Below are 67,208 nucleotides of genomic sequence, written 5' to 3' on the forward strand. Positions count from 1 at the left end.
TTGTTGGGGAGACAATGGTGTTGGAACAGGAATGTCTCCTTTCTGATTCTTTAAATGAGCAGTTTGTGCTTCAGGGTTTGAGGACAGATTTGGTTACTGATGTGTCAGAGCAGAGCAGTTTTATGGCTAAATGCTTGAGGATGCGGGGGAGAGGAAGCAAACTCTCACCCGCAGACTCTTTGGATTTGTGTGGTATCTCTTTAAGACAGAGTCCAGCCTTGGAGATGATAGCAGTTACGAATATGAAAACTGGTGGACTGGCTCTGGTCTGGGGTAGTGCAAATTACTTGCCTGGCTGGGAAAGGAAGGACTTGCTAATAGCTGTTAGCAAAGAGGGCCCACCCCATCAGCCAGTGAATTCTGTTAAGCAAGAGAAATCAGGGTTTGATCCTGCAGGACAAGGAGGAAAGAGAAAACTGAATTTTGCAAAGGGAAGCCACAGGTTAACCCTAAAATGCCCAAACTCCAATGGTATTGAGCCAAAGGTGTGGCATGACAAACATGACTGTAGATGGACACTTGCAATGAACTTGTTGTTATTGCTAAATTTTGTAATTAATGTGTTGCTATTGCCACAAACTGTAAAAATATACAATGTGCCTAATCTTTTGGAAAATTCCTTGAACATGTTAAAAGGAATACATGAAAACACACGTTATGTTAAAAGGCCTTGTTACACTGGGGTTTCACAGGCAATGCATATAAACAATATGGGAACTTTTCACAGGGGAAAGGACATTCCAGACCTAATGTGCTGTATGAAAAGGAAGACTGAGGCACTCTACCATATTGCTTTCATGGCTAAATGCCAAGATTCCTGGACTATGAAGAACATTAATATCTGCATTTATTCGATGGTAATTGGGTTCCAAACATTGGCCCGAGCTTGTATGGATAAAGTAGCAGTTTTCTTTAGCTCTTGGCAAGATCACATGGCACACACAGGAACCATGCTGCCAGAGCAGATCCAATCCACTATTGTTCTAACTAAGTGTTACCTTGAGTTTGTAAAGAGGTTCAATCATGTGGTTGAACATGATTTTGATAAACCATTTCTGTTATACACTGGTATGGCTTCTAACCCAATACTAGCTGTAGTGAGACAGAACCCAGGATGGGGAGCTCTTGGGATGCAGTCAGTGATGTTTGTGTCATCCCTTCCTGCATCAATTTTGCGTTGGGGGTGTGACGTTATTGACATAAACTGGGACCATATAGATCATTGTTGCAACCAAGGTCCTGTAGTGGCACCCAAATCTTGTATAAAGGGGGTCAAATGGGGTGTCTAGGACAAGGTTATGGTTTACTGGTTATGATTATGCTGTCTATATGTGTGTATCAGTTTTGTAGTCGAAGTTATGAATATTGGCTCTATACTGTCTGTATGGCAAACTTATGCTATGCTTCTGGGTGACATCCCAGACAAACTGAGATTAGCTCTGCCTAGCCTGCTTGATGGCCCATTAAGGACCATCAGCTATACAATGGACCCATTGAGAGAAGGCAGATACGCCTTGTACCTCAGCAAAGTATGCAGGGACTGGCCCATGTGACTCCAGACTCCATGTTGCTGTAATTTTCCGCAGTAAGAACAAAGAGGTGTTCTGACACCTGGAAAAGACTATATAAGGCTGATGCCTGATCTCCATCTTGTCTTCAATCCTGCTTCTTACCTCTGGAGGAACTTTGCTACAAGCTGAAGCTTTGAACAGAGGACTGAGGACCCATCCCAGCGGGGGATGTATTCCAGAGACTTGATTTGAACCTGCAGTTTATTCCATCGCTGCTGCAAGCCTGAACCAAGAACTTTGCCATTACTGTATGTAATTGATTCCACTTAACCAATCCTAACTCTCATCTCTATCTTTTTCCTTTTATGAATAAACCTTTAGATTTTAGATTCTAAAGGATTGGCAACAGCGTGATTTGTGGGTAAGATCTGATTTATATATTGACCTGGGTCTGGGGCTTGGTCCTTTGGGATCAGGAGAACCTTTTTCTTTTACTGGGGTATTGGTTTTCATAACCATTTGTCCCCATAACGAGTGGTACTGGTGGTAATACTGGGAAACTGGAGTATCTAAGGAGATTGCTTGTGAGGTTTGCAGTTAGCCAGTGGGGTGAGACTGAAGTCCTCTTAGTCTGGCTGGTTTGGTTTGCCTTAGAGGTGGAAAAAACCCCAGCCTTGGGCTGTAACTGCCCTATTGGAGCAATTTGTCCTGAGTTGGCACTCTCAGTTGGGTTCCGCCAGAACCGCATTGTCACAGGAGGTGGTGCCATTGGGGGAGGCCAGATTTGGCCAGGGGACACGGACCAACGCTACATACTAAAGGCACAGAGCAGACCCCGTGGGGAGGGATTCTGGTCACTAACATCAGAGCGGAGCTGGCACTGCAGGAGGGTAAAGGCCCCGTGTCCCATTGCCCACCTCCCTCAGCCAGCCCCTCCCCTGCCCTGGGGCTGCATCAGAGCTGGAGCCCCCTGGAGAGTAATGGCCCCACGTCCCAGTCTCCCATATATGGTCCCCCTGAAACCTGCCTGTGGCCTGGTCTACACTTAATGCTTATCCCCGCAGAGCTCTGTCGGTTAGGGGTGACACCCCCACCCCCCCAGCACAGAGCTCTGGGGGTCAGGGGTGTGACCCCACACCCCAGCACAAAGCTGTGTTGCCAAGCCCCCGTCAGGGTTCCCTCCTCACTCTGAACTCTGGGGTACAGATGTGGGGACTCGCATGAAAGACCCCCTAAGCTTATTTCTACCAGCTTAGGTTAAAAACTTCCCCAAGGCACAAATCCCTCCTTGCCCTTGGACGGTATTGCTGCCACCACCAAGTGATTTACACAAAAATTCAGGGAGGTGTCACTTGGAGCCCTAATCCCCCCAAATATCCCCCCAAGACCCTTTACCCCCTTTCCTGGGGAGGCTTGAGAATAATCTACCAACCGATTGCCTTTAATGTCAGTACAAACCAGACCCTTTATCTTTAGAACACTAAAATCAATCAGGTTCATAGATTCATAGACTCTAGGACTGGAAAGGACCACGAAAGGTCATCCAGTCCAAACCCCTGCCCTTATGGCAGAACCAAATACTGTCTAGACCACCCCGGATAGACATTTATCTAACCTACTCTTAAATGTCTCCAGAGATGGAGATTCCACAACCTCCCTAGGCAATTTATTCCAGTGTTTAACCACCCTGACAGTTAGGAACCTTTTCCTAATGTCCAACCTAAACCTCGCTTGCTGCAGTTTAAACCCATTGTTTCTGGTTCTATCCTTAGAGGCTAAGGTGAACAAGTTTTCTCCCTCCTCCTTATGACACCCTTTTAGATACCTGAAAACTGCTATCATGTCCCCTCTCAGTCTTCTCTTCTCCAAACTAAACAAACCCAATTCTTTCAGCCTTCCTTCATAGGTCATGTTCTCAAGACCTTTAATCATTCTTGTTGCTCTTCTCTGGACCCTCTCCAATTTCTCCACATCTTTCTTGAAATGCGGTGCCCAGAACTGGACACAATACTCCAGCTGAGGCCTAACCAGCACAGAGTAGAGCGGAAGAATGACTTCTTGTGTCTTGCTCATAACACACCTGTTAATACATCCCAGAATCATGTTTGCTTTTTTTGCAACAGCATCACACTGTTGACTCATATTTAGCTTGTGGTCCACTATAACCCCTAGATCCCTTTCTGCCGTACTCCTTCCTAGACAGTCTCTTCCCATTCTGTACGTGTGAAAGTGATTGTTCCTTCCTAAGTGGAGCACTTTGCATTTGTCTTTGTTAAACTTCATCCTGTTTAACTCAGACCATTTCTCCAATTTGTCCAGATCATTTTGAATTATGACCCTGTCCTCCAAAGCAGTTGCAATCCCTCCCAGTTTGGTATCATCCGCAAACTTAATAAGCGTACTTTCTATGCCAATATCTAAGTCGTTAATGAAGATATTGAACAGAGCCGGTCCCAAAACAGACCCCTGCGGTACCCCACTCGTTACGCCTTTCCAGCAGGATTGGGAACCATTAACAACAACTCTCTGAGTTCGGTTATCCAGCCAGTTATGCACCCACCTTATAGTAGCCCCGTCTAAATTGTATTTGCCTAGTTTATCAATAAGAATATCATGCGAGACCATATCAAATGCCTTACTAAAGTCTAGGTATACCACATCCACCGCTTCACCCTTATCCACAAGGCTCGTTATCCTGGCAAAGAAAGCTATCAGATTGGTTTGACATGATTTGTTCTTCACAAATCTGGCTGTTCCCTATCACCTTACCACCTTCCAAGTGTTTGCAGATGATTTCCTTAATTACTTGCTCCATTATCTTCCCTGGCACAGAAGTTAAACTCACTGGTCTGTAGTTTCCTGGGTTGTTTTTATTTCCCTTTTTATAGATGGGCACTATATTTGCCCTTTTCCAGTCTTCTGGAATCTCTCCCGTCTCCCATGATTTTCCAAAGATAATAGCTAGAGGCTCAGATACCTCCTCTATTAGCTCCTTGAGTATTCTAGGATGCATTTCATCAGGCCCTGGTGACTTGCAGGCATCTAACTTTTCTAAGTGATTTTTAACTTGTTCTTTTTTTATTTTATCTGCTAAACCTACCCCCTTCCCATTAGCATTCACTAGGTTAGGCATTCCTAACATATTCTTTCCTTGAAAGAAGAACTTTTTTAAAGAAAAAGAAAAGAATCACACCTGCAAATTCAGGATGGAAGGTGACTTTACAGGGTAATAAAAAGATTTAAAACACAGAGGATTCCCCACAGTTACAAAAGCCAGGAATAAACTTCCCTCTTAGCACAGGGAAAAGTCACAAGCTAAAACAAAAGGTAATCTAACGCATTTCCTGCCCATACTGACCATGTTTGTAATCTTAGATGGAGCATTCCAGGCCGGCTTTCAGGAGACGTCCCTCCTGGTCTCTCCCTCCGTCCGGACAGGGCACAAACAAAGGGCACAAACAACCCCTCCAGATTGGAAAGAATTTTCTTTCCTTATTGGTCCGTTTGCTCAGGTGCCAGCCAGGTTATTTGAGCTTCTTCCCCCTCACAGGGAACGATTCACTCCAGCTGCCCAGGAGGGGGCGGATGCTGCCCGTAGGTGTCTGTTTCTGACACCCCCCATGTGCACACAGTCGCTCTGCAGAACAGGGCAGGTGTGGACCGGGCGAGTGCCGTGCGGGGAGGTGCTGGCCCCACACTGGGGATACACCCCTCCTGGCAGCGCTGCGTCCACACTGGGCTGTTGGTGGAGCCGCACCGCTCGGGCCCTGCCATGCAGACACAGCCCTTGGCAGCGGGTGTCTGGATGGGAATTTGTCCATCTCTGGGCTGCTGTTCTACCTGGTAACAGGCTGGTCAGCGCACTCACCACTGCTCTAACCAGCCGGACCCCACTCCCCTCCTACACTGGGGACAGGACCCAGGAGTCCTGGCTCCCAGCCCCCCTGCTCTAAACCAATGGACCCCAGCCCGGTCCCAGAGCTGGGATAGAACCCAGGAGTCCTGACTAGCCCCCTCTCCCCCTACTCAAACCCACTTCCCCTCCCCAGCCAGGACTGTTGTTATCGCTGTGTCACCGCAGGGCCGAGGAGCCTGGTCGTGCCCAGGACCCCCTTGGGCTCGGTGCTGCCCAGACGTGGAACAAACAGACAGAACCTACCCCCGGAGCCCGGGTCCCTCACCCCCAGCTCTGGGGGGGCCCTGCCCCCAGGAGCTCTCAGCCCAGCCCAGCCAGCGGCTTGGAGCGGCCTCCCCGGCACCCCGCGGGCCGTAGTGTTATCAGGGCTCCGTGTGGGTGGCTGGGCCTATGTCCCACGGGCAACACGCTTGCTACCTGGGCACCCCAGCTCAGCCTGGACACCCTGCCAGGGCCCTCCTGGGTCCCACGCCCCCACCCGCGCCCATCGCCTTTGTGTATGTAGCTGGGTCTGACCCCTGCACCCAGGTCTGGCTCCTACAACCCCGGTGGGGCCTGCTGGACAGCCCCTCCCTGAAGGGTTTATTGAATGGCACAGCCAGCGCCGGGTCCCCATGGATCCTGGATCCCAGCAATCCCACAGCGCCCCCAAGTGTCCACCGTGCCCCCAAAGTCCTAGAGGGAGGAGAATCCCACCCCCCACCCTGGGCCCCGATCTCCCAGGGCCCCGATCCAGTCCTGCCCTCGGCACCCTCAGCTCTGGAGCCGGGCACAAACCCAGCCCTGAGTTCCATGTCCTCAGGAGAGGGGCTGATCCCCAAGCCAGGGCCGGTGCCGCCCCCTCAGGGACTGGACTCCCCTGGTCTAACGTCCTGGTAGCCCCTGGAAGGAGAGAGCAGAGGGGATGGGTTAGGGGGTGTGACGTTCTGAGTGTAATATAATATCTCATTGGAAGATGACAGGGTCAGAAAGAGTTAATTACCTCCCAGACTGACCTAACCCAGGGCCGAACTTTAGCGACTGGTTAGGAAGATCTGTAAATGAATAGAGCTTTGAAATGCAGCCGGCATTGTTAGAGATCTCAAGGGGAGATGTTTGCTCAGGGCTTGGGATGTCAGCAAACAAGTCTTGTCTATTGCTAGAGCTTTAATTCAAAGATCAAATCAGGAATATTAACATTTATGATGACACTTGAGTGAAGTAGAATTATTGTCTGTATGTCTCTTTGAAGGTTGTGGTGACCTGGATCTGAACTGTTTAATGGATAAATGACCCTGTGCTAATTGCCAGGATGTTTAAAAGAAGGAAAGTTAAGTCTATTGTTTTCTCAGGCCAAGCAGCTGCTGGAAATGTATAAGAACCCTGGGACATGATCCTGCTTCATCTCAGATCTGCTTTGGGTTTCAAGAGGGGGAAACCTTAAGCCACAAGGATTGAGATCCCCAGTCACTGACTGGAGCCACCCTGAATATGGACATTGGACTATAGCCTCGGGACTATTTCTAAAAGGACTTTTGGCAACTACAAGCTCATCTCTGCTGTGTCTGAACCTCAAGAATTGAATTCAAGTCTGTCTGTATATTGATCTTTTAACCAACACTCTCTCTCTCTTTTCTTTTTTAATAAATTTTAGTTTAGTTAATAAGAATTGGCTATAACGTGTATTTTGGGTAAGATCTAAGTTATCATTGGACCTGGGTATGTGGCTGATCCTTTGGGGTTGGAAGAACCTTTTCTTGTATCTGATGAGATAAGATTTTCAGTAATCATCATCATATCTGACGTGTGTCTGGACGGAGGCCTGAGGCTGGGCACTTTAAGGGAACTGCGTTGTTTGGACGTCTGAGTAACCAGGGAGGTTCTATAGAAGCTGTTTTGGGCTGGTTGGTAAATCTCAGCACTGGAGGATCCACCAGCGTTGGGGGTTTGTCTGCCCCGGTCTGTTTGCAGTTCACCCTCGTTGAGTGACCTCAGCTGGCTCCCACGGGCAGCACCGTCACAGGGGGTGTAACAGCCCCACCCCCACCCCAGAGAGGGGAGGACTCACTTGCGTCTGCTCCGCCACAGCACCACGGCCACGGCGGCTACGGCCACAACCCCCAGGGTGATGCCCACGACCAGGCCGGGGCCCCAGGGCCTGCTCTGCTCTGTAACACAGGGGGTGCCGTGCTGGGAACGGGGACAGGAGTGTGGGCCCTGTTCCTTCAGCCTCCCCCGCAGCCCCCCCGATCATCTCAACCGACCCACTGCCCTCAGCCCCCCCGACCCTGTTCCCTCAGCCTCCCCTGCAGTCCCACCCCTTCTCCCCCCACCTTCCCACCCCCTCAGCTTCCCCCCACTCTAGTCCTGCTCCCCCATCCCAGTCTTCTCCCGTTCCCCTCAGCTCCTCCATCCTGCTCCCCCTGATCCATCTCCACACCCCCACTCACCCCCTCTGCCTCCCTGCGCCCCAATCCCGCTGCCTGGACCCACCCCCGTCCCACTCAGGACATGCAGGAAAAGCGCCCAGAGACCACGACCCCCCGCCCCCCCCCGGGGACGTGCACCTACCCCAGGGGATCAGCAGGCTCCGGCCCCCCAGGCTGCTGTGCTGCACCCGGCAGGCGTAGCTGTGCCCGGCGCCCGGCCCCACGGCCAGGGAGCTGCGCAGCTGGTAGGTCAGGTCCGCGTTGGGCAGGATCCCGCTGGAGTTCAGCCACCCGCCTGGAGCCACCTCCTCCCCGTCCTGCAGCCAGGCCACGTGCACGGGCCGGGGGTAGAAACCGGTGACCCGGCAAACCAGCAGTACCGGCGCGGGGGTCCCGGCTGGGGGAGGCACTCGGGCAAACACCACGGCGACCGGCCGCTCTGAGACAGGAGGAGAGAGACGGGGCGGGGGAGAGGGGATGATTCAGTCTGAGCCTCAGGGACTCACTAGCCAAGCCCAGCTCCATTCCCCGGGGTCAGGCGTTGGCCCTGCTGTCCTGGCCAGACCCCAATTCTGCCCCCTGCAGTTATCGGTGGTGACGGAACCCCCTTCACTTCCTGTCCTAAACTGCTGTGCAGTGCAGCTATGATATGGCTACTGTGCTGCACCCCAGATATAGCTGCATTTGTACACCAGGCAAGGGGGCCCTGGATAACCAGCCCCTGTGCCCCACCCCAGAGGTGGCTGCATATCAGTACCAGGTGAGGGATCCCTGTATAAACAGCAAACACACCCTACCCCAGAGGTGGCTGCATGGCAGTGAGTGGTGTCCAGCCTCACCTTGTCTCTCCAGAGACTCTTTCCCATGCTGGACAAAGCTCTCGAGCTGATTGACAGATGTTCTCAGGAGAAACTGAAGCGTCATGGCTGCAGCCTTATCCTGGTTGAGAAGGTCCCGGGCGTAGAGCGCCAGCTTGTCCCCCTGCCGAGCGACCCATTTCCCTGCCACCGCATCAAAGCTGATGAAGTCCTCGCCGTTCACTCCGATATCATAGAATCCCCTCGAGGTGCCGTTGGGGTGCAGCTCGCAGCCGAGGGAGCCCTGGATAACAATGGGGTCTGGAACAGGAAGGGCAGGGGGATGAGGACGGGCGTCCAGAGGTCACAGGAGGGGGCAGAAATAGACAGACGGGGGAAGTAAAGACATAACGTCAGGTGCAATGAGGATGTTGGGCCACACGACGGTGGCAGGATGGTGGGACGGCCCTGGTTGGAGTTAAGGGTAAGTTGCAGTTTCTATTTAAAGCTGATTTTTCACGGGCATAGTCAGATTGGCTTGAAAATCGCTGTGTTACATCGGGGCCTGAGGCAGAGTTTGTGGTGCAAATTTGGGGTCCCTTGGTCACAGGGTTGCCGAGATACAGACCCCCCCCCAAATGACCTGCTTTCAAAGGGTCAGGGTACGTGTCAGGAAAGACCAGGTCCCTAGGCTCAGGGAGTGGGACATGGGGCCTTTCCCCTCTAGGAAGTGCAGGCTCCAATCTGGCCCCAGACCTGGGTGGAGAATGGGACATGGGTGTTTCCCTCTGGGGGACGCCGGCTCCAATCAGCCAAAGGACCAGGGACTGGCTGTCTTGCCCCCAGTGACACACTCAGTGGCTGTGGTGAGTGTGTCAGTTCTCAGCACCCCAGGTGGGTGGGGGGAGGGATCCCCTCAGACCGCTCCATACTCACAGCCCTTTCCCTGCTGCTGGGCTATTGTGTTCACAGTCCGGCTGAAGCTGAACAGGGAGCGATGGATCAGCAGCTCCAGGTCCTGCCACTGCTTCGGGGTCAGGCCCTGCTGGGCCCAGGGCTGCAGGAAGCGGATCTCGCAGGTGCTGCAGTTCATGGAGTGGGTCTCCAGGTCACCCAGCAGGGCCATCCCCCACATGTCCATGGATCTGGCGTTGTGGAAGACGTTGATGTGGAGCAGCCGGAGGGTGACAGACGCTGTGGGGACAGGAGCGGAGGCTGGGGCAGGAAACAAGTGGAGGACAAAGCGGGTGGGGAGAGAGATTAATGAGTCTCTGTCCTGTTTACAATCTTGCACTACGGGGTTACCCTGGTGATCCCTAACCTGCCTCCCCCGTCCTACTCCCCCAGCCTGGTACTTCCCCACCCTGGCCCTTGTACTACACCATCCCCACGCATCCCGTCAGCAAAAACGGCAGGGGGGGTCCCCACTTACCAGCCTGGGCCCCCCATGCCCAGGGGAGGAGCAGCAGAGCGAGCAGCATCCCGGCAGGGGAAGGGGGATCCGGGCTCTGGTGGGCGTCAGGCAGCGGGACGAGGGGCCCAGGATCCCCAGGCGCTTTCAGCCCACACGCCGCTCAGACCGCCAACTTCTCTCTTTCTCTGTTTCCTCAGCTCTGTCCCCGCAGCTGCCAGCCGAGGCCGTCACTAGACATTGTGGTGCCCTACGCAGTCCCCCTGTGGGGAGCTGGACCCAGGCTCCGCGAGGAGGGGCTGTGCCCAAGCTGTGTGGGGAGCAAGAGCAGGCTTGGGGGTTAGAGGGGGGACCGTCCCCCAGGACGAGCTGGCGGAGCGGGTTGGGGCTGGGTCGCTCCACTTCCTGCCACCTGGGGAGTGCAGGGCACGCCCGAGCCCTGCTGCAGTCCCCGGGGACGTAGCTCGGGGGCAGGGGTGGAGTGGGGGTGGGGCTGGGGTGGAGTGGGGGTGGGAAGAGGCGGGGCGGGGGCAGAGCAGGGCGGGGGCAGCTTTCGTGGGCGGCTCAGCCGGCCGGGGGATCGGGCTGGCTGCTGGAGCAGCACGCAGCCGTGCAGGGCACCAGGAAATTAGGGGCAATGTGGTGCCCCAACTTTCCTGGTACCCGACGCACCTGCGCGGTTGCGGTTTGGGTAAGGACGGCCCTGCTGCCAGCCCCGAGCCAATGAGGGCAGAGTGAGTCGGGGAGCGGGGGCCGCGCGGGAGGGGGATCCCCGGCAGCGGGATCAGAACCCGGCCCTGTCCCCGGCAGACTCCGGGTGTGTCCGCACTGGCACCAACCCCCCCCCCAAAGGACATGAGTGTGACCGAGGAAAAGTGCGGGTGTGAGCAGCGCTCCTGCCGGCCAAGCCGCTGCCGCTCAGGGGGGTGGACGTTTTTTGTTGACAAATAACAACTACACTGTGCGCCCCCCGGCCCCAGGCCTGCCTCCCCCTGCGGGGGCTGGCACCTGCGCTCTCCGCTCGCCCCCCCGCACCCCAAATGGGACAAAGGCTCTTCTGGACCGCCCCCTGCTACTCCCTCCTGCCCTCGCCCCCTGCTGCCCCCTCCTACCCTCGCCCCCTGCTGCTCTCACCCCACCCCCTCCTGCCCCCTGCTACCCCTCCTGCCCTCACCCCCTCTTGCTCTCACCCCGCCCTCTCCTGCCCCCTCCTACCCCCTCCTACCCTCGCCCCCTGCTGCTCTCACCCCACCCCCTCCTGCCCCCTGCTACCCCTCCTGCCCTCACCCCCTCCTGCTCTCACCCCGCCCTCTCCTGCCCCCTCCTACCCCCTCCTGCCCTCACCCCCTCCTGCTCTCACCCCACCCCCTCCTGCCCTCACCCCCTGCTGCTCTCACCCCGCCCTCTCCTGCCCCCTCCTACCCCCTCCTGCCCTCACCCCCTCCTGCTCTCACCCCACCCCCTCCTGCCCTCACCCCCTGCTGCTCTCACCCCGCCCCCTCCTGCCCCCTGCTGCCCCCTCCTGCCCTCACCCCCTGCTGCTCTCACCCCGCCCCCTCCTGCCCCCTGCTGCCCCCTCCTGCCCTCACCCCCTGCTGCTCTCACCCCGCCCCCTCCTGCCCCCTGCTGCCCCCTCCTGCCCTCACCCCCTGCTGCTCTCACCCCGCCCCCTCCTGCCCCATTACCCCCTCCTGCCCTCACCCCCTGCTGCTCTCACCCCGCCCTCTCCTGCCCCGTTACCCCCTCCTGCCCTCACCCCCTGCTGCTCTCACCCCACCCCCTCCTGCCCCCTGCTACCCCCTCCTGCCCTCGCCCCCTGCTGCTCTCACCCCGCCCCCTCCTGCCCAGTTACCCCCTCCTGCCCTTACCCCGCCCCCTGCTGTCACCGCCCCGTCCTCACTCCTTGCTTCCCCCACCCTCTCCTGCCCTCGCCCCCTGCTGACCCCTGCAGCCCAGCCCCTAGCGCCGCCCTGGGGCCATGGGGAGCCCTGACTGCCTGGGGAGAGCCCCCTGCTGGGGAGCGCTGGGCTGGGGACAGGCTGGGTTGTTATTGTAGGGTCGCTGGGGAGCGCTGGGCTGTGCACAGGCTGGGTGGTTATTGTAGGGTCGCCGGGGAGCGCTGGGCTGCGGACAGGCTGGGTGGTTATTGTAGGGTCGCCGGGGAGCGCTGGGCTGCGGACAGGCTGGGTGGTTATTGTAGGGTCGCCGGGGAGCGCTGGGCTGTGCACGGGCTGGGTGGTTATTGTAGGGTCGCCGGGGAGCGCTGGGCTGTGCACGGGCTGGGTGGTTATTGTAGGGTCGCCGGGGAGCGCTGGGCTGCGGACAGGCTGGGTGGTTATTGTAGGGTCGCCGGGGAGCGCTGGGCTGCGGACAGGCTGGGTGGTTATTGTAGGGTCGCCGGGGAGCGCTGGGCTGCGGACAGGCTGGGTGGTTATTGTAGGGTCGCCGGGGAGCGCTGGGCTGCGGACAGGCTGGGTGGTTATTGTAGGGTCGCCGGGGAGCGCTGGGCTGTGCACGGGCTGGGTGGTGTTGCGGATTGTGGGGGAGTTAGGGCCCTGCACCCCTCTTCCCGAGATTCACTGCGACTCTCAGCCAACCAGTAAAGCAGAAGGTTTATTTAAGGACAGGAACACAGTCTCAAGCAGAGCGTGTAGGTACGACCAGACCCCCTCAATTAGGTCCCTCTGGGAGGTTCAGGGAGCTTAGACCCCAGCTTGGGGTTCCCTGCGTTGCACCACCCAGCCCCAACCGAAAACTAAACTCCAAACTCCTCCCGCTGCTCCTCTCCTTTGTTCAGTCTCCCGGGCAGAAGGTGTTAATTCTCCCCACCCCCGTTCCTGGCTCAGGTTACAGCTCAGGTAGCTTCCTTCAAGGGAAGTCCCACATCCCCACTCCAACCCCCCTGCAACATTCCCAGGTCAAATCTGCCCTGCTCCCTGCTCCGTCACATCTCTCCCCCCTTCGAGACTGAACTGAGCGGGGTCACTCTGACCAGTGACCTGGGGAAGTTCAGGGCTCCCTCTCCGGGACAATGCGTCCGCTATCAGGTTGTCACGTCCCTTCACATGGACCACGTCCATGTCATAATCCTGCAGGAGCAGGCTCCATCTCAGGAGCTTGGCGTTGGCTCCTTTCATCTGGTGCAGCCAGGTCAGGGGAGAGTGGTCGGTGTGCACGGTGAAGTGACGCCCAAAGAGATATGGCTCTAGTTTCTTGAGGGCCCACACCATGGCCAGGCATTCCTTCTCGATGGCCGCGTAGTTCTGCTCCCGGGGTAGTAACTTCTTGCTCAGGTACACGATGGGGTGTCTCTCCCCCTTTTCATCCTCCTGCATTAACACCGCCCCCAGTCCTGTGTCTGAGGCGTCGGTGAACACCATAAAGGGCTTGTCAAAGTCTGGGTTTGCCAGAACTGGGCCACTGACCAGAGCCTCCTTCAGCGCCCGGAGAGCCTCCTGGCACTCCTCGGTCCAGACCACTTTGTCTGGCTTCCCCTTCTTGCACAGCTCAGTGATGGGGGCGGCTATGGCGCTAAAGTGGGGCACGAACCTCCGATAGTATCCTGCCATCCCAATAAAGGCTTGGACCTGCTTTTTGGTTTGAGGAGCGGGCCAGTCTCTGATCACCTCCACTTTGGCTGGTTCCGGCTTTAGGCAGCCGCTTCCCACCCGGTGGCCTAGGTAGGATACCTCAGCCATCCCCACCTTGCACTTCTCCGGTTTTACGGTCAGCCCAGCCTTCTGGAGTCGGTCCAGCACTTGTCTAACCTGGGATATGTGGTCCTCCCAGGTCTGGCTAAAGACACAGATGTCATCGATATACGCCACGGCAAAACTCTCCATCCCCCTCAGTAGCTGATCCACCAGGCGCTGGAAGGTGGCCGGCGCTCCCTTGAGGCCGAAGGGCAGGGTCAGGAACTCATAGAGCCCCAGAGGGGTGACAAAGGCCGATTTCAGCCTGGCATCTGCATCCAGCGGCACTTGCCAGTAGCCCTTTGTAAGATCCATGGTGGTAAGGTACCGAGCACCTCCCAGCTTGTCTAGGAGCTCGTCCGGCCTGGGCATGGGGTAGGCATCGGCTACAGTGATGGCGTTGAGCTTCCGATAGTCCACACAGAACCGGATCGACCCGTCCTTTTTGGGGACCAGCACCACCGGCGAGGCCCAAGGGCTGGAAGACGGCTGGATCACCCCCAAAGCCAGCATGTCATTGACCTCTCTTTCCAGGTCCTGAGCAGTTTTCCCTGTGGCTCGGAAGGGGGAGCATTTTATAGGCGGGTGCGATCCTGTCTGCACCCGGTGGACAGTCAGATTAGTGCGTCCAGGCTGGTTGGAAAACAGCTGCTGGTACAGATGCAGCACCCCTCCGATCTCAGCTCGCTGGGCAGGGGTTAGCCGATCAGAGAGGGGAATTGCTTCCAGGGGGAAGCCAACTCTTGTCCCAGGGAATAGATCTACTAAAGGGTCATCTCCCTGCCCCTCCCACTGTCCACACACGGCCAATACCATATTCCCCCTGTCATAATATGGCTTCATCATATTCACATGGTACACCCGGTGGTGGTGTGCCCGGTTCGACAGCTCCACCACATAGTTTACCTCGTTTAGTTGCTTGACAACCTTGAAGGGCCCTTCCCAGGCGGCCTGGAGTTTGTTTTTCCTCACGGGTATGAGGACCATCACCTGATCCCCAGTGGCGAAGGCGCGGGCCCGTGCTGTGCGGTCATACCAGACCTTCTGCTTCCTCTGGGCTCTGGCCAGATTCTCCCTGGCCAGGCCCATGAGCTCGGCAAGTCGTTCCCGGAAGGTCAGGACATACTCCACCACCGACTCTCCGTCAGGAGTGGCCTTCCCCTCCCATTCGTCTCTCATCAGGTCCAGGGGCCCCCTTACCCGCCTTCCATATAGCAGTTCGAAAGGCGAAAACCCGGTAGACTCCTGGGGTACCTCCCTGTACGCAAACAGCAGGTGAGGTAAGTACTTGTCCCAGTCCTGCGGGTGCTGATTCATAAATGTTTTCAGCATCATTTTTAGCGTCCCATTGAACCTCTCCACCAGCCCGTTGGATTGGGGGTGATATGCTGAGGCCCAGTTGTGCCGGACCCCACATCTCTCCCACAAGCACCGGAGTAGGGCCGACATGAAGTTGGACCCTTGGTCCGTCAAGACTTCCTTGGGGAACCCCACTCGGCTGAAAATGGTCAGCAGCGCATCCGCCACAGTGTCTGCTTCAATGGACGATAAGGGCACTGCCTCGGGGTAGCGGGTGGCGAAATCTACCACCACCAGGATGTATTTCTTCCCAGACCGGGTCGTCTTGCTGAGAGGTCCCACTATGTCCATGGCCACCTTCTGGAAAGGCTCCTCTATGATGGGCAAAGGTCTCAATGCTGCCTTCCCCTTGTCCCGGGCCTTCCCCACCCTCTGGCAGGGGTCACAGGATCGGCAGTACTGCCGGACGTTGGTGAAGACCCCGGGCCAGTAAAAGTTCTGTAGCAGCCTCTGCCTGGTGCGCCGGATCCCCTGGTGCCCTGCGAGAGGGATGTCATGGGCCAGGTACAGTAGCTTGTGGCGAAACTTCTGGGGAACCACCAGCTGCCTCCTGATCCCCCACGACTCCACTTCCCCCGGGGGAGCCCACTCTCGGTACAGGAACCCCTTCTCCCACAGGAACCTCTCCTTGCATCCTCTCCTCATGGTCTGTCCCACACTGAGGTCAGCCAGGCCCCTTAGCTTCCGCAGGGAGGGGTCCTTCTGCAACTCGGCCTGGAACTCGGCGGCTGAGGAAGGGATGGGGACCTGCTCCCTCTCGTCGGCTGGGTCGGAAGCCCCAGCCACCCCGCGGCCTGTCCTTGGGTGTTCCCTCCCCACCCGGGAAGGGTTCGGTGCCTCCGGTGGGACATCCTTCCCAAGGTCAGGGCGTAGTGCCCCTCGCCGGCTCTGGCTACGGGTCACGACTAAGGCGGTCTGGGGGCTGCTTGGCCAGTCCTCTAGGTCCCCCCCCATCAACACCTCAGTGGGCAAATGGTGGTGCACTCCCACGTCCTTGGGGCCCTCCTTGGCCCCCCATTTCAGGTGTACCCTCGCTACGGGAACCTTAAATGGGGTCCCGCCCACCCCGGTCAGGGTCAGGAAGGTGTTGGGCACCACCCGATCTGGGGCCACCACCTCGGGCCGGGCCAGTGTCACCTCTGCGCCCGTGTCCCAGTATCCATAAACTTTCTTCCCATCCACCTCCAGGGGAACAAGGCACTCGCTCCGCAGGGACAGCCCCGCGCCAACCCTGTAAACGGAGAACTTTGAATCCGGAGCATCTGGCCCTCCAGAGAAGCTGGCCGGGGGCCCTTCTCTCTCTTGAGCAGTTGATAAGCTGCCAGCCCCTCTTGCGTGGGAAGCCTGCCCCTCGTCCGTCTGGGCCTCTACCAAGTTAACCCGGTGCGGGTTCGGTCTGCTCAGTCTGTCCTTGAGCTTGGGGCACTGGGCCCGAACGTGGCCTCTTCGGCCGCAGTAATAGCAGCTCAGGTCCCGTGGGTCCCCTCGAGCCGGTCGGTTGTCCCTGATGCTGGGCCTTCCCCGTGGGAGGGGATTCCCCATATTCCCCCTTTGGGAGGTCCCAGGGTGACTCTCTCTCTGCATCGCGGCGGGCCTGTTCCTTTGGGGCTCCTCCCTGCCACCCCCTGTCCGGCTCTTTACAAACTCATCAGCCAGCTGCCCGGCGTGTCGCGGGTTCTCTGGCTTTCTGTCCACCAACCACAGCCTCAGGTCGGATGGGCACCGCCCATACAGTTGCTCCAGTACCAGCAGTTTAATCAGGTCCTCCTTCGTCTGGGCCCCACCAGCCCACTTGCTGGCGTATCTTTCCATGCGGACGGCTAGTTGCAAATAGGAGATCTCAGGGGTTTTATCTTGACTCCGGAACCTTTCCCGGTACATCTCAGGAGTCAGCCCAAACTCACGTAGCAGGGCCTTTTTGAATAGTTCGTAGTCCCCTTTCCCTGCCTCTCCCAGTTGGCGGTACAATGCCACGGATTTGGGGTCCAGTAAGGGGGTAAGGACCCGGAGTCTGTCCGCGGGATCCACCCGGTGCAGCTCGCAGGCCGTCTCAAAGGCCTCCAGGAAGTCATCCATGTCCTCCCCCTCCTTGTATGGGGCCATGATGCACTTATCAAAGCTCCGTGCAGTCCTGGGTCCCCCCTCACTCACCGCAGCCGGGGGTTCGCTGCCCTTCAATCTCGCCAGTTCCAGGTCATGCTGACGCTGTCTCTCATTCTCCTGTCTCTGTCTCTCTTTCTCCTCCCGTTCACGCTGATGCTGTCTCTCATTCTCCTCCCGTTCATGCTGTCTCTGTCTCTCTTCATGCTGTCTCTGTTGTTCACGATCCTCCAGCTCTCTCAGTTTTAGCTCTTTCTCCCATTCCAGCCAATTCCGCTCCCCGGATGCCGAACGTTGCCGGGAGGATCCTCTGCTGGCCGGCGGGCTTCGCCGGGGGGACCCCCTGCTGGCCGGGGGGGTCACGGCGCCTTCGGTATTTGCTGGGCTCCTCCCCACCCTTCCCCTAGGCATAGGAAGGAGGGGTCTCGGGAAGCCCTCAGCAGCCGGCTGACCACTCCCAGCTGGGACAGACACTGGTGCCTGCGCTGCATTTGCCAGGCTGCTTCCCTGAGACACAGGGATCAGTTCATTCGCGCGATCTTCCGCCTCCAGCTGGGCAATGAGCTGTTCTTTGGTGAGCCTCCCAATGCGCAGCCGCCTCTGCTTGCACAGCTCCACCAGGTCGCTCTTAAGCCGCTTGGCATACATCTTCCTGCTGGCCACTCACCGGCCTGTGTGCTCACAGCTCCCCACAGTTCCCAGGGGGCCCCCTAGTGTGCCAGCCCTTCTCGAGGTCACCACCTCTCTGCCAGGGTCGAGCTGCAGACTCCTCCGCCCCTGGGACCACTCGCTGCGATCCCCCCGGGGGACCCTGTTACTGCAAAAGTCCTTCTCGCTGGTCACACACTCCCAGGGGTAATAACCGTCTCTCTCTCACTCTTCAGCACGCCTGGTCCCCGTCAATCCCCCTTCGTTTTACTGCTCCCCAGTCACTTACTGCAGGAAGCGCCGTCCACGGGGTGCAGTAGATCCCGCCGCTGCCACCAGTTGTTGCGGATTGTGGGGGAGTTAGGGCCCTGCACCCCTCTTCCCGAGATTCACTGCGACTCTCAGCCAACCAGTAAAGCAGAAGGTTTATTTAAGGACAGGAACACAGTCTCAAGCAGAGCGTGTAGGTACGACCAGACCCCCTCAATTAGGTCCCTCTGGGAGGTTCAGGGAGCTTAGACCCCAGCTTGGGGTTCCCTGCGTTGCACCACCCAGCCCCAACCGAAAACTAAACTCCAAACTCCTCCCGCTGCTCCTCTCCTTTGTTCAGTCTCCCGGGCAGAAGGTGTTAATTCTCCCCACCCCCGTTCCTGGCTCAGGTTACAGCTCAGGTAGCTTCCTTCAAGGGAAGTCCCACATCCCCACTCCAACCCCCCCTGCAACATTCCCAGGTCAAATCTGCCCTGCTCCCTGCTCCGTCACAGGTGGTTATTGTAGGGTCGCCGGGGAGCGCTGGGCTGCGGACGGGCTGGGTGGTTATTGTAGGGTCGCCGGGGAGCGCTGGGCTGCGGACAGGCTGGGTGGTTATTGTAGGGTCGCCAGGGAGCGCTGGGCTGCGGACAGGCTGGGTGGTTATTGTAGGGTCGCCGGGGAGCGCTGGGCTGCGGACAGGCTGGGTGGTTATTGTAGGGTCGCCGGGAGCGCTGGGCTGCGGACGGGCTGGGTGGTTATTGTAGGGTCGCTGGGGAGCGCTGGGCTGCGGACGGGCTGGGTGGTTATTGTAGGGTCGCTGGGGAGCGCTGGGGCTGCGGACGGGCTGGGTGGTTATTGTAGGGTCGCCGGGGAGCGCTGGGCTGCGGACGGGCTGGGTGGTTATTGTAGGGTCGCCGGGGAGCGCTGGGCTGCGGACGGGCTGGGTGGTTATTGTAGGGTCGCCGGGGAGCGCTGGGCTGCGGACGGGCTGGGTGGTTATTGTAGGGTCGCTGGGTAGCGCTGGGCTGGGGACAGGCTGGGTGGTTATTGTAGGGTCGCTGGGGAGCGCTGGGCTGCGGACAGGCTGGGTGGTTATTGTAGGGTCGCTGGGGAGCGCTGGGCTGTGCACAGGCTGGGTTGTTATTGTAGGGTCGCTGGGGAGCGCTGGGCTGCGGACAGGCTGGTGGTTATTGTAGGGTCGCTGGGGAGCGCTGGGCTTGCGGACGGGCTGGGTGGTTATTGTAGGGTCGCCGGGGAGCGCTGGGCAGAGGACAGGCTGGGTGGTTATTGTAGGGTCGCTGGGGAGCGCTGGGCTGTGGACAGGCTAGGTTGTTATTGTAGGGTCGCTGGGTAGCGCTGGGCTGTGCACAGGCTGGGTGGTTATTGTAGGGTTGCTGGGGAGCACTGGGCTGGGGACGGGCTGGGGTGGTTATTGTAGGGTCCGCTGGGGAGCGCTGGGCTGTGGGGAGGCTGGGTGGTTATTGTAGGGTCGCTGGGGAGCGCTGGGCGGAGGACAGGCTGGGTGGTTATTGTAGGGTTGCTGAACCTACCCGTGGAGCCCGGGTCCCTCACTCCCAGCTCTGGGGGTCCCTGTTCCCAGGAGCTCTCAGCCCAGCCCAGCCAGCAACTTGGAGCGGCCTCCCCCGCATCCCGCGGGCCATAGTGTTGTCCGGGCTCCGTGTGGGTAGCTGGGCCTATGTCCCACGGGCAACCCGCTTGCTACCCGGGGCACCCCAGCTCAGCCTGGACACCCTGCCAGGGCCCTCCTGGTTCCCACGCCCCATGTGACGGGTTCGGTCACAGAGACCCCCTTGGGACCATCACCTGATGTGCTGAATTCACCTCTGAGCCCATTTCCCCTGCCAGCCTGGGACTCCAGTACCCTGCCTTGTTAAGGCAGACACGCCAGCCTGCTGCAACCGCGACCCAGGTCTGGGCTGCCCCCAAACCTGCAGACTGTAACCAAAAACTGCTCAGCAAGTCCCCCTGTCTCCATTACCCACCCAGCTCCCAGTGGGGTCCAAACCCCAAATCAATCTGTTTTTCTCTGTATAAAGCGTAAGCAGGGTAAACGCATCAACTGTCCACCTCTGTAACCCTGATAGAGAGATGTGCACAGCCGTTTGCTCCCCCAGGGATTAATTACTTGCTCTGGGTCAATTAACAAGCAAAAGTGATTTTATGAAGTATAACAAGTAGGATTTAAGTAATAACAGTCAGAACAAAGTAACAGAGGGGTAGCCGTGTTAGTCTGAATCTGTAAAAACCAACAGAGGGTCCTGTGACACCTTTGAGACTAACAGAAGTATTGGGAGCATAAGCTTTCGTGGGTAAGAACCTCACTTCTTCAGATGCAAGTAATGGAAATCTCCAGAGGCAGGTATATATCAGTGTGGAGATAACGAGGTTAGTTCAATCAGGGAGGGTGAGGTGCTCTGCTAGCAGTTGAGGTGTGAACACCAAGGGAGGAGAAACTGTTTCTGTAGTTGGATAGCCATTCACAGTCTTTGTTTAATCCTGAGCTGATGGTGTCACAGTCTTTGTTTAATCCTGATCTGATGGTGTCACCATCAGATCAGGATTAAACAAAGCTGTGAATGGCTATCCAACTACAGAAGCAGTTTCTCCTCCCTTGGTGTTCACACCTCAACTGCTAGCAGAGCACCTCACCCTCCCTGATTGACTAACCTCGTTAACTCCACACTGATTTATACCTGCCTCTGGAAATTTCCATTACTTGCATCTGAAGAAGTGAGGTTCTTACCCACGAAAGCTTATGCTCCCAGTACTTCTGTGAGTCAGAACAAAGTAAGTCACCAAGCAAAATAAAACAAAACACGCCAGTCTGAGCCTAACATATGAAGAAACTGAACACGGGTAAATCTCACCCCCAGAGAGGGTCCGAGAAGCTTGTTTCACAGGCCAGACTCCTCCCTAGCCTGGGCCCAGCCCTTCCCCGGGGACAGCCCTTGTTAGCTCCAGCAGGGATCTCAGGGGAAAAGAAGGGATGGTCTCATGACTGGCCCCCCTTTGTCCTGCGCCACCCCCTTTTATAGCTTTGTCTCTCTGGACCCCACCCCTCCTTCTAAATGGAAATGCCCCAGGTTGAAGATGGCTTCCAGTACCAGGTGACATGGTCCCATGTCCGGTGACACTTCATGCCCCACTGGCTGCACACGGGGACACAGGAAGGCTTGGAGTAAACGGAGCCGTTTGCCACCAATTGTCCTGGTTGATGGGAGCCAGCAAGATTCCACGCCCCCATTAACGGCCCCCACTTTGCATAACTCCAATAGGACCCCGGAGTTCTAGTCCATATTCCTAGTTACAGATACAAGACTGACACATTCACACCAATGCGACGCCCACACACAGCAGATTCCCAGCGATCCCACAGCCCCCCCCAAGTGTCCAACGCCCCCTGAATGTCCCAGAGGGAGGAGAATCCCACCCCCCACCCCGGGCCCCGATCTCCAAGCACTTTGATCCAGCCCAAAGGTCCATGTCCCCAGGAGAGGGGCCGATCCCCACGCCTGGGCCGGTGCCGCCCCCTCAGGGCCTGGAATCTCCTGGTCTAACGTCCTGGTAGCCCCTGGAAGGAGAGAGCAGAGGGGATGGGTTAGGGGGTGCAACGGCCCCACCCCCACCCCAGAGAGGGGAGGACTCACCTGCGTCTGCTCCGCCACAGCACCACAGCCACGGCGGCTACGGCCAGAACCCCCAGGATGATGCCCACTGCCAGGCCGGGGCCCCAGGGCCTGCTCTGCTCTGTAAAACAGGGGGTGCCGTGCTGGGAACGGGGACAGGAGTGTGGGCAGCCTCCCACGCAGTCCCCACACCTCCGATCATCTCACCCGACCCACTGCCCTTAGCCCCCACTCTCACCCTGTTCCCTCAGCCTCCCCTGCAATCCCCCCTGCACCCTTCACCCCGACCCACAGCCGTCAGCCCTCCCTGAAGTCCTCCCTGCTCCTCCCAGCCTGAGCCTGACCCATGCCCTCAGCTCAGTTCCCTCAGCCTCTCCCAAACTCCCACCCCTTCTCCCCCCACCTTCCCACCGCCTCAGCTTGCCCCCACTCTAGTCCTTCTCCCCCATCCCAGTCCTGTCCCGTTCCCCTCAGCTCCACCATCCTGCTCCCCCTGATCCATCCCCACACCCCCACCCACCTTCTCTGCCTCCCTGTGCCCCAATCCCGCTGCCTGGACCCACCCCCGTCCCACTCAGGACATGCAGGAAAAGCGCCCAGAGACCACGACCCCCCCCCACCCGGGGACGTGCACCTACCCCAGGGGACCAGCAGGCTCCGGCCCCCAGGCTGCTGTGCTGCACCCGGCAGGCGTAGCTGTGTCCGGCGCCCGGCCCCACGGCCAGGGAGCTGCGCAGCTGGTAGGTCAGGTCCGCGTTGGGCAGGATCCCGCTGGAGTTCAGCCGCCCGCCCGGCCCCACCTCCTCCCCGTCCTGCAGCCAGGCCACGCGGACGGGCCGGGGGTAGAAACCGGTGACCCGGCAAACCAGCAGTACCGACGCGGGGGTCCCGGCTGGGGGAGGCGCTCGGGCAAACACCACGGCGACCGGCCGCTCTGAGACAGGAGGAGAGAGACGGGGCGGGGGAGAGGGGACGATTCAGCCTGAGCCTCAGGGACTCACTAGCCAAGCCCAGCTCCATTCCCCGGGGTCAGGCGTTGGCCCTGCTGTCCTGGCCAGATCCTGCAGTTACCAGTGGTGAGGGAATCCCCCTTCACTTCCTGTCCTAAACTGCTGTGCAGTGCGGCTGTGAAATGGCTACTGTGCTGCACCCCAGATATAGCTGCATTTGTACACCAGGCAAGGGGGCCCTGGATAAACAGCCCCTGTGCCCCACCCCAGAGGTGGCTGCATCTCAGTACCAGATGAGGGATCTTTGTATAAGCAGCCCCCCGGCCCAACCTGAGATGGCTGCATATGAGCACTGGGTGAGGGATCCCTGTATAAACAGCAAACACACCCTACCCCAGAGGTGGCTGCATCTCTGCCAGTGGGGAGTGGTGTCCAGTCTCACCTTGCCTCTCCAGAGACTCTTTCCCATGCTGGACAAAGCTCTTGAGCAAACTGACAAACGTTCTCAGGAAAAACTGAAGCGTCATGGCTGTGCCCTTATCCTGGTTGAAAAGGTCCCGGGCGTAGAGCGCCAGCTTGTCCCCCTGCCGAGCGACCCATTTGCTTGTGTCCGCATCGAAGCTGATGAAGTCCTCGCCGTTCACTCCAGTGTCATAGAATCCCCTCGAGGTGCCGTTGGGGTGCAGCTCGCAGACGAGGGAGCCCTGGGCAACAAAGGGGTCTGGAACAGGAAGGGCAGGGGGATGAGGACGGGCGTCCGGAGGTCCCAGGAGGGGGCAGAAACAGAGACACGGGGGGAGTAAAGACATAACGTCAGGTGCAATGAGGATGTTGGACCACACAACGGCGGTGGGATTATGGGGCGGCCCTGGTTGGAGTTAGGGGTAAGTTGCAGTTTCTGTTTAAAGCTGATTTTTCATGGGCATAGTCAGATTGGCTTGAAAATCGCTGCATTACATCAGGGCCTGAGGCAGAGTTTGTGGTGCAAATTTGGGGCCCCTTGGTCACGGGGTTCCCGAGATACAGACCCCCCCCCATGACCTGCTTTTTAAAGGCTTGGGGTATGTGAGGAAAGACCAGGAGCGTCGGCTCAGGGAGTGGGACACGGGGCCTTTCCCCTCTAGGAAGTGCAGGCTACAATCTGGCCCCAGACCTGGGTGGAGAATGGGACACGGGTGTTTCCCCTCTGGGGGACGCCGGCTCCAATCAACCAAAGGGCCAGGGACTGGCTGTCTTGTCCCCAGTGACACACTCAGTGGCTGTGGTGAGTGTGTCAGTTCTCAGCACCCTGGGTGGGTGGGGGGAGGGATCCCCTCAGACCTCCATACTCACAGCTCATTCCCTGCTGCTGGGCTACTTTGTTCATTTTATGGATGAAGTCGGACAGGGAGCGATGGATCACCAGCTCCAGGTCCTGCCACTGCTTCGGGGTCAGGCCCTGCTGGGCCCAGGGCTGCAGGAAGCGGATCTCGCAGGTGCTGCAGTCCATGGAGTGGGTCTCCAGGTCGCCCAGCAGGGCCATCCCCTGCATGTCCGTGGAGCTGGCGTTGTGGAAGACATCGATGTGGAGCAGCCGGAGGGTGACAGACGCTGTGGGGACAGGAGGGGAGGCTGGGACAGGGGGCAGGAAACAGGTGGAGGACAAAGCGGGTGGGGGGAGAGAGATTAATGAGTCTCTGTCCCTTAAACAATCCTGCACTACGGGGTCTCCCTGCTGATCCCTAACCTGCCTCCCCCGTCCTACTCCCCTAGCCTGGTACTTCCCCACCCTGGCCCTAGTACTACACCATCCCCACGCATCCCGTCAGCAAAAACGGCAGGGGGGGGTCCCCACTTACCAGCCTGGGCCCCCCATGCCCAGGGGAGGAGCAGCAGAGGGAGCAGCATCCCGGCAAGGGAAGGGGGATCCGGGCTCTGGTGGGCGTCAGGCAGCGGGACGAGGGGCCCAGGATCCCCAGGCGCTTTCAGTTCCTCCTGCAGCCCGCACCCCTCCCTGCCAACTTCTCTCTTTGTCTGTGTTTCCTCAGCTCTGTGCCCGCAGCTGCCAGCCCCGAGCCAATGAGGGCAGAGTGAGTCGGGGAGCGGGGGCCGTGCGGGAGGGGGATCCCTGGCAGCGGGATCAGAACCCGGCCCTGTCCCCGGCAGACTCCGGGTGTGTCCACACTGGCACCAAAAACACCCCCCATGGACATGAGTGTGACCAAGGAAAAGTGCGGGTGTGAGCAGCGCTCCTGCCGGCCAAGCCGCTGCCGCTCAGGGGGGTGGACGTTTTTGTCACCACCTCCGCACCCCAAATGGGACAAAGGCTCTTCTGGACGCCCGGGACAGGGCTTTTAACAGGGACGGTCACAGCAACCACGGGACGACTGGTCACCCTAGTGCCCGGGGAGACCCCCCTGCCGCCCCCTGCTACCCCCTCCTGCCCTCACCGCCTGCTGCTCTCACCCTGCCCCCTCCTGCCCTCACCCCCTGCTGCCCCCTGCTACCCTCTCCTGCCCTCACCCCTGCTGCTCTCACCCCGTCCCCTCCTGACCCCTGCTACCCTCTCCTGCCCTCACCCCTGCTGCTCTCACCCCACCCCCTCCTGCCCTCGCCCCCTGCTGCTCTCACCCTGCCCCCTCCTGCCCTCACCCCCTGCCGCCCCCTGCTACCCCCTCCTGCCCTCACCGCCTGCTGCTCTCACCCTGCCCCCTCCTGCCCTCACCCCCTGCTGCCCCCTGCTACCCTCTCCTGCCCTCACCCCTGCTGCTCTCACCCCGTCCCCTCCTGACCCCTGCTACCCTCTCCTGCCCCCGCCCCCTGCTGCTCTCACCCCACCCCCTCCTGCCCCCTCCTGCCCTCGCCCCCTGCTGCTCTCACCCCGCCCCGTCCTGCTCCCTGCTACCCCCTCCTGCCCTCACCCCCTGCTGCTCTCACCCCGCCCCCTCCTGTCCCCTGCTTCCCCCTCCTGCCCTCGCCCCCTGCTGCTCTCACCCCGCCCCCTCCTGCCCCCTGCTTCCCCCTCCTGCCCTCACCCCCTGCTGCTCTCACCCCGCCCCCTCCTGCCCTCACCCCCTGCTGCTCTCACCCCGCCCCCTCCTGCCCTCACCCCCTGCTGCTCTCACCCCGCCCCCTCCTGTCCCCTGCTTCCCCCTCCTGCCCTCACCCCCTGCTGCTCTCACCCCGCCCCCTCCTGCCCCCTGCTTCCCCCTCCTGCCCTCGCCCCCTGCTGCTCTCACCCCGCCCCCTCCTGCCCTCACCCCCTGCTGCTCTCACCCCACCCCCTCCTGCCCCCTGCTACCCCCTCCTGCCCTCGCCCCCTGGGGCTCTCACCCCGCCCCCTCCTGCCCCCTGCTACCCTCTCCTGCCCTCGCCCCCTGGGGCTCTCACCCCACCCCCTCCTGCCCCCTGCTACCCTCTCCTGCCCTCGCCCCCTGGGGCTCTCACCTTGCCCCCTCCTGCCCCCTGCTTCCCCCTCCTGCTCTCACCCCACCCCCTCCTGCCCCCTGCTACCCCCTCCTGCCCTCGCCCCCTGCTGCTCTCACCCCGCCCCCTCCTGCCCCCTGCTTCCCCCTCCTGCCCTCTCCCCCTGCTGCTCTCACCCCGCCCCCTCCTGCCCCCTGCTTCCCCCTCCTGCCCTCACCCCCTGCTGCTCTCACCCCGCCCCCTCCTGCCCTCACCCCCTGCTGCTCTCACCCCGCCCCCTCCTTCCCCCTCCTGCCCTCACCCCCTGCTGCTCTCACCCCGCCCCCTCCTTCCCCCTCCTGCCCTCACCCCCTGCTGCTCTCACCCCGCCCCCTCCTGCCCTCACCCCCTGCTGCTCTCACCCCGCCCCCTCCTGTCCCCTGCTTCCCCCTCCTGCCCTCACCCCCTGCTGCTCTCACCCCGCCCCCTCCTGCCCCCTGCTACCCCCTGCTGCCCTCACCCCCTGCTGCTCTCACCCCGCCCCCTCCTGCCCCCTGCTTCCCCCTCCTGCCCTCGCCCCCTGCTGCTCTCACCCCGCCCCCTCCTGCCCTCACCCCCTGCTGCTCTCACCCCACCCCCTCCTGCCCCCTGCTACCCCCTCCTGCCCTCGCCCCCTGGGGCTCTCACCCCGCCCCCTCCTGCCCCCTGCTTCCTCCTCCTGCTCTCACCCCACCCCCTCCTGCCCCCTGCTACCCCCTCCTGCCCTCGCCCCCTGCTGCTCTCACCCTGCCGCCTCCTCCCCTTGCCCAGCCCCGTCATGTCCTTGCCCCCGCTCCCTGCAGCCCAGCCCCTAGCGCCGCCCTGGGGCCATGGGGAGCCCTGACTGCCCGGGGAGAGCCCCCTGCTGCCCCCACCCACCCCCTGCAGCACAGCCCCTAGCGCCGCCCTGGGGCCATGGGGAGCCCTGACTGCCCGGGGAGAGCCCCCTACTGCCCCCCCGCCCCGCTCCCTGCAGCACAGCCCCTAGCGCCGCCCTGGGGCCATGGGGAGCCCTGACTGCCCGGGCAGAGCCCGGGGCGGATTCACTCTCGCGCAGACCAGGCCGGGCCCGGGGCTCGAACACGTGGCCAGTGTCCTGCAGCCTCCTCAGTTCCCGCCCAGCGCTCGTCCCTTGGCCACGCCCCTCCAGCCGGGCAACCAATGAGAGGCGCCGCAGTGTATTAGCGTCACTAGTTGCTGGGCAGAGTCAGCCAGGGCAGCACGAGGGAGCGAGGAAAAGAGGCGGGAAATGGGCGGGGCGGTGGCGCGAGGCGTCAACGGCCACTGAGAGCGCGAGAGGGGAGGGGCCAACTGTCACCTGAGCGAGGGGGCTGTGGGAGGGGCCAACTGTCACCTGAGCGAGGGGGCTGTGGGAGGGGCCAACTGTCACCTGAGCGAGGGGGCTGTGGGAGGGGCCAACTGTCACCTGAGCGAGGGGGTTGGGAGAGGGGCCAACTGTCCCCCTGCTTGGGCTGTCCAGCTCCGAGCACTTCTCCCTCCTAGGGGACGGAGCAAGGGCCGGGGGCCAGGCTGCAGGGCTCACCCAGCACCTGCAACGGCCCCATGGCCGTCCGGGGGCAGCGCTGCCCCCCAGTGCAGATCCCAGCAGAGCAAAGGGCCTGGGGCGCTCCAGCCCCTTCCCTAGGGCCTGGGGCCCAAACCTCTTTGGGCTGGGCACCTCCGAGAGACGTGTACCCCAAAGGGAGCGATGCCCCCCAGCCTGGGCAGGGACTCAGGCAGCCAGTCAAAGCAGGTGGGGTTTTTTAGGTGATCGGCTCACGGCATTGGAAGCCTCTGCAAAGAGGAAACAGCCATTCGCCCCCCCCAGCAAACAGTGCAGCATATAGGGGAAACCGAGGCACACACAGTATTCATACAAAATATTACAGAAAATTCCCACTCCATCCCACCCTCTACCTCCCATCCCATCCTGATGGGCGCAGTGTGAACATCCAGCGCGTTAGACGGAGCAGGGGAGGTGGTGCCATTGGGGGAGGCCGGATTTGGCCAGGGGACACAGACCAACGCTACATACTAAAGGCACAGAGCAGACCCCATGGGGAGGGATTCTGGTCACTAACATCAGAGCAGAGCTGGCACTGCAGGAGGGTAAAGGCCCCGTGTCCCATTGCCCACCTCCCTCAGCCAGCCCCTCCCCTGCCCTGGGGCTGCATCAGAGCTGGAGCCCCCTGGAGAGTAATGGCCCCACGTCCCAGTCTCCCATATATGGTCCCCCTGAAACCTGTCTGTGGCCTGGTCTACACTTAATGCTTATCCCCGCAGAGCTCTGTCAGTTAGGCGTGACACCCGCACCCCTCAGCACAGAGCTCTGGGGGTCAGGGGTGTGACCCCACACCCCAGCACAAAGCTGTGTTGCCAAGCCCCCGTCAGTGTTCCCTCTCCACTCTGAACTCTGGGGTACAGATGTGGGGACTCGCATGAAAGACCCCCTAAGCTTATATTCTACCAGCTTAGGTTAAAAACTTCCCCAAGGCACAAATTCTTTCCCTTGTCCTTGGACGGTATTGCTGGCACCACCAAGTGATTTACACAAAAATTCAGGGAAGGGTCACTTGGAGCCCTGTCCCCCCAAAATATCGCCCCAAGTCCCTTCTCCCCCTTTCCTGGGGAGGCTTGAGAATAATATACCAACCAATTGCCTTTAATGTCAGTACAAACCAGACTCTTTATCTTGAGGACACTAAAATCAATCAGGTTCTTAAAAGAAGAACTTTATTTAAAGAAAAAGTAAAGGAATCACACCTGGAAAATCAGGATGGAAGGTAACTTTACAGGGTAATAAAAAGATTTAAAACACAGAGGACTCCCCTCTGGGCTCAGCTTCACAGTTACAAAAAACAGGAATAAAATTACCTCTTAGCATAGGGAAAATTCACAAGCTAAAACAAAAGATAACCTAACGCATTTCCTTGCCCTTACTTACAAGTTTTGTAATCTTGGATGAATCATTTCAGGTATGTTTTCAGGAGATGTCCCTGCCTGGTCTCTCCCTCCATCCTGACAGGGAACAAAGACAGCACAAACAAAACCTCCCTGCCCAGATTTGAAAGTATCTTCTTTCCTTATTGGTCCTTTTGGTCAGGTGCCAACCAGGTTATTTTAGCTTCTTAACCCGTTACAGGTAAGGATTCAGTACAGCTGCCCAGGAGGGATTTTATGCTCCCCTTAGCTGTATGTTTATGACACACCCCCATGTGCACACAGCCGTTCTGCAGAACAGGGCATGTGTGGACTGGGCGAGTGCCGTGCGGGGAAGTGCTGTCCCCACATTGGGGATAGACCCCTCCTGGCAGCGCTGTGTCCACACTGGGCTGCCGGCAGAGCCGCACCGCTCGGGCCCTGCCATGCAGACACAGCCCACGGCAGCGGGTGTCTGGATGGGAATTTGTCCATCTCTGGGCTGCTGTTCTACCTGGTAACAGGCTGGTGTCACGTTATTGACTTGAACTGGGACCATATAGAACATGGTTGCAACCAAGGTCCTGTAGTGGCACCAAATCTTGTATAAAGGGAGTCAAATAAGGTGTCTAAGCCAAGGTTATGGTTTGCTGGTTGTGATTATGCCGTGTGTTTCATTTTGTAGTTGAAGTTATGAATATTGGCTCTATCCTGTCTGTATTTCAAACTTGTGCTATGCTTCTGGGGAAGACGGTGTCAGCTTGGCCTAGCCTGCTTGATGGCCCATTAAGGACCATCAACTACAACTGACCCATTAAGAGAAGGCAGATACGCCTTGTGACTCAGCAAAGAATGCAGGGACTGGCCCATGTGACTGGCCCATTTTGCTGTAATTTTCCACAGTAAGAACAAAGAGGTGTCCTTGCACCTGGAAGAGACTATAAAAGGCTGATACCTCATCTCCATCTGGTCTTCAATCCTGCTTCTTATCTCTGGAGGAACTTTGCTACAAACAAAAGCTCTGAACAAAGGACTGAGGACCCATCCCAGCTGGGGATGTATTCCAGAGACTTGATTTGAACCTGCAGTTTATTCCATCATTGCTACAAGCCTGAACCAAGAACTTGGCCATTACTGGATGTCATTGATTCCATTTAACCACTTCTAGCTCTCATCTCTATCTTTTCCCCTTTTATGAATAAACCTTTAGATTTTAGATTCTAAAGGATTGGCAACAGCGTGATTTGTGGGTAAGATCTGATTTGTATATTGACCTGGGTCTGGGGCTTGGTCCTTTGGGATCAGGAGAACCTTTTTTCTTTTACTGGGGTGTTGGTTTTCATAACCATTTGTCCCCATGACGAGTGGCACAGGTGGTGATACTGGGAAACTGGAGTGTCTGAGGGAATTGCTTGTGAGACTTGTGGTTAGCCAGTGGGGTAAACCAAAGTCCTCTCTGTCTGGTTGGTTTGGTTTGCCTTGGTGTGCACAGAAACCCCAGCCTTGGGCTGTGACTGCCCTGTTTTAAGCAATTTGTCCTGAATTGGCGCTCTCAGTTGTGTCCCGCCAGAACCAGCATCGTTACAGCTGGTCAGTGCACTCACCGCTGCTCTAACTGGCCAGATCCCACTCCCCTCCTACACTGGGAACAGAACCCAGGAGTCCTGGCTCCCAGCCCCCCTGTTCTAACCCACTGGACCCCAGCCTGGTCCCAGAGCTGGGATAGAACCCAGGAGTCCTGAATAGCCCCTCCCCCCCACTCGAACCCACTTCCCCTCCCCAGCCAGGACTGTTGTTATCGCTGTGTTACCGCAGGGCCGAGGAGCCCGGTCGTGCTCTGGACCCCTTGTGCTCGGCGCTGCACAGACACAGAACAAAAAGACAGAACCTACCCCCGGAGCCCGGGTCCCTCACACCCAGCTCTGGGGAGGCCCTGCCCCCAGGAGCTCTCAGCCCAGCCCAGCCAGCGGCTTGGAGGGGCCGCCCCGGTGTCCCGCGGGCCGTAGTGTTATCAGGGCTCCGTGTGGGTGGCTGGGCCTATGTCCCATGGGCAACACGCTTGCTACCTGGGCACCCCAGCTCAGCCTGGACACCCTGCCAGGACCCTCCTGGGTCCCCCACCCACGCCCATCGCCTTTGTGTATGTAGCTGTGTCTGACCCCTGCACCCAGGCCTGGCTCCTACAGCCCCGGGGCCCGCTGGGCAGCCCCTCCCTGAAGGGTTTATTGAACGGCACAGGCCAGCGCCGGCTCCCTGCGGATCCTGGATTGCCGCGATTCCACAGCGCCCCAAGTGTCCAATGTGCCCCCAACGTCCCAGAGGGAGGAGAATCCCACCCCCCACCCCGATCACCCAGTGCCCCGATCCAGTCCTGCCTTCGGCGCCCTCAGCTCTGGAGCCGGGCACAGACCCGGTCCTGAGTGCCATGTGTCACGGAGTATTGGGGAACTCAGGGCCCTGCACCCCCGGCTCCCTGCGATTCACCATGACTCTCAGCCAGCCAGTAAAGCAGAAGGTTTATTTGGATGACAGGAATACAGTCCAAGACAGGTCTTGCAGGCACTGACAACAGGGACCCCCTCAGTTAGGTCCATCTTGGGGTCCCCGGGCATCCCAGCCCAGCCCCCCCTTGGGAGGTCAGAGCCATCTCTGCCTCCCAGCCATCTCTCCAGCCTGCTTCCAGCACCCTGCCTTCAGCGACCCCTCCCACAGCCTTTGTTCAGTTTCCCGGGCTCAGGAGTCACCTGGCCTTCAACCCCTTCCTGGGTTCTCATGTTACACACTCAGGAATGCGCCCCCGGGCAGATCCCATCCTCCAATGCAGACTATCCCAGCCCCACTCCCCTGTCAGCATTCACAGACCACAGTAAGAACAGGCCCAGTTCGTCACACCATGTCCCCAGGAGAGGGGCCGATCCCCATGCTGGGGCCAGTGCCGCCCCCTCAGGGACTGGACTGCCCTGGTCTAACGTCCTGGTAGCCCCTGGAAGGAGAGAGCAGAGGGGATGGGTTAGGGGGTGTAACGGTCCCCCCACCCCCACCCCAGAGAGGGGAGGACTCACCTGCGTCTGCTCCGCCACAGCACCACGGCCACGGCGGCTACGGCCACAACCCCCAGGGTGATGCCCACGGCCAGGCCGGGGCCCCAGGGCCTGCTGTGCTCTGTAACACAGGGGGTGCCGTGCTGGGAACGGGGACAGGAGTGTGGGCCCTGTTCCCTCTGCCTCCCTCGCAGTTCCCCCGTACCTGCCACCCTGAACCCATCACCCTCAGCCCCCCATCCTGTTCCATCAGTCTCCACCACAGTTCCACCCCTTCTCCCCCCACCTTCCCACCGCCTCAGCTTCCCCCCATTCTAGTCCTGCTCCCCCATCCCAGTCTTCTCCCGTTCCCCTCAGCTCCTCCATCCTGCTCCCCCTGATCTATCGCCACACCCCCACCCACCCCCTCTGCCTCCCTGCGCCCCAATCCCGCTGCCTGGACCCACCCCCGTCCCACTCAGGACATGCAGGAAAAGCCCCCAGAGACCACGACCCTCCCACCCCCCGGGGACGTGCACCTACCCCAGGGGATCAGCAGGCTCCGGCCCCCCAGGCTGCTGTGCTGCACCCGGCAGGCGTAGCTGTGCCCGGCGCCCGGCCCCACGGCCAGGGAGCTGCGCAGCTGGTAGGTCAGGTCCGCGTTGGGCAGGATCCCGCTGGAGTTCAGCCACCAGCCCGGCCCCACCTCCTCCCCGTCCTGCAGCCAGGCCACGCGGACGGGCTGGGGGTAGAAACCGGTGACCCGGCAAACCAGCAGTACCGGCGCGGGGGTCCCGGCTGGGGGAGGTGCTCGGGCAAACACCACGGCGACCGGCCGCTCTGAGACAGGAGGAGAGAGACGGGGCGGGGGAGAGGGGACGATTCAGTCTGAGCCTCAGGGACTCACTAGCCAAGCCCAGCTCCATTCCCCGGGGTCAGGCGTTGGCCCCGCTGTCCTGGCCAGACCCCAATTCTGCCCCCTGCCGTTACCAGTGGTGACGGAACCCCCTTCACTTCCTGTCCTAAACTGCTGTGCAACGCGGCTATGATATGGCTACTGTGCTGCACTCCAGATATAGCTGCATTTGTACACCAGGCAAGGGGTCCCTGGATAAACAGCCCCTGTGCCCCGCCCCAGAGGTGGCTGCATGGCAGCGAGTGGTGTCCAGCCTCACCTTGTCTCTCCAGAGACTCGTTCCCGTACTGGACAAAGCTCTCGATCAGATTGACACACGTTCTCAGGAGAAACTGAATCACGCTGGCTGTGCTTTTATCCTGGTTGAGAAGGTCCTGGGCGTAGAGCGCCAGCTTGTCCCCCTGCCGAGCGACCCATTTGCCTGTGTCCGCGTCGAAGCTGATGAAGTCCTCGCCGTTCACTCCGGCGTCACAGAATCGCCTCGAGGTGCCGTTGGGGTGCAGGTCGCAGCGGAGGGAGCCCTGGGTAACAAAGGGGTCTGGAACAGGAAGGGCAGGGGATGAGGACGGGCGTCCGGAGGTCCCAGGAGGGGGCAGAAACAGGGGGGAGTAAAGACATAACGTCAGGTGCAATGAGGATGTTGGGCTACACGACGGTGGCAGGATGGTGGGACGGCCCTGGCTGGAGTTAGGGGTAAGTTGCAGTTTCTGTTTAAAGCTGATTTTTCACGGGCATAGTCAGATTGGCTTGAAAAACGCTGTGTTACATCAGGGCCTGAGGCAGAGTTTGTGGTGCAAATTTGGGGCCCCTTGGTCACGGGGTTCCCGAGATACAGACCCCCCCCCCCAAAATGACCTGCTTTCAAATGGTCAGGGTACGTGTCAGGAAAGACCAGGTCCCTCGGCTCAGGGAGTGGGACACGGGGCCTTTCCCCTCTAGGAAGTGCAGGCTACAATCTGGCCCCAGACCTGGGTGGAGAATGGGACACGGGTGTTTCCCCTCTGGGGGACGCCGGCTCCAATCAACCAAAGGACCAGGGACTGGCTGTCTTGCCCCCAATGACACACTCAGTGGCTGCGGTGAGTGTGTCAGTTCTCAGCACCCTGGGTGGGTGGGGGAGGGATCCCCTCAGACCGCTCCATACTCACAGCCCCCTCCGTGGTGCTGGGCTATTGTGTTCACAGTCCGGCTGAAGCTGAACAGGGAGCGATGGATCAGCAGCTCCAGGTCCTGCCACTGCTTCGGGGTCAGGCCCTGCTGGGCCCAGGGCTGCAGGAAGCGGATCTCGCAGGTGCTGCAGTTCATGGAGTGGGTCTCCAGGTCGCCCAGCAGGGCAATCCCCTGCATGTCCGTGGAGCTGGCGTTGTGGAAGACGTCGATGTGGAGCAGCCGGAGGGTGACAGACGCTGAGGGGACAGGAGGGGAGGCTGGGGCAGGAAACAAGTGGAGGACAAAGCGGGTGGGGAGAGAGATTAATGAGTCTGTCCCATGAACAATCCTGCACTACGGGGTCTCCCTGGTGATCCCTAACCTGCCTCCCCCGTCCTACTCCCCCAGCCTGGTATTTCTCCACCCTGCCCCTAGTACTACACCATCCCCACGCATCCCGGCAGGAAAAACGGCAGGGGGGGTCCCCACTTACCGGCCAGGGCCCCCCATGCCCAGGGGAGGAGCAGCAGAGCGAGCAGCATCCCGGCAGGGGAAGGGGGATCCGGGCTCTGGTGGGCGTCAGGCAGCGGGACGAGGGGCCCAGGATCCCCACGCGCTTTCAGCCCACACGCCGCTCAGACCGCCAACTTCTCTCTTTCTCTGTTTCCTCAGCTCTGTCCCCGCAGCTGCCAGCCGAGGCCGTCACTAGACATTGTGGTGCCCTACGCAGTCCCCCTGTGGGGAGCTGGACCCAGGCTCCGCGGTGGGAGGGGCTGTGCCCAAGCTGTGTGGGGGGCAAGAGCAGGCTTGGAGGTTAGAGGGGGAACCGTCCCCCAGGACGAGCTGGCGGAGCGGGTTGGGGCTGGGTCGCTCCACTTCCTGCCACCTGGGGAGTGCAGGGCGCGCCCGAGCCCTGCTGCAGTCCCTGGGGACGTAGCTCGGGGGCAGGGGTGGAGTGGGGGTGGGGCTGGGGTGGAGCGGGGGTGGGAAGAGGCGGGGCGGGGGCAGAGCAGGAGCGGGAGCAGCTTTCGTGGGCGGCTCAGCCGGCCGGGGGATCGGGCTGGCTGCTGGAGCAGCACGCAGCCGTGCAGGGCACCAGGAAATTAGGGGCAATGTGGTGCCCCAACTTTCCTGGTACCCGACGCACCTGCGCGGTTGCGGTTTGGGTAAGGACGGCCCTGCTGCCAGCCCCGAGCCAATGAGGGCAGAGTGAGTCGGGGAGCGGGGGCCGCGCGGGAGGGGGATCCCCGGCAGCGGGATCAGAACCCGGCCCTGTCCCCGGCAGACTCCGGGTGTGTCCGCACTGGCACCAACCCCCCCCCCCAAAGGACATGAGTGTGACCGAGGAAAAGTGCGGGTGTGAGCAGCGCTCCTGCCGGCCAAGCCGCTGCCGATCAGGGGGGTGGACGGTTTTTGTCGACAAATAACAACTACACTGTGCGCCCCCCGGCCCCAGGCCTGCCTCCCCCTGCGGGGGCTGGCACCTGCGCTCTCCGCTCGCCCCCCCGCACCCCAAATGGGACAAAGGCTCTTCTGGACGCCCGGGACAGGGCTTTTAACAGGGACGGTCACAGTGACCGCGGGGCGACTGGGCACCCTAGTGCCCGGGGAGATACCCTGCCGCCCCCAGACCGTCCCCTGCTACCCCCTCCTGCCCCCTGACCGCCCCCTGCCCTCACCCCTGCTGCTCTCACCCCGCCCCCTCCTGCCCCCTGCTTCCCCCTCCTGCCCTCACCCCCTCCTGCCCCCTGCTATCCCCTCCTGCCCTCGCCCCCTCCTGCCCCCTGCTACCCCCTCCTGCCCTCGCCCCCTGCTGCTCTCACCCCGCCCCCTCCTGCCCCCTGCTTCCCCCTCCTCCCCTCGCCCCCTGCTGCTCTCACCCCGCCCCCTCCTGCCGGGCCCGGGGCTCGAACACGTGGCCAGTGTCCTGCAGCCTCCTCAGTTCTCCGCCCAGGGGTGCTCCATTGGCCACGCCCCTCCCGCAGCACAGCCAATGGGAGACGCCGCCGTATCTGAGCGTCAGTAGTTGCCTGGCACAGTCAGCCAGCGCAGCACGCGGGAGAGAGAAAAAGAGGCGGGAAATGGGCGGGGCGGTGGCGCGAGGCGTCAACGGCCACTGAGAGCGCGAGAGGGGAGGGGCCAAGTGTCACCTGCGCGTGTGGGCTGGGGGAGAGGCCAACTGTCACCTGCGCGTGGGGGCTGGGGGAGGGGCCAACTGTCACCTGAGCGAGGGGGCTGGGGGAGGGGCCAACTGTCACCTGAGCGAGGGGGCTGGGGGAGGGGCCAACTGTCACCTGAGCGAGGGGGCTGGGGGAGGGGCCAACTGTCACCCTGCTTGCACAGTGTGGACACACTCCTCTGTTATTGTAGGGTCGTTGGGGAGCGCTGGGCTGTGGACAGGCTGGGTGGTTATTGTAGGGTCGCTGGGCAGCGCTGGGCTGGGGACAGGCTGGGTGGTTATTGTAGGGTCGCTGGGGAGCGCTGGGCTGTGGACGGGCTGGGTGGTTATTGTAGGGTCGCTGGGGAGCGCTGGGCTGTGTACGGGCTGGGTGGTTATTGTAGGGTCGCTGGGGAGCGCTGGGCTGTGGACGGGCTGGGTGGTTATTGTAGGGTCGCCGGGGAGCGCTGGGCTGGGGACAGGCTGGGTGGTTATTGTAGGGTCGTTGGGGAGCGCTGGGCTGCGCACAGGCTGGGTGGTTATTGTAGGGTCGCTGGGGAGCGCTGGGCTGTGGACAGGCTGGGTGGTTATTGTAGGGTCGCTGGGGAGCGCTGGGCTGTGGACGGGCTGGGTGGTTATTGTAGGGTCGCCGGGGAGCGCTGGGCTGTGGACGGGCTGGGTGGTTAGTGTAGGGTCGCCGGGGAGCGCTGGGCTGTGGACAGGCTGGGTGGTTATTGTAGGGTCGCCGGGGAGCGCTGGGCTGTGGGGAGGCTGGGTGGTTATTGTAGGGTCGCTGGGGAGCGCTGGGCTGTGGGGAGGCTGGGTGGTTATTGTAGGGTCGCTGGGGAGCGCTGGGCTGCGCACAGGCTGGGTGGTTATTGTAGGGTCGCTGGGGAGCGCTGGGGCTGGGGACAGGCTGGGTGGTTATTGTAGGGTCGCCGGGGAGCGCTGGGCTGGGGACAGGCTGGGTGGTTATTGTAGGGTCGTTGGGGAGCGCTGGGCTGTGCACAGGCTGGGTGGTTATTGTAGGGTCGCTGGGGAGCGCTGGGCTGGGGACAGGCTGGGTGGTTATTGTAGGGTCACTGGGGAGCGCTGGGCTGCGCACAGGCTGGGTGGTTATTGTAGGGTCGCTGGGGAGCGCTGGGCTGGGGACAGGCTGGGTGGTTATTGTAGGGTCACTGGGGAGCGCTGGGCTGCGCACAGGCTGGGTGGTTATTGTAGGGTCGCTGGGGAGCGCTGGGCTGCGGACAGGCTGGGTGGTTATTGTAGGGTCGCTGGGGAGCGCTGGGCTGCGGACGGGCTGGGTGGTTATTGTAGGGTCGCTGGGGAGCACTGGGCTGTGGACAGGCTGGGTTGTTATTGTAGGGTCGCTGGGCAGCGCTGGGCTGCAGACAGGCTGGGTGGTTATTGTAGGGTCGCTGGGGAGCGCTGGGCTGGGGACGGGCTGGGTGGTTATTGTAGGGTCGCTGGGGCGCGCTGGGCTGGGGACAGGCTGGGTGGTTATTGTAGGGTCGCTGGGGAGCGCTGGGCTGCGCACAGGCTGGGTGGTTATTGTAGGGTCGCTGGGGAGCGCTGGGCTGCGCACAGGCTGGGTGGTTATTGTAGGGTCGCTGGGGAGCGCTGGGCTGCGCACAGGCTGGGTGGTTATTGTAGGGTCGCTGGGGAGCGCTGGGCTGCGCACAGGCTGGGTGGTTATTGTAGGGTCGCTGGGGAGCGCTGGGCTGTGCACAGGCTGGGTGGTTATTGTAGGGTCGCCGGGGAGCGCTGGGCTGCGGACGGGCTGGGTGGTTATTGTAGGGTCGCTGGGGAGCGCTGGGCTGCGGACAGGCTGGGTGGTTAGTGTAGGGTCGCTGGGGAGCGCTGGGCTGTGGACAGGCTGGGTGGTTATTGTAGGGTCGCTGGGGAGCGCTGGGCTGTGGACAGGCTGGGTGGTTATTGTAGGGTCGCTGGGGAGCGCTGGGCTGTGCACAGGCTGGGTGGTTATTGTAGGGTCGCTGGGGAGCGCTGGGCTGTGCACAGGCTGGGTGGTTATTGTAGGGTCGCTGGGGAGCGCTGGGCTGCGGACAGGCTGGGTGGTTATTGTAGGGTCGCTGGGGAGCGCTGGGCTGTGGACAGGCTGGGTGGTTATTGTAGGGTCGCTGGGGAGCGCTGGGCTGTGGACAGGCTGTGTGGTTATTGTAGGGTCGCTGGGGAGCGCTGGGCTGTAGACGGGCTGGGTGGTTATTGTAGGGTCGCTGGGGAGCGCTGGGCTGTGGACAGGCTGGGTGGTTATTGTAGAGTCGCTGGGGAGCGCTGGGCTGCGGACGGGCTGGGTGGTTATTGTAGGGTCGCTGGGGAGCGCCGGGCTGTGCACAGGCTGGGTGGTTATTGTAGGGTCCCTGGGCAGCGCTGGGCTGTGCACAGGCTGGGTGGTTATTGTAGGGTCACTGGGGAGCGCTGGGCTGTGGACAGGCTGGGTGGTTATTGTAGGGTCGCTGGGGAGCGCTGGGCTGGGGACAGGCTGGGTGGTTATTGTAGGGTCGCTGGGGAGCGCCGGGCTGTGCACAGGCTGGGTGGTTATTGTAGGGTCCCTGGGCAGCGCTGGGCTGTGCACAGGCTGGGTGGTTATTGTAGGGTCACTGGGGAGCGCTGGGCTGTGGACAGGCTGGGTGGTTATTGTAGGGTCGCTGGGGAGCGCTGGGCTGCGCACAGGCTGGGTTGTTATTGTAGGGTCGCTGGGGAGCGCTGGGCTGTGGACAGGCTGGGTGGTTATTGTAGGGTCGCTGGGGAGCGCTGGGCTGTGGACAGGCTGGGTGGTTATTGTAGGGTTGCTGGGGAGCGCTGGGCTGTGGACAGGCTGGGTGGTTATTGTAGGGTCGCTGGGGAGCGCTGGGCTGTGGACAGGCTGGGTGGTTATTGTAGGGTCGCTGGGGAGCGCTGGGCTGTGGGGAGGCTGGGTGGTTATTGTAGGGTCGCTGGGGAGCGCTGGGCTGGGGACGGGCTGGGTGGTTATTGTAGGGTCGCTGGGGAGCACTGGGCTGTGCACGGGCTGGGTGGTTATTGTAGGGTCACTGGGGAGCGCTGGGCTGGGGACAGGCTGGGTGGTTATTGTAGGGTCGCTGGGCAGTGCTGGACTGTGGACAGGCTGGGTTGTTATTGTAGGGTCCCTGGGGAGCGCTGGGCTGGGGACAGGCTGGGTGGTTATTGTAGGGTCGCTGGGGAGCGCTGGGCTGTGGACAGGCTGGGTGGTTATTGTAGGGTCGCTGGGGAGCGCTGGTCTGTGGACAGGCTGGGTGGTTATTGTAGGGTCGCTGGGGAGCGCTGGGCTGTGGACAGGCTGGGTGGTTATTGTAGGGTCGCTGGGGAGCGCTGGGCTGTGCACGGGCTGGGTGGTTATTGTAGGGTCGCTGGGGAGCACTGGGCTGTGCACGGGCTGGGTGGTTATTGTAGGGTCGCTGGGCAGTGCTGGACTGTGGACAGGCTGGGTTGTTATTGTAGGGTCCCTGGGGAGCGCTGGGCTGGGGACAGGCTGGGTGGTTATTGTAGGGTCGCTGGGGAGCGCTGGGCTGTGGACAGGCTGGGTGGTTATTGTAGGGTCGCTGGGGAGCGCTGGGCTGTGGGGAGGCTGGGTTGTTATTGTAGGGTCGCTGGGGAGCGCTGGGCTGTGGGGAGGCTGGGTGGTTATTGTAGGGTTGCTGGGGAGCGCTGGGCTGTGGACAGGCTGGGTGGTTATTGTAGGGTCGCTGGGGAGCGCTGGGCTGTGGACAGGCTGGGTGGTTATTGTAGGGTCGCTGGGGAGCGCTGGGCTGTGGACAGGCTGGGTGGTTATTGTAGGGTCGCTGGGGAGCGCTGGGCTGTGGGGAGGCTGGGTTGTTATTGTAGGGTTGCTGGGGAGCGCTGGGCTGTGGACAGGCTGGGTGGTTATTGTAGGGTTGCTGGGGAGCGCTGGGCTGTGGACAGGCTGGGTGGTTATTGTAGGGTCGCTGGGGAGCGCTGGGCTGTGGACAGGCTGGGTTGTTATTGTAGGGTCGCTGGGGAGCGCTGGGCTGTGGGGAGGCTGGGTGGTTATTGTAGGGTCGCTGGGGAGCGCTGGGCTGTGGGGAGGCTGGGTTGTTATTGTAGGGTTGCTGGGGAGCGCTGGGCTGTGGACAGGCTGGGTGGTTATTGTAGGGTCGTTGGGGAGCGCTGGGCTGTGGACAGGCTGGGTGGTTATTGTAGGGTCGTTGGGGAGCGCTGGGCTGTGGACAGGCTGGGTGGTTATTGTAGGGTCGCTGGGGAGCGCTGGGCTGTGGACAGGCTGGGTGGTTATTGTAGGGTCGCTGGGGAGCGCTGGGCTGTGGACAGGCTGGGTGGTTATTGTAGGGTCGCTGGGGAGCGCTGGGCTGTGGACAGGCTGGGTGGTTATTGTAGGGTCGCTGGGGAGCGCTGGGCTGTGGGGAGGCTGGGTGGTTATTGTAGGGTCGCTGGGGAGCGCTGGGCTGTGCACAGGCTGGGTGGTTATTGTAGGGTCGCCGGGGAGCGCTGGGCTGTGGACAGGCTGGGTGGTTATTGTAGGGTCGCCGGGGAGCGCTGGTCTTTGGACAGGCTAGGTGGTTATTGTAGGGTCGCTGGGGAGCGCTGGGCTGTGGACAGGCTGGGTGGTTATTGTAGGGTCGCTGGGGAGCGCTGGGCTGTGTACGGGCTGGGTGGTTATTGTAGGGTCGCTGGGGAGCGCTGGGCTGTGCACGGGCTGGGTGGTTATTGTAGGGTCGCTGGGGAGCACTGGGCTGTGCACAGGCTGGGTGGTTATTGTAGGGTCACTGGGGAGCGCTGGGCTGGGGACAGGCTGGGTTGTTATTGTAGGGTCGCTGGGGAGCGCTGGGCTGTGTACGGGCTGGGTGGTTATTGTAGGGTCGCTGGGGAGCGCTGGGCTGTGCACGGGCTGGGTGGTTATTGTAGGGTCGCTGGGGAGCACTGGGCTGTGCACAGGCTGGGTGGTTATTGTAGGGTCACTGGGGAGCGCTGGGCTGGGGACAGGCTGGGTGGTTATTGTAGGGTCGCTGGGCAGCGCTGGGCTGTGGACAGGCTGGGTTGTTATTGTAGGGTCCCTGGGGAGCGCTGGGCTGGGGACAGGCTGGGTGGTTATTGTAGGGTCGCTGGGGAGCGCTGGGCTGTGGACAGGCTGGGTGGTTATTGTAGGGTCGCTGGGGAGCGCTGGGCTGTGGGGAGGCTGGGTTGTTATTGTAGGGTCGCTGGGGAGCGCTGGGCTGTGGGGAGGCTGGGTGGTTATTGTAGGGTCGCTGGGGAGCGCTGGGCTGTGGACAGGCTGGGTGGTTATTGTAGGGTCGCTGGGGAGCGCTGGGCTGTGGACAGGCTGGGTGGTTATTGTAGGGTTGCTGGGGAGCGCTGGGCTGTGGACAGGCTGGGTGGTTATTGTAGGGTCGCTGGGGAGCGCTGGGCTGTGGGGAGGCTGGGTTGTTATTGTAGGGTCGCTGGGGAGTGCTGGGCTGTGGGGAGGCTGGGTGGTTATTGTAGGGTCGCTGGGGAGCGCTGGGCTGTGGACAGGCTGGGTTGTTATTGTAGGGTCGCTGGGGAGCGCTGGGCTGTGGACAGGCTGGGTGGTTATTGTAGGGTCCCTGGGGAGCGCTGGGCTGTGGACAGGCTGGGTTGTTATTGTAGGGTCGCTGGGGAGCGCTGGGCTGCGGACAGGCTGGGTGGTTATTGTAGGGTCACTGGGGAGCGCTGGGCTGTGGACAGGCTGGGTGGTTATTGTAGGGTCGCTGGGCAGCGCAGGGCTGTGGACAGGCTGGGTGGTTATTGTAGGGTCGCTGGGGAGCGCTGGGCTGTGGACAGGCTGGGTTGTTATTGTAGGGTTGCTGAACCTACCCGCGGAGCCCGGGTCCCTCACACCCAGCTCTGGGGAGGCCCTGCCCCCAGGAGCTCTCAGCCCAGCCCAGCCAGCGACTTGGAGCGGCCTCCCCCGCACCTCACGGGCCATAGTGTTGGCCGGGCTCCGTGACGGTAGCTGGGCCTATGTCCCACGGGGAACCCGCTTGCTACCTGGGCACCCAGCTCAGCCTGGACACTCTGCCAGGGCCCTCCTGGTTCCCACGCCCCCACTGTGACGGGTTCGGTCACAGAGACCCCCTTGGGACCATCACCTGATGTGCTGAATTCACCTCTGAGCCCATTTCCCCTGCCAGCCTGGGACTCCAGTACCCTGCCTTGTTGAGCCAGACACGCCAGCCTGCTGCAACCGCGACCCAGGTCTGGGCCGCCCCCAAACCTGCAGACTGTAACCAAAAACTGCTCAGCAAGTCCCCTGTCTCCATTACCCACCCAGCTCCCAGTGGGGTCCAAACCCCAAATCAATCTGTTTTTCTCTGTATAAAGCGTATGTAGGGTAAACGCATCAACTGTCCACCCTCTGTAACACTGATAGAGAGATGTGCACAGCCGTTTGCTCCCCCAGGGATTAATTACTTGCTCTGGGTCAATTAATAAGCAAAAGTGATTTTATGAAGTATAATAAGTAGGATTTAAGTGGTTCCAAGTAATAACAGACAGAACAAAGTAAGTCACCAAGCAAAATCAAACAAAAGTCTGAGCCTAACACAGTAGGAAACTGAACATGGGTAAATCTCTCCCGCAGAGAGGTTCCAAGAAGCTTCTCTCACAGACCAGACTATCAGGGGCAAAGCAGGGGCGTTCTCATGACTGGCCCCCCTTTGTCCTGCTCCACCCCCTATTATAGCTTCGGCCCAAGGCGGGAATCCTTTGTCTCTGGGCCCCACCCCTCCTAAATGGAAATGCCCCAGGTTGAAGATGGCTTCCAGTACCAGGTGACATGGTCCCATGTCCGGTGACACTTCATGCCCCACTGGCTGCACACGGGGACACAGGAAGGCTTGGAGTAAACGGAGCCGTTTGCCACCAATTGTCCCGGTTGATGGGAGCCAGCAAGATTCCAAGCCCCCATTAACGGCCCCCACTTTGCATAACTCCAATAGGACCCCGGAGTTCTAGTCCATATTCCTAGTTACAGATACAAGACTGACACATTCACACCAATGCAACCCCCACACACAGCAGATTAGAAGCTTTGTGACGATACCTTACAAGAGACCTGGATCCCAGCGATCCCACAGCGTCCCCAAGTGTCCAACGCCCCCTGAACATCCCAGAGGGGGGAGAATCCCACCCCCCACCCCGGGCCCCCATCTCCCAGCGCTTTGATCCAGACCGGCCCTCGGGGGACCCTGAGCTCTGGAGCCGGGCAGGGATCCAGCTGCAAGGTCCGTGTCCCCAGGGGAGGGGCCGATCCCCACGCTGGGGCCAGTGCCGCCCCCTCAGGGACTGGACTGCCCTGGTCTAACGTCCTGGTAGCCCCTGGAAGGAGAGAGCAGAGGGGATGGGTTAGGGGGTGTAACGGCCCCACCCCCACCCCAGAGAGGGGAGGACTCACCTGCGTCTGCTTCGCCACAGCACCACGGCCATGGCGGCTACGGCCACAACCCCCAGGGTGATGCCCACGACCAGGCCGGGGCCCCAGGGCCTGCTCTGCTCTGTAACACAGGGGGTGCCGTGCTGGGAACGGGGACAGGAGTGTGGGCCCTGTTCCCTCAACGAATCCCTGCATTCCCCCCATACTCTCTACCCCCACCCCACTGCCCTCAGCCCCCCATCCTGTTCTCTCTGCCTCCCCCACAGTTCCCCCTGTACCCTCCACTACCAACCCACTGCCCTCACCCCCCCACCCTCTTCCCTCAGCCTCCCCTGCAGTCCTCCCTGATCCTCCCAACCTGACCCACGGCCCTCAGCCCCTCCAGCCCTGTACCCTCAGCCTCCCCAAAGTCCCACCCCTTTTCCCCCCACTTTCCCACCCCCTCAGCTTCCCTCCACTCTAGTCCTGTCCGTTCCTCTCAGTTCCTCCATCCTGCTCCCATTGGTCCATCTCCACACCCCCGCCCACCCCCTCTGCCTCCCTGCGCCCCAATCCCGCTGCCTGGACCCACCCCCGTCCCACTCAGGACGTGCAGGAAAAGCCCCCAGAGACCACGACCCCCCGCCCCCCCGAGGACGTGCACCTACCCCAGGGGATCAGCAGGCTCCGGCCCCCCAGGCTGCTGTGCTGCACCCGGCAGGCGTAGCTGTGCCCGGCGCCCGGCCCCACGGCCAGGGAGCTGCGCAGCTGGTAGGTCAGGTCCGCGTTGGGCAGGATCCCGCTGGAGTTCAGCCGCCCGCCTGGAGCCACCTCCTCCCCGTCCTGCAGCCAGGCCACGCGGACGGGCCGGGGGTAGAAACCGGTGACCCGGCAAACCAGCAGTAACGGCGCGGGGGTCCCGGCTGGGGGAGGCGCTCGGGCAAACACCACGGCGACCGGCCGCTCTGAGACAGGAGGAGAGAGACGGGGCGGGGGAGAGGGGACGATTCAGTCTGAGCCTCAGGGACTCACTAGCCAAGCCCAACTCCATTCCCCGGGGTCAGGCGTTGGCCCCGCTGTCCTGGCCAGACCCCAATTCTGCCCCCTGCAGTTATCGGTGGTGACGGGATCCCCCTTCACTTCCTGTCCTAAACTGCTGTGCAGTGCGGCTATGATATGGCTACTGCGCTGCACCCCAGATATAATTGCATTTGTACACCAGGCAAGAGGTCCATGTATAACCAGCCCCTGTGCCCCACCCCAGAGGTGGCTGCATCTCACAGCTGGGCAAGGGATCCTCATGTAAATAGCTCCCATGCTCCACCCCAGAGGTGGCTGCATCTCAGTGAGCAGCGAGTGGTGTCCAGCCTCACCTTGCCTCTCCAGAGACTCTTTCCCATGCTGGACAAAGCTCTTGAGCTCACTGACACACATTCTTAGGAGAAACTGAATCACGCTGGCTGTGCCCTTATCCCGGTTGAGAAGGTCCTGGGTGTAGAGCGCCATCTTATCCCCCCGCCGAGCGACCCATTTGCTTGTGTCCGCATCGAAGCTGATGAAGTCCTCGCCGTTCCGTGCGGTATCATAGAATCCCCTCGAGGTGCCATTGGGGTGCAGCTTGCAGCCGAGGGAGCCCTGGGTAACAAAGGGGTCTGGAACAGGAAGGGCAGGGGGATGAGGACGGGCGTCCGGAGGTCCCAGGAGGGGGCAGAAACAGAGAGCCGGGGGGAGTAAAGACATAACGTCAGGTGCCACGAGGATATTTGGCCACACGACGGCGGTGGGATTATGGGACGGCCCTGGTTGGAGTTAAGGGTAAGTTGCAGTTTCTGTTTAAAGCTGATTTTTCACGTGCCTAGTCAGATTGGCTTGAAAAACGCTACGTTACATCGGGGCCTGAGGCAGAGTTTGTGATGCAAATTAGGGGTCCCTTGGTCACGGGGTTCCCGAGATACAGACCCCCCCCCCCAAATGACCTGCTTTCAAAGGGTCAGGGTACGTGTCAGGAAAGACCAGGTCCCTCGGCTCAGGGAGTGGGACACAGGGCCTTTCCCCTCTAGGAAGTGCAGGCTACAATCTGGCCCCAGACCTGGGTGGAGAATGGGACATGGGTGTTTCCCCTCTGGGGGACGCCGGCTCCAATCAGCCAAAGGGCCAGGGACTGGCTGTCTTGCCCCCAGTGACACACTCAGTGGCTGTGGTGAGTGTGTCAGTTCTCAGCACCCTGGGTGGGTGGGGGAGGGATCCCCTTAGACCTCCATACTCACAGCTCATTCCCTGCTGCTGGGCTATTGTGTTCACTTTAAGGATGAAGTTGGACATGTAGCGGTGGATCAGCAGCTCCAGGTCCTGCCACTGCTTCGGGGTCAGGCCCTGCTGGGCCCAGGGCTGCAGGAAGCGGATCTCGCAGGTGCTGCAGTCCATGGAGTGGGTCTCCAGGTCGCCCAGCAGGGCCATCCCCTGTGCGTCCGTGGAGCTGGCGTTGTGGAAGACGTCAATGTAGAGCACCCGGAGGGTGACAGACGCTGTGGGGACAGGAGGGGAGGCTGGGGCAGGGAACAGGTGGAGGACAAAGCGGGTGGGGAGAGAGATTAATGAGTCTCTGTCCCTTTAACAATCCTGCACTATGGGGTCTCCCTGCTGATCCCTAACCTGCCTCCCCCGTCCTACTCCCCCAGCCTGGTACTTCCCCACCCTGGCCCTAGTACTACACCATCCCCACGCATCCCGTCAGCAAAACCAGCAGGGGGGGGTCCCCACTTACCAGCCTGGGCCCCCCATGCCCAGGGGAGGAGCAGCAGAGGGAGCAGCATCCCGGCAGGGGAAGGGGGATCCGGACTCTGGCAGGCGTCAGGGCAGCGGGACGAGGGGCCCAGGATCCCAATGTGTTCTCGGTTCCTCTGCGGCTGACACCCCTCTGCCAACTTCTCTCTTTGTCTGTGTTTCCTCAGCTCTGTGCCCGCAGCTGCCAGCCCCGAGCCAATGAGGGCAGAGTGAGTCAGGGAGCGGGGGCAGCGCGGGAGGGGGATCCCCGGCAGCGGGATCAGAACCCGGCCCTGTCCCCGGCAGACTCTGGGTGTGTCCACACTGGCACCAACCCCCCCGAAGGACATGAGTGTCACCGAGGAAAAGTGCCGGTGTGACCAGCGCTCCTGCCGGCCAAGCGGCTGCCGCTCAGGGGGGGTGGACGTTTTTTGTCGACAAACAGCAGCTAGACTGTGCGCGCCCCCCGCAGCCTCCAGCCCCAGCCCTGCCTCCCCCTGTGGGGGGCTGGCACCTGCGCTCTCCGCTCGCCCCCCCCCGCACCCCAAATGGGACAAAGGCTATTCTGGACGCCCAGGACAGGGCTTTAAAAAAGGGACGATCATGGTGACCACGGGACGTCTGGTCACCCTAGTGCCCGGGGAGACCCCCTGCCGCCCCCAGACCGTCCCCTGCCACCTCCTCCTGCCCTCATCCCACCCACTGCTGTCACCGCCCCGCCCCCTGCCCCCTCCTGCCATCCCACCCTCACCCTGACTCCTCCTGCCCTCACCCCGCCCCCTTCTGTCACCACCCCGCCCTCACCCCATGCTTCCCCCACCCTGCGCCTCCTGCCCCACCCCTTGCTGCCCCCTCCCACCCTGCCCAAACCCCGTCCCCTCCTGCTCTCACCCAGCTCCTTGCTGTCACCGCCCTGTCCTGCCCTCACCCTGTGCTTCCCCCACCCCGCCCCTTCTGCCCTCGCCCCCTGCTACCCCCACCCCGCCCCATGCTGCCCCCTCCATCCTGACCCTTAATGCCCCCAACTGCTCCCATCCTGCCCCCTCCTCCCCTTGCCCAACCCTGTCATGTCCTTGCCCCGCCCCCCTGCTGCCCCCCGCCCCACCCCCTGCAGCCCAGCCCCTAGCGCCGCCCTGGGGCCATGGGGAGCCCTGACTGCCCGGGGAGAGCCCCCTGCTGCCCCCGCTCCACCCCTTGCAGCCCAGCCCCTAGCGCCGCCCTGGGGCCATGGGGAGCCCTGACTGCCCGGGGAGAGCCCCCTGCTGCCCCCGCCCCGCCCCCTGCAGCCCAGCCCCTAGCGCCGCCCTGGGGCCATGGGGAGCCCTGACTGCCCGGGGAGAGCCCCCTGCTGCCCCCGCTCCACCCCTTGCAGCCCAGCCCCTAGCGCCGCCCTGGGGCCATGGGGAGCCCTGACTGCCCGGGGAGAGCCCCCTGCTGCCCCCGCTCCACCCCTTGCAGCCCAGCCCCTAGCGCCGCCCTGGGGCCATGGGGAGCCCTGACTGCCCGGGGGTAATAGTAGGATTTGATGTTTGTATTTTGTATAATTCTGTATCTGAGCTGATTTCAAGGCGGTAACAGACCTTTGAGGGTCACCACTCTGTTGTAGGCGCAGCATTCTAAAAGAAGTACAAGAATGCCGGGATTCTTTTCCTCCGCATTGTCCCTGGGTGTTCCTGTTCAAAGTGCTCTGTGGAAATCAGTTCTGTGTTGGGTGTGAACGAGCAATGTGTGGGTTAAGAGATCCGTGTGAAGGCCATCGCTGAACCAGATGTACGAGGGCGGAACCGGAGACAGACGCAAGGGCGCCAGGAGGCTGCAACACGCCCCTATTGACACGTCAGAGGAGGGCAGATTGACGACTCTAAAGATGAGAGGCACCTATCAATGGGGACGAGAGAGCTGTGATCAAACCCAGCCTGGGGTAACTCCCCGAGAGACTCCATGAAAGAACAAGATAAAGGATGAGAAGGACAATCTAAGAAAACAAGCCCTCGTCAAACAACAATTGATTACAGCATGACGCTGCAAAACCCATTGGTCCCAATAAAAAAAAGTCACTATAGAAACAGGGGGGCTTGCCATGAAACGTTGGGTTCGTCCTGCCAAGACTTCCCTGGAGCATCGCGTCTCGACCGACAGAACCCGGCTCCTCCCTACCCATAATCAACCTGGCTGGCCACTAGATCGAGCCGCACTCTGGCCTGGGAACTAGAACATCGACTGGCGGGACAGCGCGCGCGTGTGTAATTAAATGCGTATGCTAATTGTTGTATCTTCAATCAACGCAGCATCTTGCCTTTTCTTATAAGCTTCTTATAAGCATAGCATCTTGGGTGGAGAATTGTGAAAGGGGGAAGACGTGCTGTGATTGGTGAAAATACCGCTAAAAGGTATCTCATCCGTATCAAGGGATCCCTCATTCAGGGGTGCACACCGCCAGTCGTAGAAGTGCCGGGCAATAGGGGAGGGTTAGAGTCCTCGCTCCAACCCGTCTGTCGGGGAAAAATTGCATAGGTGAACATACCCTCGGTTGTAGCAGGATCGAGCCCCAAAGGTGGAGGGCTTAGCATTCCCCCTCCTCTCTGTCAGGCAGAGTTTTTAGTGGGTTTAGACTTTTTGTGTCGTTTAAGGCCCAGCACAAGCGTGGGTGAATAAGGAGTAGATTTCTGTGAGACCTCACCCGGAAGGATGTAGGAGTGTGGGACTGTAGCGGGGTGGCTACCCGCTCCAGCCCTGACAGGGTTAAAAGCAGCCCGGGGCAGGGCCGGCTCCAGGCACCACACAAGATAGCACGTGTCTGGGGCGGCACATTGTAAGGGGCGGCGTTCCGGCCAATCTTGGGGCGGCACATTCCTGCCGCCCTGCTGTGGTTCTTTTTTATTTTGCTTTACCAGCTCCCCCCAACCCCCGGCTGGCTCCCCGCGCTCCACAGTCCCAGGCCAGCCCTGCAGGGGTACGGACCCCGGCCTGGGGGGGCAGGAACTAGCGATCCCCGGGCTCCCCGGGACGTGCCACTCCCCGCCGCCTGCACCGGCCTCCGCTCCCGCGCCGCTTTGAGCCCAGCCCGGCCCCGTCGCCTTTAAAGGAGCGGCTGAGCCAGCACCTCCTGCAGCCCCCGGGGGCTCCGCCGGCCTGGCCGGGAGAGGCACCCCAAGGCCGCAGGGGGGAGCCCCTCTTGCCCACGGGCGGAGCGGGCGGGCGCCGCCCTTCACCCCCCTGCGAGCCCCCTTACCGCCCTCCACGCGCTATCTGCTTGGGGCGGCAAAATGCCTAGAGCCGGCCCTGGCCCGGAGAGAGGGCTGGAGGGCTGGGAGAACAGGCCAGGCTGAGGGCCTAAGCCCAGTACGGGGGCAGCCCAGCTATAGAGAGACGCAGCAGGTCCAGCCCAACCTTGCCTGTGAGGAGTGACGTATGTTGCAGTCTGCCCCAGGGAGTGGGGCTAGAGGGTGGCTGGCAGTAGCCGTACAGAGGCGAGGTGGGGTTAGTGGGTGGGGGTTCCCCGGGGGGGAGAGACCCTGAGACTGAGGGGTTCTGCAAGGGGGGCAGAAACCCAGTGAAGAGGCACCGGGGTCCTGGGAGGGACACGGGGGCCAGAGTGAAGTAAGGCGGATCACCGGCCTGCAGAGGGCGCTCCTGGCTGGAAAATGAGCTAATTCCCGAGGACGACCAGCAGGAGGCGCCGTAGGGGTGAGCCCAACTCCTTACAGGGGCATTGTTGTGATTTCACAATTTTAAGAAAAATGTTGAAGAAAAGGGAGCAGGGGGGTGGGGGCTAGCTGAGGAGCCCACTGTCCTTGGGGCAAAGCCTGTGCCCACAGGAAGGGACGGGAAGGGAGGAAAGCAGGATCGGGCCCAGGCAGGCAACAGATAAAGAGTTTGGGAGCCCTGAGTGGCAGTAAGTGCGGGCCGGGGACAATACTGGGAATGGTGAAATCTGAGCGGATGGAGGTGCCAAACCTGGCCTGCTGTATACGAAGGGAAACCGAGGTACACCACCTCCTGAGTGTAATAACTGAACAGTGAGATCATTTCCCTAAATCCTTAAAAGGCAGAAGCCATTGAAACCTGGCCTGCCTCTAAACAAAAACACCGGAAAGTTGGGGGGCAAGTCCTCCGTCTTGCCTGCAATCAGCAAGGGTATTTGTCAAAGAAAGGGACGTTTGAAGCAAAAATCTGCCACCCCAAAAGGGGTAGAAACACCCCCCACTTCGTCACACATGTTCTTTTTGTCTTTCAAAAGATCTGAAGCAGCTAAAAAGCACCCCAGAATACCGTGGATCCACTGGCGCAACGAAAATTGCGTTTTATGTTTTGTCTTGTGGTCTTTGTCTTGTTGCTGGCATTGTTGTCAAGGCAGCCTGGCAAGCAGGTGCTCGGGGCGGCCGCTTCGGAGAGGGGCGGCACCTCCAGCTGTTCGGCGGAAATTCGGCGGACGGTCCCTCACTCCCGCTCGGAGCGAAGGACCTCCCGCCGAATTGCCGCCACAGATCGCCATCGCGGCTTTTTTTTTTTTGGCTGCTTGGGGCGGCCCAAACCCTGGAGCCGGCCCCGCTTGTCGTGTATTGTGTTACAAAAAACAAAACAAAATAAACCCTACCGCATCAGGCAAAAACCAATTAATAAGCATTTTAACGGTATTTACAGACCCAACGTTGCAGAAGGGCGGAGGTCAAGGGACGCCAGTCTGTTACCAGGGAAACCTCCTCAGGTAAGACACCATATTAGGAGGGATTGGTTTTAAAGCAGGAATTATACATACTATAAAGCCGGAGGTAATTAAAAATAAGTTTCTTATCACAACTGCCAAATAGTCTCATTCCCAAGCAGGCAGATACTTGGGAAATAAAACCGCCTTGGCCATAGGACGCACGGAGCTGCGAATCCTCAGTTTAGTGACACGTGAACATGAAACGTGTTGGGTGTTAGCCGGGAATGTTCGGGTATCGACGCATCTTTTAAAACAACAACAAAAGTCCTTGTTTAACACCTACAAATACAAATGGCTGCAATATGTTTCCAGCAGGGTTAAGCCTAATTTGTTATTGGTAAAATGATTGTTAAAATGGCTCACCTACACTGTGTGGAGACAGAAATATACAAGGTGAGCCCGCTCCCCAAATTGACCAGGGGGTCCTGTTGGTTACCTTGGGTTATGGGTCAGAGCGCTAAAAAACAAAGAAATGATTGGACACCCTTGGGTGTCCAGAGTGAAACCCTCAGAAATGGGTGTGCTTGTCCCTACCTGTCACCACGAAACCATGTAGCAAAAATACCTTATTGGAAACGTGTGTAAAACAAACTGAAAAATGTAACGCGTGTTTGTACAACGGACAATGTGTATGTGCTACATTGGGGGAAACAGTATTTGGGGACGATGCAAGTTTCAGCCAACCCCCCGTGGCTGAATGTAGCTGTGATGCCCGTGGATTATACACTAGCAATCACACGTACTATTTACCAAAGATGGAAGAACCGCACCCTGGTTAATTTCTCTGTTACCCTTGGCCTGGATTGGCGCCATCTAACTGATGTCAGAAAGGTGACTCCGTTTTTCCAACCGCCACAGGGGGCTATAGGGAACGTGTCATTCAAATCTTACATGCCAATGGAGACATGCTAAAAATTGCTAGGTCTGAAAAAGAACTGACCGCCGATCCCTGGGACGACGTTTTTACAGGCTGGCCCCCGCCCTCTAAGGGCATATTGTCTGTTCTGTTTCACCCATTACTAGTTGTGTTAATATTGTCCAGTGTTTGCTTGCTAGGAACGTGTTGTATGTGCTGTTGGACAAAAAGAAAGTTTGTTAATTTCCAAGCACAAGCTCAAATGGCCTCTCGGTATATGGCTATAAAGGAGCTGTATCGAATATGACCCACTCAAGGCTTGTTCTCGAGGGGTCAAAAGGGGACATGTCGTAGTAGGATCTTAGGTTTGTATTTTGTATAATTCCGTATCGGAGCTGCTGGCAAGGCAGTAACAGACCTTTGAGGGTCACCACTTGTCGCAGGTTTAGCATTGCTGTGATAGTTTTCCTCTGCATTGCAACGTGATTTCCTGTTCGCAATCTTCTGTGTTGGGTGTGAATGAGGAATGTGTGTTTAAAAACTAAGTGTGAAGGCCATCGAAGGAAGCAGGGGTGGGGGAGGACCGAGCTGGGCTAAGGGGGGCATTGGGCTGGTGACCCCGGGGAGGGGGGCAGCCAGGAGGTAGGACAGGGCTCAGGGAAGGCAGCGAGGTGTAAACGGGACCAGACCCCGGCCCAGCTAAAGGGTCCCAGAGCTGGACTGGGGGGTGGGCCAGGGTCACCTGCCAGCCACTCGGGGAGTGGCACCGTGGGGCAGCGAAGGGGGAGACAGTCCAGGATGTCTGGAAACACCCTGAGGTGCCCGCGATGGGGTAGGGGGAGTGAACACAGGTGACCTTGCCCGGGGCCAAGCGACGAGAAGCAGAGCCAGCGCGAGGGGGCTGATAGAGACGGGCTCGGAGCCCCGTCCCTGCGCTCGGAGCTGTACACAGAGCCGGCTGCAGCCAAGACCCAACTGCCCACAGCCCAGCCTGGCATCCAGCTCTGAGCCCCGGGGGAGTCACTATGGGGAGGCCGGACCCCTGGCTCCAGGCCCCGGCTGCTCTCGGGCCCAGCCGGCCCCCGCACAGCTGCTGGGGGTGTTAGGGCCGTGGGGCAGACGGACAGTTTGGGGGATCCTGTCTGCTCAGAGCCACCAGGGGGCGCCAGGGGCCAGTCGATCTGTTCGGGACAATGGGGCCGTGAGCCAGCAGATGGCGCCAGCGTATAACTCTGCTGGTGCCCCTCACTCCCGACTTGCAGCCCCCTGCCCCCCCAGCCCTGGGCCCCCCCCAGCTCTGCCGGTGCCCCTCACTCCCGACCTGCAGCCCCCTGCCCCCCCAGCCCTGGCCCCCCCCAGCTCTGCCGGTGCCCCTCACTCCCGACCTGCAGCCCCTGCTAGCCCAGCCCTGCCCCCCCAGCTCTGCCGGTGCCCCTCACTCCCGACCCACAGCCCCTGCTAGCCCAGCCCTGGCCCCCCCCCCAGCTCTGCCGGTGCCCCTCACTCCCGACCTGCAGCCCCCGCCAGCCCAGCCCTGACCCCCCAGCCCTGCCGGTGCCCCTCACTCCCGACCTGCAGCCCCTGCCAGCCCAGCCATGCCCCCCCCCAGCTCTGCCGGTGCCCCTCACTCCCGACCTGCAGCCCCCGCCAGCCCAGCCCTGCCCCCCCCCACTCTGCCGGTGCCCCTCACTCCCGACCCACAGCCCCTGCCAGCCCAGCCCTGCCCCCCCAGCCCTGCCGGTGCCCCTCACTCCCGACCTGCAGCCCTCTGCTAGCCCAGCCCTGCCCCCCAGCTCTGCCGCTGCCCCTCACGCCCGACCCGCAGCCCCCCATGAGGCCTCAGTGTTAGAGCAGGAGGGGTTGGGAGCCAGGACTCCTGGGTTCTCTCCCCAGCTCTGGGAGGGGAGTGGGGGCTGGTGGGTTAGAGCAGGGGGGGCTGGGAGCCAGGACTCCTGGATTCTCTCCCCGGCTCTGGGAGGGGAGTGGGGGCTGGTGGGTTAGAGCAGGGGGGGCTGGGAGCCAGGACTCCTGGGTTCTCTCCCCAGCTCTGGGAGGGGAGTGGGCCTTCATCGTTAGAGCGGGGGTGGGGGCTGGGAGCCCGGATGCCTGGGTTCACCTGCCCTGGAAACAGAAAGCAGTGAGTTATGTCATTCCAATAAAAGGGGTTTTCACCTGAACCCAGCTCCCTTTGAGTCACCAGGCGCTGGGGGAAAGTCTCCCCCGCCCCAGCCCTGACCCAGTTTCTGAGGCCTCGGTCCTGGGGTGGGGGAAACTGGAGGAATCGAGCAACCGCGGGGGCAGAATCTCGCTCTGCTTCTGCTCCCTGCCCTGGTGTGAGACTCAGCCCGGCGCTGCCCCCTGCTGGGGGATCTGCACTGAGCGGGGAGCTAGGGGCTGTACTGCAGGGGGCGGGGCGGGGGCAGCAGGGGGCTCTCCCCGGGCAGTCAGGGCTCCCCATGGCCCCAGGGCGGCGCTAGGGGCTGTGCTGCAGGGGGTGGGGTGGGGGCAGCAGGGGGCTCTCCCCGGGCAGTCAGGGCGCCCCATGGCCCCAGGGCGGCGCTAGGGGCTGTACTGCAGGGAGTGGGGCGGGGGCAGCAGGGGGCTCTCCCCGGGCAGTCAGGGCTCCCCATGGCCGCAGGGCGGCGCTAGGGGCTGTACTGCAGGGAGCGGGGCGGGGGGCAGCAGGGGGCTCTCCCCGGGCAGTCAGGGCTCCCCATGGCCCCAGGGCGGCGCTAGGGGCTGTACTGCAGGGAGTGGGGCGGGGGCAGCAGGGGGCGCTGTCCCCGGGCAGTCAGGGCTCCCCATGGCCCCAGGGCGGTGCTAGGGGCTGTACTGCAGGGAGCGGGGCGGGGGGCAGCAGGGGGCTCGGGCAATCAGGGCTGGCCCAAATCTTTACCTTCCTAAAATACCAGATCCAAGATTCCCACTTTGCTTTCTGTCCCCAGCTGTTCATATTGCGCAGCAAACCAGCCCACGCGCCCCACCCCAGAGCCAGCCACATCTCAGCACTGATCAAGGGGGCCTTGTATAACCCACCCCCGCAGCCCCCCCAGAGCCAGCCGTTCACCTATAACAGCGGCTCATTTGGGGGGAGGGCGACTGAGGCATTCGGAGAAGCTTTTAGGATTGTGAATTCCCCCTGCCCGCTTACCCAGAAGCCTGAGTGAATCCGGGAGCAAGAGGTGCGTAACCGCAGCGCTTCCCGCAGGCCCCCCCCAGTCACCCCACACCCCCTGGGCTGGGGGTGTGCAGAGGAGGTGAGATGGAGTTTGCTTCTAGGTACCATGTCCGGGGGAGGGAGGGGGGCTGGGAGGCAGCGGGGGATTTCGGGGCGCGTGCACGGCGCAGGAAGTGGCAGAGACAATTCAGTTCATCAGTTTCAGAGTCGGCAGATTAGAGAGAGAGAAAAAACCGCCGGGGAGATAAACTGGCCACAAGCCAGCAGAGAGTTGCTGACACATGAGGCCTGGTCTCTGAGCCAGCCGGGGCCTGCCGTGGGGCCGGATCGGCGCCCCCTAGAGGGGACAGGCCCCAGCCCCATTCCCTGTCCCCCTGAGCCAGCCTGTCCCCGCCCTGGGGCCGGGTGGGAGCCGGCGTCCCTGGCAGGACAGGCCCATGTCCCATTCCCTGCCCCCCTGCCCTAGCCAGTCCCCGCCCTGGGGCCGGATCGGGGCCGGTATCCCCAAAAAACGTCTTCGGGCTGAGTCAGCCCAATTCCCCGTGGGGCCCGGCCCCAGCCCCAGCGTGGGGGGTGCTAGCCACACGCCCCGGGAGAGCAGCCGCCGGGTGGAAGCGACGGCCGCATTTCTGTTCCACCCGCCCGGCTGCTGCGCTCAGGGAGTTTTCCTACTGGGGTGTGTGTGAAATAGAACCCAGGAGTCCTGACACACGTATTACTCCCCCGGCTGTAACCACTAGGCCTTGTTCCCCTCCCAGAGCCGGGGAGAACCCAGGAGTCCTGGCTCGCAGCTCCCCTGCTCTAAGCACTAGGCCCCACTGCCCTCCCAGAGCCGGGGAGAACCCAGGAGTCCTGGCTCCCAGCCTCCACTCCCCTCCCAGAGCTGGGGAGAGAACCCAGGAGTCTTGGCTCCCAGCCCCCCTGTAACCCACTAGCCCCCGCTCCCCTCCCAGAGCCAGGGAGAGAACCCAGGAGTCCTGGCCCCCAGCCCCCTCCCCCTTTCACCTGCTCCCTGTGTTGTGTTGTGGCGTGTTGCGTTACTGGGCGGTGTGGTTGTGTTTTGCCGCGTTGCGTTGTGTTTTCGGACAGCGGCGTGATCCCGCGCCGGAGACAGAAGGGTTGTGTGGCGGGGGATTGTGTTGGGGGGCTGTTCATTCTTGCTGTGAAGCATGGTTGTGTTGCACTGTGGTTTGTCCCTGTCTCGTGGTGACCGCACGTTGTGTCTTGTTGCGTTGGGCTGGGTTGCGAGGCAGCGTTGCCCTGCTGCGCTGTTTTGTCGTTGTGTTGCATTGTGTTGCCATACGGCGTGTGTGGCATTCCTGTGTGACGCGGTGTGTCGTGGGGGGTTGGGTTGGCTGGCTGCGGGGAGTTGTGTAAAGCCAGTTGTACGTGTGTCAGCCCCACGTTTCCGGCCCCACGGCGTGGAAGGAGCCATGATGTAGGCATGACACGGGCTGGGCTGGGGGTGAGGGTGAGGAGGCCAAAGTGACGAAGGCTGAACCCGGCCTGGGGGTCACGTCCGCTCGCTGGGCTTTCCAGCAGCAACCCACAAGCCCTGACCCACTTTCAGGGCCAAGTCAGAGCAGAGGGGGCTGGGAGCCAGGACTCCTGGGTTCTCCCCGGCTCTGGGAGAGGAGTGGGGGCTGGTGGTTAAAGCAGGGGGGGCTGGGAGCCAGGACTCCTGGGTTCTCTCCCCAGCTCTGGGAGGGGAACAAGGCCTAGTGGTTACAGGGGGGTGGGGTGCTTGTGTCAGGACTCCTGGGTTCTATTTCACACCCACCCCAGTAGGAAAACTCCCTGAGCGCCGCTGCCGGGCGGGTGGAACAGAAATGCGGCCGTCGGTTCCACCCGCGGCTGCTCTCCCGGGGCGTGTGGCTAGCACCCCCCACGCTGGGGCTGGGGGCACCCGGAGCCGGGACAGGGCGCCGCGCGGAATTGGCCTGACTCAGCATGGAGTCATGAATCTACTTTTCTTTGGGGCACCGGCCCCGATCCGGCCCCAGGGTGGGGACTGGCTGGCTCAGGGGGGCACCGGCTCCCACCCAGCCCCAGGGCGGCGGGGCTGCCGGGGGGAAGCCCCACATTTCCGTTCCCACGGCGCGCAAGAAGCCATGACGCAGGCAGGGAGCTGGGTCCCTCCAGGAATCCAGCCCCCAACCCCGCCCAGAGCACCCCGGACACGGGCTGCGGCTGGGGGTGAGGGTGAGGAGGCCAAAGTGACGAAGGCTGAACCCGGCCTGGGGGTCACGTCCGCTCGCTGGGCTTCCCAGCAGCAACCCACAAGCCCTGACCCACTTTCAAGGCCAGGTTAGAGCAGGGGGGGCTGGGAGCCAGGACTCCTGGGTTCTCTCCCTGGCTCAGGGAGGAGAGTGGGGGTTCGTGGTTACAGCAGTGTGTGTGTGTGTGTGTGTGTGTGTGTGAGGACTCCTGGGTTCTCTGCTGGCTCTGGGAGGGGAGTGGGGGCTGGTGGTTAGAGCAGGGGGGGCTGAGAGCCAGGACTCCTGGGTTCTCTGTGCGGGGGGTCCCTGTGCCAGGTCTCTGGGGGCGGGGGCAGCGCCGCGGCGGAGCGAGAGGAAAGCGGAACTGACCCACTTTCGATGCTGCGAGCGCCATGAGGGTAGAAAGCTGCCGCGCAGTTTCCACGAGCCGGGGGAAGCCCCGAGAGGAACCTCCATCGGCAGAAAGCCGGGAGCGGCCCCCGAGCCGGGGGGGCAGCGGGAGCGGGCCCGGGGCCTCTGCCGGTGCCCCTCACTCCTGACCCGCAGCCCCCTGCCAGCCCAGCCCTGCCCCCGCCCAGCTCTGCCGGTGCCCCTCACTCCCGACCCGCAGCCCCTGCCAGCCCAGCCCAGACCTGCCCCCCCAGCTCTGCCGGTGCCCCTCACTCCCGACCCGCAGCCCCTGCTAGCCCAGCCCTGTCCCCCCCAACTCCGCCGGTGCCCCTCACTCCTGACCCGCAGCCCCTGCCAGCCCAGACCTGCCCCCCCAGCTCTGCTGGTGCCCCTCACTCCCGACCCGCAGCCCCTGCCAGCCCGGCCCTGCCCCCCACAGCTCTGCCGGTGCCCCTCACTCCCGACCTGCAGCCCCCGCCAGCCCGGCCCTGCCCCCCACAGCTCTGCCGGTGCCCCTCACTCCCAACCCGCAGCCCCCGCCAGCCCAGACCTGCCCCCCCAGCTCTGCCGGTGCCCCTCACTCCCGACCCGCAGCCCTCGCCAGCCCAGACCTGCCCCCCCAGCTCTGCCGGTGCCCCTCACTCCCGACCCGCAGCCCTCGCCAGCCCAGCCCTGCCCCCCACAGCTCTGCCGGTGCCCCTCACTCCCGACCCGCAGCCCCTGCCAGCCCAGCCCTGGGCACCCCCAGCTTTGCTGGTGCCCCTCACTCCCGACCCGCAGCCCCTGCCAGCCCGGCCCTGCGCCCCACAGCTCTGCTGGTGCCCCTCACTCCCGACCCGCAGCCCCTGCCAGCCCGGCCCTGTCCCCCCAGCTCTGCCAGTGCCCCTCACTCCCGACCCGCAGCCCCTGCCAGCCCAGCCCTGTCCCCCCAGCTCTGCCGGTGCCCCTCACTCCCAACCTGCAGCCCCTGCTAGCCCGGCCCTGCCCCCCCCCCAGCTCTGCCGGTGCCCCTCACTCCCGACCCGCAGCCCCTGCTAGCCCAGCCCTGCCCCCCCGAACTCTGCCGGTGCCCCTCACTCCCAACCCACAGCCCCCTGCCAGCCCAGCCCTGCCCCCCCCCAGCTCTGCCGGTGCCCCTCACTCCCGACCCACAGCCCCTGCTAGCCCGGCCCTGCCCCCCCCCAGCTCTGCCAGTGCCCCTCACTCCCGACCCGCAGCCCCTGCCAGCCCAGCCCTGGGCCCCCGCCCCCACTCAGATCTCTGCCCTGAGGTTGTGCTACTCATTGTATTGCTCAGCTTGAAGATTTCCACAGATATGTGTGGAGAAGCCAAAGTTACCAAACCGCTGGTTTCAGTTTTGGTGCCGAGGTGGAAGCGTGGGTGTGGGGGAGCCCCAGGAGGGGCCAGCAGGGGCTGCGGGTCGGGAGTGAGGGGCACCGGCAGAGCTGGGACAGACAGACAGACACACACGTGGTTTGGGGAACTGGGGAATTCCCATCCTGGCCTGGCCCTGCTCAGAGCCTTGGTTTCTCCCCACTGTTGTTTTCATTGGGCGATTGTTATTGTAGGGTCTCTCTGGGGCCCCCTCAGACTGGCTTGTTGTGGTGTCTACGGGGGCGGTTTGTTATTGGAGGGGTTTCCCCTGGCTCCAGGGACCTGGGGAGGGTGGGGGCCCCCGGCGGCTGACGGGGGGGACGTCCCAGGTCCTTGTGTCCTGCGGTGGGGGTGGGAATCGGAGCCGCAGCCCCCCCAGCGATGTCGTGTCCCGGGACAGACACAGACCGACTCAGAGTCCAACAGCCGCCCCCCGCAGCAGGAGCAGATCGAGCCCCGCCCCGCCAGTGGCCCCCCAGCCTCGCACACCTGCCCCACCCCCACAGCTACGCCCCCAACTCCCACCACTGCCGCAGCCCCATGTAATCCCCACTGGTGCACCCCCCCACCCAGGCAAAAAAGCCTCCTGCCGCTCCCGGCCCCCGGCGGGGAGCGCGGCAGGGGAGGGCGCCGAGCCCGGCCGTGGCCCCGCTCTCCCCGACCGGCCGGAGTGTCGCCCCCCTCCAGGTGCCGCCCCAAGCACCTGCTTGGTCGGCTGGTGCCTGGAGCCGGCCCTGCCCCCACCTCCCTGCCTCTCCCCCGTTCTGTGGGGAGCCATCTATGAGTGACCCCCCACCCCTCCCCCTGCGCCTCCCCCCCCCAACTCCCTCCCCCGCCCAGCTCAGCGGGGCCTGGCTGGAGATTCCCTAGTTGCAGATGAGACAAATCTCTGGATGCTCGGGCCGGGGGGAGCCCAGACAGGCCTGTGGGGGCGGCTGGGATCGGGGGGGGGGTTCCCCTGGGAGATGCCACATAGCAACTCCGGGATTCCCCAGCGCCTGGTGCCCCTCACTCCCGACCTGCAGCCCCTGCCAGCCCAGCCCTGCCTCCCCCCCCCCGCTCTGCCGGTGCCCCTCACTCCCGACCCGCAGCCCCTGCTAGCCCAGCCCTGCCCCCCCCCAGCTCTGCCGGTGCCCCTCACTCCCGACCCGCAGCCCCCGGCCAGCCCAGCCCTGCCCCCCCCAGCTCTGCCGGTGCCCCTCACTCCCGACCCACAGCCCCCAACAGCCCAGCCCTGCCCCCCAGCTCTGCCGGTGCCCCTCACTCCCGACCCGCAGCCCCTGCCAGCCCAGCCCTGCCCCCCCCCCAGCTCTGCCGGTGCCCCTCACTCCCAACCCGCAGCCCCCAACAGCCCAGCCCTGCCCCCCAGCTCTGCCGGTACCCCTCACTCCCGACCCGCAGCCCCTGCCAGCCCAGCCCTGCCCCCCCACCCAGCTCTGCCGGTGCCCCTCACTCCCGACCCGCAGCCCCTGCCAGCCCCGCCCTGCCCCCCAGCTCTGCCGGTGCCCCTCACTCCCGACCCGCAGCCCCTGCCAGCCCAGCCCTGCCCCCCCCAGCTCTGCCGCTGCCCCTCACTCCCAACCCGTAGCCCCCTGCCATCCCAGCCGTGTGTTCCCCAACTCCCCCTTCCCATACCCTGTACAGTTCTGGGGAACAGTAGGGGGTGGTTTTGGGGTGGGGGGTGGGGCGGATGTGAAGGGGGCAGGTGCATTTGGGGGACACAACTTCTCTTGACACATGTCAGCCATGCCACTAAAGCAAAAGCGGAAGGAAATATGTAGCCTCAAGACCCAAAAATAACCCAGGGCCTTCTGCTGGGTTGGTACAATAGAACCCAGGAGTCCTGGCTCCCTGCCCTCCTGCTCTAACCCACCAGCCCCATTCCCCTCCCAGAGCACGGGAGAGAACCGAGGAGTCCTGGCTTCCAGCCCCCAGTGCTCTACCCATCAGACCCCCTCCCCTCCCAGAGGCAGGAGAGAACCCAGGAGTCCTGGTTCCCAGTCCCCCGCCCCCTGCTCTAACCACTAGACCCCACTCCCTTCCCAGAGCTGGGGACAGCACCCCTGAGTCCGAACTCCCATGCATTAACCACTCATCCCCACTCCTTCCCTAGCAAACCCAACCCATGGCCCGGGCCTTCTTAAAATACCAGCCTGGATTTCCCAGAGGATGTGACTCAGTGGGTTGGGTGAGGCAAGAAGAGGGTTATTTGCCAAGGACTAAATTTAGCGTCCTTAGAAAGCAAGGAGTGGGTCGGGAGCACCCGGAGACGTGAGCCAAGAGTCATCCGCCTACAGCTTTGATTGGGAGGAGATCAGACCTGCCTAGCACGGAACGGTCTGGGCTGGTTGTCTAAGGTTGTTGGGTGAGGGGAGATTAGAGGCTGGAAGGACCATGAATGGTGAAGACCGGTCCTCTATGATAGAATCAGAGAATTGTAGGCCTGGAAGGGACCTCGAGAGGTCGTCTGGTCCAGACCTCTGCACTCATGGCAGGACTAAATATTATCTAGACCTTCCCTGACAGATGTGTGTCTAACCTGCTCTTCAAAATCCCCAATGACGGAGATTCCACAACCTCCCTAGGCAATTTATTCCAGTGCTTAACCACCCTGACAGGAAGTTTTTCTTAATGTCCAACCTAAACCTAATTTAAGCCCATTGCTTCTTGGCCTGTCCTCAGATGTTAACGAGAACAATTTACCTCCCTTCTCCTTGTAATGACCTTTATGTACTTGAAAACTGTTCTCATGTCCCCTCTCAGTCTTCTCTTCTCCAGACTAAACAAACCCCATTTTTTCAATCTTCCCTCATAGCTCGTGGTTTCTAGACCTTTCGTCATTTTTGTTGCTCTTCTCTGGATTTTCTCCAATTTGTCCACATCCTTCCTGAAATGTGGCGCCCAGAACTGGACACAATACTCCAGCTGAGGCCGTATCAGCGCGGAGCAGAGCGGAAGAATTACTTCTCGTGTTCTGCTTACAACACTCCTGCTAATGCAGCCCAGAATGATGTTCGCTTTTTTTTGCAAGCGTTAGCATATTTAACTTGTGATCCACTCTGACCCCCAGATCCCTTTCCACAGTACTCCTTCCTAGGCAGTCATTTCCCATTGTGTGTGTAACTGATTGTTCCTTCCTAAGTGGAGAACTTTGCATTTGCCCTTATTAAATTTCATCCTATTGACTTCAGACCATTTCTCCAGTTTGTCCAGATCATTTTGAATTTTAATCCTGTCCTCCAAAGAACTCGCAACCCCTCCCAGCTCGGTATCGTCCACAAACGTTATAAGTGTCCTCACTATGCCATTATCTAAATCATTGATGAAGATATTAACAGAACCGGACCCAGAACCGATCCCTGTGGGACCCCACTCGTTATGCCCTTCCAGCATGACTGTGAACCCTTGATAACTACTCTCTGGGAGCAGTTTTCCAACCAGTTTGGAAAAGAGACGACTAAGTGGGGATATGATAGAGGTCCATAAAATCATGACTGGTGTGGAGAAAGTGAATAAGGAAGTATTATTTACTTATTCTCGTAACACAAGAACTAGGGGTCACCCAATGAAATTAATAGGCAGCAGGTTTAAAACAAACATAAGGAAGTATTTTTTCACACAGCGCACAATCAGTCTGTGGAACTCATTGCCAGGGGATGTTGTGAAGGCCAAGACTATAACAGGGTTCAAAAAGAGCTAGATAGATTCACGGAGGACAGGTCCATCAATGGCTCTTAGCCAGGATGGGCAGGGATGGTGTCCCTAGCCTCTGTTTGCCAGGAGGTGGGAATGGGTGATGGGATGGATCACTTGATGATTCCCTGTTCTGTTCATTCCCTCTGGGGCACCTGGCATTGGCCACTGTCAGTAGACAGGATACTGGGCTAGATGGACCCTTGGTCTGACCCAGTCTGGCCGCGCTTATGTTCAGTTTTGCACCCACCTTATAGTAGCTCTGTCTAGGTTACATTTCCCTAGTTTGTTCATGAGGAGCTCATGCGACACATTATCAAAAGCCTCACTAAAGTCGAGTTCTACCACATCTACCCCTTCCTCCCCTCTACAAGGCTTGTTACCCTGTCAAAGAAAGTTATTACGCTGGTTTGACACGATTTGTTCTTGACAAATCCATGCTGATTCTTACTTATCGCCTTATTATGTGAATAGTTCTCTGAAAATGTCCGCGCAGTGTGCAGAGGCGGTCAAAAAAGCAAACAGGATGTTAGGAATCATTAAAAAGGGGATAGAGAATAAGACGGAGAATATATTATTGCCCTTATATAAATCATTGGTACACCCACATCTCGAATACTGCGCACAGATGTGTCTCCTCATCTCAAAAAAGATATACTGGCACTAGAAAAGGTTCAGAGAAGGGCAACTAAAATGATTAGGGGTTTGGAACGGGTCCCATATGAGGAGAGGTTAAAGCCGCTAGGACTTTTCAGCTTGGAAAAGAGGTGACTAAGGTGGGATATGATAGAGGTCCATAAAATCATGACTGGTGTGGAGAAAGTGAATAAGGAAAAGTTATTTACTTGTTTCCCTAAGATGTAGGGGTCACCAAATGAAATTAATGGGCAGCAGGTTTAAAACAAATAAAAGGAAGTTCTTCTTCACGCAGCGCACATTCAACCTGTGGAACTCCTTGCCTGAGGAGGTTGTGAAGGCTAGGACTATAACAGGGTTTAAAAGAGAACTGGATACATTCATGGAGGTTAAGTCCATTAATGGCTATTAGCCAGGACGGGTAAGGAATGGTGTCCCAGCTTCTGTTTGTCAGGGGGTGGAGATGGATGGCAGGAGAAAGATCACTTGATCATTGCCTGTTGGTCCACTCCCTCTTGTCTGCAAATAGATTGGTTGACTATTTGCTCCATTATCTTAGAATCATAGGACTGGAAGAGACCTCGAGAAGTCAATCTTGCCAGGTCCTGAAGTTGAGCTGAATGGTCAAGGAGGAGAGGGACATAGAGAGCCCCTGCTCCGTGTTTCTTCTCCAGGGACGACATTAGAGCATAGCAGAGAGTAGGGGATATTGGGTAGAGGAAGCCATTTGTGTGGAAAAGGCCAGATACCATGCTAGATGAATCATAGAAGATCAGGGTTGGAAGGGTCCTCAGGAGGTCATCTAGTCCAACCTCCTGCTCAAAGCAGGGCCAATCCCCAGACAGATTTTTGCCCCAGATCCCTAAATGGCCTCCTCAAGCATTGAACTCACAACCCTGGGTTTAGCAGGCCAATGCTCAAACCACTGAACTATCCCTCCCCTCGTTCATCTTGAAAGAGACACAAGTCCAGTTCAAATCTCCGTTTCCAAGGTTTATTGGTTGGCGTTTCAAACAAAAGACAAACAGCTTTTTTTTTCTCCCCCCTTCCCTCCCCGCACAGGGGGAATAAACACACAATAAATAACCACAATAAATAAAATAAACCACAATACACAAGATCAAACCAGGAGGGGCAAGAGATTCAGCCCGGGAAACATTCGACGAGTTAGACACGTGAGCCCCACCCCGAGCATGTGACATTTTAACATAAAACGTTTGAAATCCCCAAAGAGACGTGAGCTCAGGGGCTTGAGAGAAAACTGTATCGCAGATACAAATATCTCTTCCCCTCACAATGAGAACATCATTCCCTTGAGTAACCCAGGAGTCCTGGCTCCCACCCCCCCCTGCTCTAACCACTGGACCCCACTCCCCTCCCAAAGCCGGGAGAGAACCCAGGAGTCCTGGCGGTGTGTAATATACATCCATAGAGCCAGCTAGGGTCATGTATACACCGTATACATAAAGGCCAGTGCATAGTCTAGCCACCACAAAGCACTCGCAGCAACATGGCAGGTTGGTGTGAGGTTGTGTTGCTGCCTAGCTCGAAGAGTGACACAATGTCACACCCTCCGCCAGCTTGATTTGGAGGATGGCTGTCTTGTTGGAAAGAAGACTTTGTGACACTCTGTACACACAAACACACACACACACACTCTCCGAAAATCTGGGTGTTTTGTAAACATACAAACTCCCAGAATTGCTAAAAATCGGTGTGGGTTTGTGTCAAACATCCACAGGCAACATGTGTGTGTGTGTGTGTACAAAATTGTCTATTATCTGCGGCTTGTGATACAAACACACCAACATTGCCTGCAGTTTTGTGGGTCTATGTGTAGACACACCCACTACCCCTTTCTGATGTGTATATAGAATCTTAGAATTTGTGGATGGACACACACACACACACACACACACAATGGCCTATACTTGTCGTAGGTGTGTACAACACACACAAAAATCTCTCCGTGCACCAGCACAGGTTTGTTAACCCCAATAAATATAAATACATAAATAAATAAATTATTAGCCACAATAATTAACAATAATAACCATAAAAATAATACAATATTAGTTAACACAACATTTTTGTAGGTCAGCATCTTTGACCCGGTACATTATTTTCTTGGCAGGTTCTTGTTTGGTCCTACCAAGATGAAACCCAAAGCCCCATCCTGACTGCCACAGACAGGCCAAGTCTAGAGAGATTGTCGCCCGCTCTGGTCCCTAGAGGTGGGCACGTCTGTGGCCACATGCGGCATATTGGCAGAGAGGCATAAAGGATGTCCATAGAGGTCTTCCGATCATCTCTGATAGTCAGTTTGATGTGGTGGGATGCGGGGTGGTAGTCTTGGCTTTGGAGGCCAGTTGGGTAGGAGGGTTGAAGGGTTGACCAAGGATGGAAGATGGTGGGTTGACCAAGGATGGAGGATGCGCTGGCCAAGGATGGAAGATGGTGGATCATTATTGGGGAGCGCCTAATTCCAATGCAATCACCCCAAAATACACCTGCCCATTGCTGTCCAGATCTAAATATTGGGCCGAGTCGATTTCAGAGGAGATTTCATCACCTTTCATCAACTGGAAGACAGCTCCTTGGTAGATGGACTCGAACCACACCCCCTCCTCATTCTTGGCTGCCTTGGACCCCTCGCAGAACGACTTGATGGCCATCAGCAAGGGAACATTTTCTGGGTACTCAACGGAGTAGCGCAAGATGGTATGCCGGAGAGGAATGGACTCCTCCGGACATTTGTCTCCCTTGAAGACCACCTGGGAGTAGATGAAGTAGAGGCCGTCGGACGGGACCACCAACTTGTTGTTTACCAGCGCCATCCCGTTCTGCATCATGGTGTGTGCAACTTTGTCAGTCCAGATCAGCTCTTTGGAGTCACTGGATGCTGGGAGGGACAGAAGAAGGCAGACATGGTCAAACCCTACCTGGATTGTCCCCTATGATCAATCTACCCAGGCTTCGGCCTACATCATCCCCCAAAATGGGGCCACCAGCCCTTGATAACTCTTGGTCCTAACCCTAGTCTTTCCCCTGTAGTCAGTCTACCCAGGCTTTGCCCTCCAACACAATACAGTGATGGCATGCCTAATCCTTGACAACACAAGGCCAAAACCTAGAGGAATTGTCCCCCTGCTCTCTGGCATCTCCTGGACTTCAGCCTACAACGTCCATGTAACCCAAATCTTTGGCCTCCATCACCCCAAAAGACGGGGCCCTTCCCCTCTACGTTGACGTCTATGAGCAGATGTGCACCGGTGTCTGTGGAAATGTGTGCTCATGTGTCTTTGTTTGTCTGTTGCCTGCCTCAGACATAGAAACCCCCAACCACAAGCATCTCCCCCGCCCCCATAGGGCCCAGTTCCTCAAACCCTCCCCGATCCCAGCTGTAAATTCCTCTTACCTACGACGTGGGCAGCTGGCTTTTTCAGCGACTGGGCCTGCAATTTCATCGTCATAGGACCTGCTTCAGAAAGAACAAATGGACGGTCAGACCGATCTTCCCTTGTTCTCCAGCCCTCCCCACACCTCTCCTGGCCAATGACCCCATCGTCTCTAGATCAGCTTCAGAGAGCCCCGGCTCAGCGGGAAGTCAGGATTTGAACCCATAACCTTACACTCCCTAGGTTGGGGAATCTCTGATCTCCTCCCGCTAGGTCACTACAATGCAGGGAAGAGGAGAACCGGGATAGAATTGTGTTGGGAAGATGGACAGATTT

At 60.4% G+C, this 67,208-nt stretch overlaps 4 protein-coding genes and 1 pseudogene across 5 annotated transcripts in view; all 5 read right to left on the reverse strand.

The window, feature by feature from the left end:
- Positions 1-4,711: 4,711 nt before the first annotated feature.
- On the reverse strand, positions 4,712-11,079 carry LOC101945641 (antigen-presenting glycoprotein CD1d-like). The gene is made up of 6 exons (XM_065563084.1): positions 10,065-11,079; positions 9,569-9,847; positions 8,675-8,953; positions 7,978-8,274; positions 7,475-7,574; positions 4,712-6,309 (listed from the first exon to the last, which is right to left on the reverse strand). The coding sequence occupies exons 1-6, from the start codon at positions 10,111-10,113 to the stop codon at positions 6,270-6,272; spliced, it is 1,044 nt and encodes a 347-aa protein (XP_065419156.1). The 5' UTR covers positions 10,114-11,079; the 3' UTR covers positions 4,712-6,269.
- Positions 11,080-20,839: 9,760 nt separating this feature from the next.
- Positions 20,840-24,708, reverse strand: LOC112061439 (antigen-presenting glycoprotein CD1d-like; annotated as a pseudogene).
- Positions 24,709-31,537: 6,829 nt separating this feature from the next.
- Positions 31,538-35,036, reverse strand: LOC112061617 (antigen-presenting glycoprotein CD1d-like). 2 transcript variants are annotated; one of them, XM_065563086.1, is made up of 6 exons: positions 34,612-35,036; positions 34,118-34,396; positions 33,229-33,507; positions 32,597-32,893; positions 32,096-32,195; positions 31,538-32,016 (listed from the first exon to the last, which is right to left on the reverse strand). In XM_065563086.1, exons 1-6 carry the CDS (start codon positions 34,658-34,660, stop codon positions 31,977-31,979), a joined length of 1,044 nt encoding a protein of 347 aa, XP_065419158.1. In that variant the 5' UTR covers positions 34,661-35,036; the 3' UTR covers positions 31,538-31,976. The 2 variants fall into 2 exon arrangements, with proteins under 2 accessions (XP_065419158.1, XP_065419157.1); XM_065563085.1 differs by lacking the exon at positions 32,096-32,195 and having other exon boundaries at positions 34,612-34,745.
- Positions 35,037-42,731: 7,695 nt separating this feature from the next.
- LOC112061438 (antigen-presenting glycoprotein CD1d-like) lies at positions 42,732-46,770 on the reverse strand. The gene is made up of 6 exons (XM_065563862.1): positions 46,422-46,770; positions 45,925-46,203; positions 45,031-45,309; positions 44,326-44,622; positions 43,700-43,799; positions 42,732-43,623 (listed from the first exon to the last, which is right to left on the reverse strand). The coding sequence occupies exons 1-6, from the start codon at positions 46,768-46,770 to the stop codon at positions 43,584-43,586; spliced, it is 1,344 nt and encodes a 447-aa protein (XP_065419934.1). The 3' UTR covers positions 42,732-43,583.
- Positions 46,771-64,457: 17,687 nt separating this feature from the next.
- Positions 64,458-67,208, reverse strand: part of TNF (tumor necrosis factor) — a 4,593-nt gene continuing 1,842 nt past the window's right edge. Inside the window, exons 3-4 of the mRNA XM_008176809.3 lie at positions 66,893-66,955; positions 64,458-66,376 (exon numbers count right to left, since the gene is read on the reverse strand). Coding sequence (XP_008175031.2) covers positions 65,940-66,376; positions 66,893-66,955 — 500 coding nt within the window. The 3' untranslated portion in view covers positions 64,458-65,939. The remainder of the gene's footprint in view (positions 66,377-66,892; positions 66,956-67,208) is intronic.

The sequence above is a fragment of the Chrysemys picta genome, chromosome 12 (assembly GCF_011386835.1).
Source record: "Chrysemys picta bellii isolate R12L10 chromosome 12, ASM1138683v2, whole genome shotgun sequence".
Taxonomy (NCBI): Eukaryota; Metazoa; Chordata; order Testudines; family Emydidae; genus Chrysemys; species Chrysemys picta.

Bases quoted from the DNA above. Each gene is read 5' to 3' on its own strand.
- LOC112061617 (XM_065563085.1), bottom strand. From the start codon at position 34,660: ATGCTGCTCGCTCTGCTGCTCCTCCCCTGGGCATGGGGGGCCCTGGCC. The intron at 34,397-34,611 runs GTAAGTGGGGAC...TTCCTGCCCCAG, and splicing joins GGCATGGGGGGCCCTGGCCG to CCTCCCCTCCTGTCCCCTCA. The intron at 32,894-33,228 runs GTGAGGCTGGAC...CTCCTGTCTCAG, and splicing joins CGAGTCTCTGGAGAGACAAG to AGCGGCCGGTCGCCGTGGTG.
- LOC101945641 (XM_065563084.1), bottom strand. From the start codon at position 10,113: ATGCTGCTCGCTCTGCTGCTCCTCCCCTGGGCATGGGGGGCCCAGGCT. The intron at 8,954-9,568 runs GTGAGTATGGAG...TTCCTGTTCCAG, and splicing joins CCAGCAGCAGGGAAAGGGCT to ACCCCATTGTTATCCAGGGC. The intron at 8,275-8,674 runs GTGAGGCTGGAC...CTCCTGTCTCAG, and splicing joins AGAGTCTCTGGAGAGACAAG to AGCGGCCGGTCGCCGTGGTG.
- LOC112061438 (XM_065563862.1), bottom strand. From the start codon at position 46,770: ATGTCCTTCGGGGGGGTTGGTGCCAGTGTGGACACACCCAGAGTCTGC. The intron at 45,310-45,924 runs GTGAGTATGGAG...TTCCTGTTCCAG, and splicing joins CCAGCAGCAGGGAATGAGCT to ACCCCTTTGTTACCCAGGGC. The intron at 43,800-44,325 runs GTAGGTGCACGT...CCTGTGTTACAG, and splicing joins GAGCCTGCTGATCCCCTGGG to AGCAGAGCAGGCCCTGGGGC.